This window comes from Dasypus novemcinctus, chromosome 3 (genome assembly GCF_030445035.2).
Source record: "Dasypus novemcinctus isolate mDasNov1 chromosome 3, mDasNov1.1.hap2, whole genome shotgun sequence".
Lineage (NCBI taxonomy): Eukaryota > Metazoa > Chordata > Mammalia > Cingulata > Dasypodidae > Dasypus > Dasypus novemcinctus.
The window spans coordinates 26,285,252-26,357,340 of record NC_080675.1 but is presented as its reverse complement, the minus strand read 5'-3'; the positions used below and the strand labels follow the sequence as shown (position 1 = coordinate 26,357,340).

General features: G+C 39.7%; 1 protein-coding gene across 1 annotated transcript; it reads right to left on the bottom strand.

The window, feature by feature from the left end:
- Positions 1-18,672: 18,672 nt before the first annotated feature.
- Positions 18,673-53,478, bottom strand: LOC111764914 (uncharacterized). The gene is made up of 3 exons (XM_071211975.1): positions 53,394-53,478; positions 46,955-47,755; positions 18,673-18,997 (listed from the first exon to the last, which is right to left on the bottom strand). The coding sequence occupies exons 2-3, from the start codon at positions 47,743-47,745 to the stop codon at positions 18,673-18,675; spliced, it is 1,116 nt and encodes a 371-aa protein (XP_071068076.1). The 5' UTR covers positions 47,746-47,755; positions 53,394-53,478.
- Between the last annotated feature and the right edge of the window lie 18,611 nt (positions 53,479-72,089).

The window sequence follows — 72,089 nt, the reverse complement described above, 5'->3', positions numbered from 1 at the left end:
GTTTGAACTGTGGCCCTCCCATTTGGTAGACGGACACCCTAACCACTGGGCCAAGTCCACTTCCCTAGGATTCATATTTAATTTCTCCCTTTCTCTTAAATCCACATCCAATTAATCTTCAAATTTTGTTGACTTTACAAATTTAATGTCTCTAAATACATTTTTCTGTGTATGTTCTTTGTCCCTCTACTCCAATCTAGACTACCATCATCTCTTTCTGGTTTTACTGCCATCATCTCTAGCTCCCTTTCAATTAGTCTTGCTCCCCTGCCAGTCTAGTGTAGTTCAAGTCTTCTTTTTAAACTGCAAATCTGATAATATTGCTCCCTTAATCAAATGTCATCAATGGTATTCCTCTGGCTGGAGGAATAAAGTCTAAACTGCTTCAGGTAGTCTGTAAGGAAATCCATGGTGTGACATCTGTGTACCTTTCCAGCCTCCGCTTGTTCACTCTCTTTTTCCCTCATCCTACTCTCCAGTCTCTCTTGACTTCTTTCAGTTCCTTAAAATCACCATTCCCTCCCTAACCCCAACATCCTCACAACTAGATCCCTCTCCCTGCAATATTCTCTCTGCAGCCATCTCTCTCCCCCCATGCCTTACCAATTCTCACATATCCTTTACATCTTCCTCGGCTCCCTACGCTAGGTTCAGGATCTCTGCTTTGTGCTGCCACAGCTACCTGGATTTCCCCGTCATAACCCACAGCACACTTTACAGTTACTATTTGTCCAATACCTCAGCTTCAGTAGGTCTGGGATGATGTTCCAACACATGGCACAATGCCTGTCACATAGAAACATTTTTCACATAAATAGTTTGGCAACTCTTTGGTACTTTCAAATACTTGTGAAACACTATCTAGCTTTGGATCTTGTTGCAGGGGCCTTTAAATGCAGGTTCCAATTAGGGGGAAACTATTGCAGTTATTAAAAGATTGTACATCACAGAAACTTCCTTTAACCTCCTCTGTGTAAGAATCACTTTGGATAATAGTTTTGTGATAATCTTTTATTGATAAGCTTTATCCTCTGGCAACTTAATGAAAACACCATTCCATACTTTAGACTTTGTTCAGCTCTCTTTGATTTATTAAAGCAAAGTTACTTTATGAATTAATTTTATAGTACTTATTACAATGATAATTCATCTATTAATTTCTATTTATTAAAATTATTATTAATTTGTAGGAACCTCAGGGTTTCAAACACCAAATCTAAAATGAGTGTTTTGTGCATGCTCCTTAAATTTACCAGTTGTTTTGATGAACTGGACTAAGTATTAGGAATTAGGATTTCTAATTCCCATAATATATATTCTATGTCAACTCTACTTTCAATTATTCACATTAAAAAAGTAAGGCTTGGTTATCCCTCAAATGGCAGCAAATACAAAAATATTTCATATTGTTCTTAGAACTTGTTTCTGTGTTTATGGGTAAATATGAGTATGTCTGTTTTGGCAATTCAAAAAATAGATATGATGGACTAATTTAGCGTTAATGTCTCATTCTCTGAACTTACGTGCCCTTTTATACCTTTCTGGTTCTTGGGAGAAATATATTTTAATGTTTTTATTTTTAATCTTTTCCTACTGTACTGCAGTTTGGGTGAAGAATGAATAGGAAGGGCGAAGAATTAAAGGGAAGTAAGAAATGAAAACTAGTTTGAGAAAATCTCTTTATCAAGTTTTCTGTTTAATTAATTTAAGAATGACATGAATACCAACTTTTTAATATATTTGTACATATAGTAATAAAACAGATGCTCTTTAGTGGCATAATTTGTCATAAGAAATTGATAAATACAGAAATCTCACTGTTGTGCCCTTAGCACTTATCACTTATCTTTGCACTTATTGCAAATTTTACAATCCATTTTTTATATCTGCTCACTCCTCCCACCCTCATCCCTAAAACACACCCACACTTAATTAGAAATATGAGCGCTGGAACTCATCTATAAGAAATATGAGTTTCCCACTATTTACCCAGATGGGTATTCAGTAGGTTAGTGAAGAAACATTTTCAATGACTACAGTAGCATGGGCCATACACTCTTTTTATTTGTTTGTTTATTTATTTATTTATTTGGGTTCTTATGACAACATGTCTTCAAGTTCTGTTTATTTTACCTATTATTAGTGTGCTCATTTGTAAGTTACTGAACTACTTTGTACCTTGATTTCCTTATCTATAAAATCAGCATGATTATCTTCTTTTGTTGGTTGGTGGTGAGGGTTAAATGAAGTAATATATGCAAAGCCCTAAGATGAATGTCTCATATAGAGAAAGTGCTCTATGAATGTTTGCTATATACTTAGTTGACTATGTTCAAAGGTCGTGTAACTCTGTAATGGATAGCTATAAATTTAAGTTAATCCTCCCAGGAGGCAACTCTTAGGCACCCTGTAATACTAGGCTAAGTTTCAATTTCAAGAGTATAGGTTCATATGCACAGTTATTAATATCAAGGGCTTGTCAATGGACCATCCTTCACTAGTCATTGCCCCTGTACTCAGGGGATTCTTGCTGATCCATAAGAGAATGTGGTTGTGTGAATCTCCACCCACCATGATGATGTCCATGAATATCTGAACACATTTATGTGCTTTATATGTATGCCCAGGTAAGCGTCCTCCCATGTATTCCCCATCACTGACACAATGCACCAGTGATCCTTCCCTACCACCATTGTACCCATTCTGTGATCCAAAACTTCAAAAGTGAAGTCAATAAAATAGTCAAATACAATAATAAAAAAAATGAAATAATGATTATTTTAAAAATAGGAAATAAAATACAAAAAAATGAAAATAAATAAATTAAAAATTGGGGATGATAAAAAATAATGAAAGAATATTTTAAAAAATTTTGGACATTTAGCCTTTCATCACTGTAAGATCTTGTCCTGTATGTGCAGTGACACTTCCTTCTGTTTATTGCCCCAGTGTCTTATTACAGGGTGTCTAAGAGTTGCTTCCTGGGAGCCTCCTTGTTGCTTAAATGGGGCCTTTCTCTAAGCCAAACTCAGCATATAAATACATTACCTTCTTCCCTGCTTGGAACATGACTCCGGCGGATGAGACTTACGGCACCAAGGGATTACTACCAAGCACCAACTAGCAATCTAACTGGGAAAAGACCTTGACCAAAAGGGGGAAAAGATAAAGGCAAATAAGTTTATATGGCTAAGAGACTTCAAAGTGAGTCCAGAGCTCATTCCAGAGGTTATGCTTGTGCATATCTTAGCAGGATCTCTTTGATTGCCAAATTAGCTACTACCCCAAATAGCAGGGCTCCTGAGGGCTCTGGAGATATCTAGATATTATAGTCAGGGCAGAAAGCTCAGGAGTTTGGTGCCTTGCCAGTGGACTCTATTTTGGAATTTATGCTCCCCAATGTGACAGAGTTGGACTAAGTTGTGGTTTCCTTACCCATGGCTCTTCTGTCCTTCTATTTGAACCTATAATTTGTACTAGAGTTGGTATGAGTACATCCAAGAGCTTAAATCTTTGGACTGTCCATGTGCCAGCTGGGCCCTGAGTCTCAATGCAGTTTCAACACCTACTCTCCAGTTCATTGGTCTTACCCAAGACAACTAACAAGGTGGTGATGGTGAACAACTACCATACCAAGGAACTGAGAGAGTCTACAAGTGCAAGCAAGAGAGTCCCATTCATTGGCCACAGGGGATCACTGTCCCCTCTCAATTAAAGGTGGAGTGGACATCACCATCCGAGAATCCTCAGGATTAGGGAATGAATTATGGACTAAAGTAGACATACTGGCATTCTATTATAGACTTATTTTGATTCTATCAATGGAAGAAATTATATCATTGATGTGGAGGTAGTGGCTGCAAGTTCTGAGGGCGGAGAAAGGGAAAAACAGGTGTAATATGGGGACATTTTTGGGACTTGGGAAATGTCCTAAATGACATTGCAATGACAAATGAAGGCCATTATATAGTTTGTCATAACCTACAGAATTGAGTGGGAGAGAGTGTAAACTACAATGTAAACTTTAATCCACGCTTAGTGGCAAAGCGCCAAAATATGTTCATCAATTGCAGTGAGTGTACATCATTAATGAAGGATGTTGTTAATGTGGGAAAATGTGGTAGGTGTGGGGAGCCAGGCATATGGGAATTCCCTATATTTTTAGATGACATTTTTTTGTAATCTAAGTATCTTTAAAATTTTTTTGAAAGAATTAAAAAAAAAAAGTTAATGCAGTTTTTTTTTCAAAGACAGCCCTATATTATGTGCCCCATTAGATCTTCTTGACCTTGTCCTATCTTATTCTAGCTGCTGTTGAGGCAACAACATCTTTGTGGGATTTCACAGACCATGTGCATATCCAAACTGACAGTGCTTCATCTGATGCTCTACACTTCACCTTTCATCTCCCTGTGCTGGGGTTTTCCTGTTGATGCAGATTGGACACAATGTATATGTAAATATAGTATTAGGTGCCCAGGCATGATCAATCTGGAAATATGGGGGAGATTAATGTCCCAAAGGAGAGTGACCAATGGATACTTTTCCCCTATTTCTCACTTTTGGATGGATGATATTGAGACATGATTTATGCCCTTTCTCAGAAGACAATCATCTGAATTTGGGCAATTATTTGTACATAGCAGACTTCTGCTTGATAGTATATTTTTGCATTGGGTCTTCCTTCTTCCCTTTCTTAATCCCTTTGTCAATCACTTTTATTTTGGGTACTGTATTCCTTGATAAAGCAGTGGCACATAGATCTTTACTTCAGACTCTGCTTTCTGGGCTAAGAGAGATGGTATTAGAGTGGTACTAAGAAGATTTCAGAGCAGATCTTGTAGCTGGACTACTTATTAGTATAATGGCGATAAGGACCCTATTGCTCTTAGCAAATATGGAAATGGAAATCCTTGGCATGAAATGGCATCATGATTATTAATGCTTTTATCTCTAGTTAAATTGGGTATATGGAAGAATGTGAGATTTGGAAAATATGTCAGCTATCACTCATGAACTATATGGGGGCAATGAGAAGTATGATGTTTGTGGAGTGGTCTGGGCTCTGATAACTAGTTTTCAAGTCTTGAGATAGAAAATAAAACACCCAAGACAGTCAACTATAATTCAAGTCATGCTGCAAACTCCTGCAGCAACAAAGTTGACTGTGCTGAAAACTAGGCTTGGCATTTAATTTTAAGAATTGCAGAGTGGCAATAGAGGTTGTGTGATAGTTAGACTAATGTGTCAACTCAGCTAGGTAATTGTGCCTAGCTGTTTGGTCAAGCAAGCACTAGGCAAATAGTAATAGAATGACATTTATGGGCTTTAGTCATCAGTGGGTTTATTGCATAGATGGCTGATTACATCTATGCTCAACCAGGGAATTTGCCGTCAGCAATGAGTGATGTTTTATCCAATCAGTTGAATGCCTTAAAATGGGAAGTGAGTTCAGGATTCAGAGAGAATTTCCCAGCTCGTCTCTGGACAGCCAACATCTCCCAGGAACTCATCAAGGACCTTCATTGGACTTTCATCAGAACCCCTTGTTCGCAACCTGCCTACAGAGTCTGGACTTGTGCATCCCCATGGTCACATGAGAGAATTCTATAAAATCTCATGCTATTTACATATGTCTCCTGTTGATTCTGTTTCCTTAGAGAACCCTTACTAATGCAGATTGATTTAATAGTCTTGAGATATGGTCCTATGTTAAAGTCTGGCCCACAATAAAAAACATAGCAAGACTCTGTATTCTGGGATGGGAACTTTGGGAAAATGAGATGAGAATCTTGAACCCTGAGTTTACTTGCACACTGAAAGCTTGCAGAAGCAGATTCCTCCTCATTGAGAAGCCGCCCCTTAACTAGAGATCGACATTATCTTACCTGATGCATATCCTCCTCAAGATTTTCTCTCTGCTCCCCTGTTATATCTAGGCTCATAACCATGGCCAGACCTCAGCACAGGCTGAGAGGGATATACAACATCTAGGAAAATAGACTTTCAGGTAACAGAATTGCAGGATATGACTAATATATACCAACAAGTGTCAGGAGAACATACGTGGTAAAATGTTTGAAAGGTTTTGGACCACGTGAATGGAGGTCAAACTATAAAACCAGATAGGGGATAATTTTTTGACCTGCAGGGATTTGCCTATGACTTGAGATTCAATTTTCTAGCAAGAACTGGCTGGAGCCAGTCATATTAGTCTGGTTCTTGGTTCCTTAAATTTGGAAGGAAATATAGTCTTCAATAAGGGTTAGCTTTTCCTGCAAATAACCCAAGAGTAAATATTTTAGGCTTTGCAGGAGACATATAGTCTCTGTCACATACTCTTCTCATTTTATTCTTCCAACCATTTAAAAATGTAAAACTATGCTTAGCTTGCAGTCCATGGGCTTGCTAACTCTTGGCTCACAATGAGGTAAATGAAGTATAGATGCTGGAACTGCTTGGCATTTTATTGACAAGGGCTCAGAAAGCTCAGAAAGATGGAAATATTAACTTGGATTTACCAGTTAGATGCTGAGAATGCATACCCTGCCTATGTTCCCTGGAAAGGCACAGAGTACAATCCCCTCACAAGGTCTGTAAGGAATATTCCACTAAGGAGGATATTGGGATCTTTGGGAAATAGTGGTTGTCCTCTACTGATGAGCATGAGAGCAGATGTTGTCATGGAACTATGCTCTCTTGTATCCAGTGGAGAACACTGGCTTCTGGAATGACAGAGGCCAGGAGATAACACTTAAATATAGCACAGTGACTATAAAGTGGAAAACAAACAAAAACCAAAACAGTGGCAATTAACATGTACTGACCCATAGGCATTAGTGGTGATGGCTAATAGATCATGATGGTTCTTAGGTTGAACTATGGATAGAAGACTAGAGGGTTGTGGAATTTGTATAATAAAAAGAAAAGCCATTGAAAAGATGGCATATAGGGCATTGCCATCAGCTGCCAAAATGGAAAATTGCTGTCACTTGGTTTTCAGACATAAGTCAACTCATATACTCAGAGGCCATCGATCAGAGAAGACCCCAGGTTCCCTTTGGGGAAAGATTCTTATGGTACATATTCTTCTGAACCTTTCCCAAAGTACTTCTTGCAAAGTACTCTGTACAGAAAGAATAAAAATAATCAGGCTTTTAAAGTACTATTTGATACCAAGTGTTCTGGATTGAATTGTGTCCCTGTTTCAGTTTGCTAAAAGCTGCTGGGAGCAATATGCCAGAAATGTGTTGGCCCTTATAATGTAGATTTATTAAGCTTAAAGTTTTAGGTCTGAGGCTGTGAAAGTGTCCAAAACAAGGCATCATCAGAAATGTTGTCTCTCCAAACTGTAGGTTTGGGTGATCAGGCATATGGCTCGTCTTTCCCTTCTCCTCTGGGCTTCATCTCTTTCAATTTTGGGTTAAATTGGCCTCTTCTCAGCCTCTGTGTTCCATTGATTTCAGCTTCTGAGGTCTTTTCTGTCTCTGCAGCTTTGTTCTGTGCTAAGGCTGGTATTCCTCCCTTTATAAAGGGCTCCAGTAGAGGATTAAGATCCACCCTAGGTCCCACAATCTAATCAAAGACCCTTAACTGAAGTGATCTAATCAAAAGGTCCCATCTACAATGGGTTCAGGTATAGGAATGGGTTTGTCTTAAGAATTTCTTTTTTCTGGGGTTCACAAAATACTCAAACCAGCACAGTCTCCCCAAAAATATGTTCGGTTCCTAACCTCTGGTACATGTGACCATGATCTTATTTGTAAATAGTTTCATTGTAGATGGAATTAGTTAGGATTAGAGTGGATCCCTAGTCCAATATGTCTTGTGTCCCTATAAGAAGGGGAGAAGAAACACAGGTAAACTCATGGGGAGGACTGTTTGATGAAAAAGGCAGAGATTAAATTCTGCAGTGGCCAGTAAAGGATCCCTAAGGATTACAGGCAAATATCAGAAGCCAGAAGAGACAAGGAAGAATTCTCTCCTACAGATTTCAGAGGGAGCATGCCCCTGCTGACATCGTGATTTCAGACGTCTAATCTTGAGAACTGTGAGATAATGAATTTCTATTTTTTTAAGCCAACTTGTTCATGGTACCTCGTTATAGCAGCCCTAGGAAACTAAGACATGGGCTCTGAGTCAGCACTATACAAGGGAATCCAAAATGCCATTATAACATTAGAAGTGGGGTTATGGAGACCAGGTAATAGAGTATTGGCCTGAATACATCTCACAGAAGGACCAATAATATATCAGCAGAACTACACTATTGTTATTCAAGTGCTTCCCAGTGTATAATTCAAATAAGTATTCTTAGACTGTCATAACACTTTGATTGGTCTCCTGACTGTAAATTAAGAGACATTATGGTAGGAAGGGTGAAGTGATTGACTCTGAAATATCACCCATCTCACTGACCAACAGTAAATTAGAAGAAATACTGTATTATAGGAGGAATTATAGGGATTAGTACTACAAAGACTTAAATGTGTGGAGTTACAGATGTGGTGGGGTCTATTTACCATGCCCATGCAAAACTTAATAGGCTACCCAACCAGATGTTAGCCCCAATTTCAGTTGCCATGCTGGAGACAATAGCTGCTCTAGAGCAGATCAATTTAGTATGTGGCTATTTATCTGGCAAAAACATTTTTTAAAAACTCCCTTTCTATAGGAACTAGAAAAAACTCTTTCCTTTCACTTGACTTATATAGCAGTAACATTTATTGTTAATTCACTGATAGCTCTCCTGCTCTTTTCTATAATAAGGTTGGTAGGGATCTCAATCATCTTGATATTCAACAGAACATTGGATTAGTCCACTATATTAATGACATTATTCTAATTAGATGTAGGAAACAGAAAATGGCAGTTATTTTATATAACATAATAAAACACAGTCATACCAGAAGGTAGAAGATAATCCTCACAACAATTTTGGGATCTGACATCAATGGAATTTTTAGGGTCAAATGGTATGGGACATGACACACATCTCCTTTCAGGTAAAGGATAGATATTACACCTTATATGTCTTAGCTAAGAAAGAGGACCACTCTTGGTGAGCTTCCTCTTTGGACTTTGGAGACAGCAGATATTATTCTAGACCATAATGCTCTGACTCATTTACTGGAAAGCTATCAGTTTTGAGAGAGGCACAGGGTTAGAAAGGCCTTTCAGTAGATATAAATGCAGTGCAAGTTACTACTCAGGCAATGTGATCCAGCATTTTCAAGGATAAGAGAGGTATATCTTGTGATTAAGGATGCTGGGTAGAGTGCCTAGAAAGGCCCAATGGGAGAGTTGCAGCACTGAATTCTAGGGTTTTGTAGCCAGCCTGTATTTACTGAGAGAGATAACTAATCTCAGTTTGAAAAAGAGTTTCTGGTGGGCTATTTATTGGTCTATAGTAGAGGCTGAGTGCCTAAAGATGGGGCAAGTGATTGTGTCACCAAGGCTTCACATCACTAGCTGGGTATTACCCCATCCAATAACTTTTAAGTTCAGGCAGGCACAGCAGTCATCCGTAATATGTGGGTATATTCAGGATGAAGCCCTAAACTGGTTGAGAAGGCATGAATACATTATATGTACTTACAGCTCAGACTCCAATGTCACATAGCCTCACATCCCTTCTTCCCTCAGCTCACATGTATGGTTCACAGAGCATTCTGTACAACAAAATGACAAAAGAGAAAAGAACATGGGCATGGTTCAAGAAAGAGTGGTGTAATATGTTGGTGTAAGCTAAAAATGAATGAATGCCTTATTCAAGATCCTCTCAAATGTATTCATCTAAGGGAAACACTCTCAGGGGGCATATTTGTGAACAGCATTCTCAGTTGTCCATTTTGTCCCATACTTTTTGTGAGGAGAAAATGGCTTAAATTAAGGGTTACATGGATTTCTGGTTAGTAAATAGCTTGATTTGTTGGGCAGGGAATGGAAAGAATACTATTGGAAGACCAGGGCTAGCAGATTTGGGAAATGGTACATTGATGGCTCCATAGGAATGTTTAAAAAACTTGTGAAATTTTGTTTCTCGCATTTATGTCCATCAGAAAGTATCTAATGCAGATAAAGCTTTAAATAACAAGCCTCTCTCCTTGGCTACCCAAGGATTGGAGCAATGGGCTCATGAAAAGAGTGGTTATGATAACTGATACCAAGGTCTCAATACTAAGGACTATCCCTCTCAATAGAGCTGACCTAGTTACTACAATTGGTATAATGCATCCTACTTGCAGCAGAAACTGATGTTGAGTCCTCAATTTAGTACCACACTCCAAGAAAATCAGTCAGCCACTTAGAGATGGCAGAAGTTCTTCCATCCCAGAGTTGTGCCTCTTCTGGATTTGTATTTACTTTAACTACTAGCAGTACCTTTGCAAGTGCCATCATCAGAAGGCAAACATAATGTCCAATATAATTATGTCATTGCCTTAGAATAAAGAGACTATTTTTATGGCAAAGAAGGATACAATAGATATAATATATCTCATCATCCAGAATTGGACTAATAATATGATGCAATTATCTGTTAAATGCTTGGGCTTGGCACTAGGTTAAGGATAACAGCTTGAGGTTTTTGGGTACCCTCCAAAGTGTAGTACTTGAGCTGAACCAATAATCAATAGATAATGCTGTCTCCCCAGTAGATAGAATATATGGATCCAGGAACTAAGAGATGGAAGTAGTTTTAGTCCTTTTTATCTTCCTTCCTAGGGACTCATTTCACAGGTGAAATTTGTGCTTTCCACCCTCACAACTCAAGGCTCTGATTCAATAGAGGTTTTTGGTTCTAGAAAGAAATATTTCCACTAGGACACATAGTAAGAACTTATCCATTGAATTCAAGCTTTGATTAATACCTGGCACTTTTAATTTCCTCATTGCAAATGGCCCATCAAGCAAAGAAAGGAGCTACTGAACAAATGGGGTAATCAACCTTTATTATAATGAAAAGCGAGGGTTACTGCTATACAATGAGGGTGGAAGAGAAGTATGCCTGGAACCAAGGTATTCTTCTGGGCATCTCTTGGTTCTTCTGGGCCCAATGGTAATGACAAATGGGCATTCACAACAGTCATGACCTGACAGGGGCAAAGCAACTAAAGAATCAAACTAAGGAATTTCTGTGTGAACTCTTATTTTAGAAAACTCCAGCTCATAAATAATTTTAAACATTGAGCAAAGAGTAGGAGACAAGTAAAGGCAAAAACAAAAAAAGAAACTCTGGGAATCTCCATTGCCACACTATTTAGTAATACATGGTCAGACCATATTTGAGAATGAATTTCATGGCAGCAGTGGGGTGGTAGTTGATCAGTGTTGGTGTTTTTGTTCCTTTTGCATTTCTGCACTTGTCTGCTGCTATGAGGTATGTTTGTGTGTGGGTCGAAGGAGGGGCCTAGAGCAATTGTTTCATTGATGTCTGCTCTTTCCTGGCCATTTTACTGCCATCCATTCTAGCAAGGTGGGGAAGCTGAGAGAGAAAAAATGTTGACAGTTGCCCATAACATAAATTCATATTAAGAACCACTGATAAACAACTAAATTGCTTAGTTACTCCACAGAGCCTGAATTCAAATGGCTTCTTTGGTGTTATATTGAAAGGTAATATATTAGTCAGCTTGTTTTCTAATAGTCATATTTTGAAAGGCTTTAATTTTATTTAAAAATCTATTTTATACATCATTTATATTAACATTTCAATAAATGGAAGTGAAAAATACAGATTTTCTTATCCTCTATAACATTAAATATTCACATGATTCTTTTGTGTTTCATTACATGACTAGGGTAAAGAAGATGGATATTTAAGTTTTAGCTCTACTGTTTTCTAATGAAATAATGTGGGCCAGTTACTTTTATAATACTTGGTTTCTTTATCTGCAAACAAGGGAATGATGATAATGAGAAGAAAAAGAATAAAAGATCTAATACTATGAGAGAATGTATGCCCTTAGGCAAGTTATGCTTTGGTTTTCTGATCTGAGAAATAGGAATAATAGCATCTGCTTCAAAAGGGTTGTTGTGAGGACTTACGATAAATGCATCAGAAGGATTTAGAGCTGTGCCTGGCATGGATTAAGGTGTTAACTATGTGCCGGGCACTGTGCCAAATACTTCTTATATATTATCTCATCTCTTTGTACCCCAAACACTAGACGTAGCTACTGTTATTGTCACTCAATTTTATAGGTGAAAAAGTTGAGTCCCAAGGAGAATAAATACCTTGCTCAAGGTTGTACAGACAGTAAGTGGTAAAACGAGGTTTTCATCTTAGACATTCTGGCTCCATTCCATTATATTGTCTCTTATACAAGGAGTTTCATTATCTACTACATATACTCTAAAAGTCATATGAGATAATTGATACAAAATTATCTTTGCATATTGCAAACTACTGCACAAATGTTAAGATATTAAAAAACATACATAAATCTGATAGTAAGTGTAGTTATTTTATAATTACTGCTTACAGATTCTCCGGTTGACATTTTTAGTGGCCATTCAACGTTTCAGGAAACTGACATAGTATTTTCTTGTGCTTTTTAAGGAAACATATGTTTCCTTACTATTGAGCATTTGGATTATTTTCATTATTTGTATAATTTTATTCTTTTTATAAATTTAGGAGCAGGTTCAGATCCCACCAAACAGAGTGATATATTGAGTAAAATTTTAGCACCAATGAGGAAGTAGAGTGACTAGCAGGGAAACTGAGGCAGAAGTTCAGTATTATGGAGTGAGCAATAGTCAGGAGGTAGAAGAAACCTATGAAGGTGTTTAGAGCTCTTCCCAAACATGAAGAATGCTAAGGCCACAGAAATAAGAAATTTTCCCAACTCCAGTGGTGGGCAGTTGAGTTTATTTATCAACTTTCTACATGGATTGGTAGTCAGGAAATATGAAGAGGGTTATGAAATAGACCTCCTTTTACCAGTGTGTTGAAGAGACAGTCTCCCTAATTTTTGTTGATTAGAAGTTTAGTTAATTTGTGTTTCCATAGGCTATAAAAGCTGGAAATGATGTTACAGCTACTGAGTCTAAGTGTTTTTACATATGGCATGGTGGTACTCATAGTACTTACCTTATAGGATTGCTGTGCCAATTGATTGACTACAATAAAAGCAATTAGCACAGTAACTGAGACATATCATTGCTCCATAAATATTAGTTATCCTCAGCATCTGTTTCAGTGAGACTTCGACTCCCTGGGAAATCTCCCTGTTATTTCTGGAAGTCACCAGGGCATTTCTCATGTATGCTCATAAAAAACATTTCTCAGCAATGACAAACCCAGTCTTCAGCTTCTCCCAGCCTAGAAACTGCTGCCAGAGCCTTCAATGCCTGCTCAGCTGTGGGAGCCACCCCAGCTGGTGGCTCCTGGTGCTGGTTCTCAAGTGCCCCTTGATTCCACAGCAGCTTGGCAGAGTATCTGGTATATGGATGTGATGGCTTTGCCCTTCTCCAGGGTTGCACTCAGTTTTTCTGTAATCGCAGTTCTCTGAAGCCATGTGTGCTTGCTGCCCCATCTCCAGCATTCAATAAGTTTTTATTAAGCATAAAAAGTTATATTTTTCACAGTCTTCTCTTTAGGGCTAGAATAATAAGTCCATGGAGGCTGCTTCATAAGATAAATTTGGGTAAAGACTAATGTTCTAAACTAAATTTTGTACCTTTTCTTGCCTACTGGACTTGGTCTTTTCTTAAGATGAGTGCTTTCCTGGAAAGCCTGTCCATTCATCCTGCAAACACTTATATCCCTTGTGTATCCCTCTCACATGACCTCTGACTGCTTCTTAATGTCACTGGTAATCAGTGCTTAGTATCAAGCCAGACCCATGGCCCAAACACACATTATACATTTATACTAGCAAAGAGAGAAAGAGTATTAAGCATGCCAAAAGGTCTTGACATTTTCTATGGTTTGAGTCTTTGTAAACACTTTATTCCTTTTCAATTCTGGTGGATATTGGATTCTACGTCAAAGGATGACAATGTTCATTATCATTTTTTTCAGTAGTAGAAAGCTATGTTGTTAAAAGTTAGTCTTTCTGTAGGTTTACTGCTAAGCAATACAATAATAGATCATGCTACACTCTCTTTTGAGTCATAATCAAGGTTCCTATTTTCTTTTGAGGGTTCAAATAGTTGATGGCCATTATGATTGCCTAGAAGATAGTAAATATTTGGCATCTATTGTAAAAATGGTTTCAACTGATGAGCTTCTTGAACTCTCCACATTTGAAGGAGAAAGAGAAGAGTATTGATATATCCAGTTCTTTGTCAAAGTTGGTGCAGCTAGAATCAGACTCCTTATGTAAAGAATTTTTTATTAATTAGATACGCACAGCAAAGAAATCTCAAAAGCACCCAGGAACCCATGAATCAGTAGATAATACATATTCCCTTATGATTGACTTTGTATCACTGTTGTTCATATGACAACATGGCTGAGGCACTTTCATTCCTAGATGCCTGGCCAGAAAATGGAATATCTGTTTTCTTGCCTTAACTGTAATAATTTATATCTTATCAATAGCTTTGGTAATATTAACTTCAATGTCTGTATCTACATTAATTGTTTATAAAATACAAATAAATTTATGGTAGGACCTTGAATTTTTATGATTTTTTCCTAAAGTTTTATGTAACATGATAAAAAGAAATATCTGTTTTTAATAACCCACAAAAAAATCAGCCTAGTTTGCTTATTAAACTTTGTATTATCATTACAGTTTCTCTAAGAAGCAGCTATTTATAAAGCTACATTAGCATTGTAATTTCTCCTAGATAAGGAGAGATTTAAAAACTTTATAGATATGTCTCTTAAATCCAAGATAGCTGACTTTATACTCAAATTTTATATCCCAGTAAGTGATGGATCATCTCTTAGAAAGATTTAGTGCTTTCTTCCACACCAAGAAGAGGCTTTTTATTATTGCTACTTTTGTTATTTTTTAGATCTAAAATATTGCTTCTAACTCCAGGCCTTCCTTGTCTTAACTAAGGACTATGTATCTTTCTAATTCCAGCTTAAATAATGCTTCATACAGAAGCCCCTTTCCGACTCACTACTTTATGTTAGGTTTATTAACCTTTTATGAATTCCTATAGCCTTGTTTGCTTCTTATACTTTCCCTTCTTATAACATAACATGTATCGACTGTATATGTAAATTTCATATTTACATTTTATTTTTTGGATTCTCCTGCCCTGTACCCTTCAACAAGTAACAACTTAAACTCCAGTCAAGATATGAGAAAACAACAAACTAACGGCATTGGAAAGTGAAAAAAAATAAAAACAGGCATATTCTGGAAGAGTTGAATCTTGTAGGAAGGGATCAGAGCAAGTTGTTTCCTGTTTTTATGGCTTTTAATCTGAGGGCAGGCCAAAGTCAGCACTGTACATGGTGCCCAAAATTCAGAAAATCTGAAATCTTCATGGCCTGAAGAACAACGGATAGCTTTAGTGAAGCTATAGTCATGAAAAAGAAAGGAAGACAGCTGAAACAGAAAAAGCCAGAGATGGGAAGCTCCATATTCTTTATAAAAATGCTATCTAAGTCTCTGACTGAATCCTGATCCATGCAAATGCAGGGATACTTAGAGCTTCACAGCTTATGATAAAAGAGTTAACTGAAATAGAGCTGCTACTCAAGAGACAGAGTTTGCATACTGGCTGTAACCAAGTTAATTGCCTACTTATAAATAACATATCCTATTCTGTGAAGTAGTGTAATGTGATTCAGAGCCTCTACAACATGATACTTTCAATGTCTGAGACACAATACAAAATAATTAAATATATGGATAACAGTTTTAAGAAAATTATACTCAATGAAGTCAAGAAAAATAAGCTAAAAATAAATGGAAACACAGGAAATCTCAGTAAATAAACAGAAATGATGAAAAAAATTGAATGGAAATTCTAGAACTGAAAAATAAAATAACCAAAATAAAAAGTTCCTTGCATAGGCTTTAAAGCAGAATGGAGATGATAGGGTAAGTTATTAGTAAACTTAAAGATAGAACATTAGAAATGAATAATTTGAACACAAAGAGAAAAAAGGTTTGACAAAAATCAAGAGTTCAACCTGTGAGACAATAACAAAAGGCTCAATAAATGTGATTAGAGTACTAGAAGAAGAGGTGAGAGATAATGATGCAGAAAAATATATTTTATTTTACAGCGACTGTATCTTCCAGGACCATGTTCTTTCTTATACATCACACTGCCTCTCATTTAAGTCACAGGAAGTTTAGCAGCAGCCATGAGTTTTATTATGGTTAGGCACTCTCAGTTTCTTTTCTAGCAGCCAGAAGGACATCAAATAGCTTGATGGGGGTATAGTAGGTGTAAATGAACCAGTATCACTTAGGCTAGTTCTTAGATAATTAGCTCAGTCATACCCAACCATTTTGCAAATTTGAAATATACTTGTCCCCAGGTTAGTGGACTCTTACAGGACTTTCATATGAATGAATCTGAGTTACTAATTAAATGCCATAAGGCTAACTGGCAGAGGTTACTCTTTAATGTGACATTTGAGAGCACAGAAAAAGTCAGGGTCTAAGATAATTATTCTCCAACTAGATAAATGTAATGCTGATAAATAAAAGGACTAGGGAGCAGGGTATGGTTTCAATTATTTCCAGCACAACAGGCCTTTTAGAAATGTCTTTTATTACTGCCAGCTCTAGCCCATTGTCTTTGGAGCATTAGACACAGACTTCTTCCCATGAAATATGATTGAAAATACAGATCCAAACCAAATACTCCTTTCTAAGTGTTAATTAAATAAATTAACTTATCTCACTGATCTTCATATTCTTGTATACAAAATTAGGTAATTTTAACATGTACCTCATATGATGGTTGTAAGCATTAACAATCATAAAGTACTTATAATGGTGCATGTCAAATCATAAGCATCCAATAAATGTTAGCCATCATCATCATTTTTATTCTGAGCTGACTAATGAGTTTTGCTCTCTCTTTGCCTCATTTTCTTTACTAAGTTGTTTAAGACCCTTTCAGACATTTTTCCTAATGATTTTCTCATTTACTCTTAAATTTCAAGTTTGTTAACTTGTCAGAAGCGCTTGTGATGTGGGTATTTCCAACTTTGATGAATTATAGCATGTCGAATATGAGTCTCTGAATAGCACTTTCTGGAGAATAAGAAATATACTCATGGATTCTTTTTGGTAAAAAACTGTATATAAAGTTCCCTCTGCTTTGACTTATCTTCCATTTATATGTGCTGAATAGGAGGTAGATCTGGGCTTGATATCAAGTCCAACTTTTAAATTTCCCTGAGGGACGAAACGGGGTCCCTGTTAAGGGACGAGCGGGGTCCCTGTTAAGGGACGAGTGGGGTCCCGTTGTGGGACGAGAGGGGTCCCTGGCATGGGGAAGAAAGCCTCATATAGCCGCTGAGGCTTCCCTCGGGGGCTCTGAAGGCGTGGAGGGCGCATGACCCAGGAAGAAGTCGCGGAGACAGGCTGATGGCACAAGTCTGGTCTATTGAGGAGGGGGATGCAGATTTATAGGATTGGGGAGTGGTGTGGCGGGTTCTGATTGGCTAGGGCAAATGCTGTTTCCATATAAGGCAATGTTCTGGCATTGGGCTAGTGATTGGCCAGTAGAGTATGTGCTAACTCTTGATAGGCTGAAGCTGTTGCTGGGCAAACAGCGTACTAAGAGATTAGGTTTAAGGGAGGGGGGAGGGGAAGTGAGAGCTGGGCTAGGTGGGAGATAGGAAGGGGGAGGGCGGCGCCGGCTAGCCGTTAGCAGCAAAGGCCTAGTCAGGCGTGGTCACCTTGTCTAGGCCCAGTGGGCAGAGGCGGTGTCACCTCTTGCCGCACTGTTTGCCACTGAGGCAAGCCGGGTGCCCCTCCTCCCACATCTCCCCCTTTGTTTTTAATATGCCGGGGCTCTCGACGTTGGGAGGGGACGGAACCAGGTGGAGCGGAGCCATAGAGGCTACAGGAAAGGGAGGACCCCATGCCGGGAGCGGAGATAGGTAAGGACTAGGGGAAGGGGGAAGACATGCCGTAGTCCAGCCCAGAGGGCAGACGCGAAGAGTCCAGTTCCTAGAATCGGACGGCGAGAGTCCGCACCTCAGCGAAGGGGGACGCGAGTCCGGCCTGAAAGGGTCGGATGGCAAGAGTCCTGCCCCGGGCGATTAGAGGTCCCAGGGATGGACGAGAGTCCAGTGGACGAGAGTCCTTACCTACCAGAGGAGGGAAGCGAGGAGAAGGGCGCAAAGGGGCGAAAGGAGGAGGCAAGGGAAAAGGTTGCTGGGGCTCATGAGCGTCCCGCGGCAGAGCAGTAGCGGCAAGGCAAAAGGCAGAGAGTAGGACTACGAACACAAAGGTGACGAGAACAGGGGAGGAGGCAGAGGTGAAGGCAGGGATGGAGGTGCTCAGGCACGCGCTCCTGAGAGTTTTATTGGTGCCTCTTGATCATAGCGGGTCAGTATAAGCCCCCGACATGGAAGGAGAAAGCCATCCAGCGATTCTCCCAGACCACCGTGGATCGTATGAGGTCGCCAAGGTTCAGGAGCAGCAATGCAGAGCGAAAAGATAGGGGTGAGAAGAGAGGAGGGGGGTGCCGCCAGGTTATGGAGTGAGGCGGCGGAGGTTCTCGGGGCCCTTACCCTCGGAGCGGTGCAGTGGTGGGGTTGCTTTGGCCCCACGTTGGGCGCCAGCTGCTGCGGCTTGCTCGGTCGGTGGCGGTGGGGTCTGGCTGCGGACGAGGGGTCAGTCCAGCTTTGGACGAGGGGGCGGTCAGGCTTGGGACGAGGGGTCGGTCCGGCAGCAGATGAGGGGTCGGTCTCACAGGGGTTGCGCGGTTCGGCTGACGGGGTCGCCCGGCGAGGAAGGGGTCGCTCGGAGAAGCAGGTGACGAACTGGGGACAAGGGAGGCCAGGCCCTTGTCGGGGGCTCTCAGGACTGGAGGGCGCACGGCAGAAGAACTACTGCGGAGACGAGGTAAACATGCAGGTCTAATTTTATTGAGGAAGTGGCTACACTTTTATAGGGGCTGGGGAAGGCTGATTGGTCGAAGCTTATGCCATGTTCTGATTGGTTGCCGCAAGCAGTTACTGGGGAGAAAGGTCGGTGGGAGGTACTGGAAGGGGGAGGGGTGATGGTTAGGTATTGGCTGTTGCTGTTGCTGGGGGAAGTGGCAGGGTTTAGGGATTGGTGGCTGCTGTTGCTGGGGTAGAGGGCAGACTTGAGTTTCCTGCCTTGCGCCTGGCTGTTGCTGCTGTCGGGGGGAGGGGAAAAGGCAGACTGGAATCTTCCACCCTGCGCCTGTGCAGGGAGAAAGAAGAAGAAGGGTGTTGCCTCATAAGGCATCGTGTGGCGCTATCCGGGAGGAGGGGCGGCCGCGGAAGCATGGCTGCCAAGAAGGGGAGACCCGAGCGCACTCTGCGCCCATGCTGAGCTCCCTTCAGGGGTGGTGGTGAGTTCGACCAGCCACCCTATTATGGGGGCAGCGGCTTGGAATTAGGCCTACTGCGGCTGCTCCCCCGCCAGGCCAGCAAACTACACTTCAGCCCGAGGGGTGACCGCATTTCCCCATCATCTTCTTCCAGTTGACCCATGGATTTTAATGTAGCCATCTTTTCTGTTCTTACAATGGGAGAATTTGAGTTCAAATTCTGATTCTGCTATTTACCAATAACAACCTTAGATAAATCACATGTTTTTTCTAAGTCTTAGAATCCATGTGTGCAAAAAAAAGATGGTGATGTCTACCCCATAGATGTATTTGTTAGCAGAGTATAGTGCCTAACACATAAATAGGGACTCAGTTAAAGTTAATTAAATCTTGAAAATCTATCTTTTTTAAGTCTTGGGATGGGGTGTGAAAGAGAAATTCCCCTACTGCTATACTACTCTTCTATAGAAGCAGTAAAACATGGCAGAAGGTGCACTGGACTCAAAGCTCAAAGACCTAGGTTCTAGACTTTTGACGATTCAGTGTTACCTTGTGTCTTAATTTGCAAAATTCTTCCAATGCAAAAATACCAGAAATAGGTTGACTTTTATAATGGGAATTTATTAGGCTGAAAGCTTACAGTACCAAGGCTATGTAAATGCCCAAACCAAGGGATCATCAGAGATGCTATCTCACCAAACGTTGGCTGCTAGACATCCTGGACGCCTGCCACGTGGGAAGAAGAAATGGTGGCCATTTCTGCCGAGGTCTCTGCTTTCCCTCAACTCAGCTGTGGGCGATCAGGCACATGGCAGTGTATAATGGTGGCTCAGCAGTTCTCTGGGGCCCAGCTTTTGGTGATCAGGCATATGGCTTGTCTCTTCCCTCTTCTCTGGGCCCTTGTCTCTTTAGCTTATAGCTGCTCTGTGGCCCCAGCCTCTGCTAGGTCTCTTTTCATGCTTCTGTGCCTGGAAGCATGGAATCAGCTTCTTGCCTCCTAGACCTCTCTTTCTATCTATGAGGTTTTTTTTCTGTGTGTTTCTGCTTTCAGTCCTCCATTTATAAAGGACTCCAGTAAGAGGATTAAGACCCACCGTGGGTCCCCACAATCTAATCAAAGTCTCTTAACTGAAGTGATCTAATCAAAGGATCAATTTAAAAACATGGTTTTCTAGGGTCCATATAAAAGACTCAAACCAGCACACCTTGGTCAACTCACTTAACCACTACGAGTTTTAATTTTTCTCAACTGTATAACAAGGGGATGGCCAATAACTGCGCTTTACTGGAGACAAATTTGGGAATGCCTGCATACTTTAACTCTCACATGGAAATCACAGTGTGTATTGTCAAATAAAAGGTTTGGAAATTACTTTATTTCACTTTATTTATTAAATTATCTTTTTTAAAAGTTAATAGATCACACAAAAAGTTACATTAAAAAACATGAGGCTCCCATATACCCCACTCTCCACTCCCCACCCCATCATTTTTTTAGTTGTATTTTTTTGAAGATATGTAGATCACAAAAAATGTTACATTAAAAAATATAAGGTTCCCACACACACCAACCCCATCCCATATCAACAATCTCCTCCCATATCAACAATCTCTTTCATCATTGTGGCACATTCATTGCATTTGTTGAATACATTTTGGAGCACTGCTGTACCACATGTATAATAGTTTACATTGTAGTTTATGCTCTCCCCCAGTCCATTTAGTGGGTTATGGTAGGACATATAACGTCTAGCATCTGTCCCTACAATATCATTTAGGACAACTCCAAGTCCTGAAAATGCCCCCACATCAAATCTCTTCTTCACTCTCCCTACCCTTAGCAACTAATTTATTTTCTCTGTTTAATTTAGAGTTTCCCTAACAAGTTTGACATTGCAATGCTTTCCTGAAAATAATGAATTGACATCTTGCCATACAATGATGTTCTGCACAAAATGGGGGATTCTGGAGTAGATGATATCCAATTACCTCTTTCTTATTCTAGCATTCAAAGTGTTCATGACTACTTCTTTTTTTTTTTTTAAAGATTTATTTTTATTTATTTAATTCCCCTCCCCTCCCCCGGTTGTCTGTTTTCTGTGTCTTTTTGCCGCGTCTTGTTTCTTTGTCCGCTTCTGTTGTCGTCAGCGGCACGGGAAGTGTGGGTGGCGCCATTCCTCAGCAGGCTGCACTTTCTTTTGCTGGGCGGCTCTCCTTACGGGGTGCACTCCTTGCGCGTGGGGCTCCCCTTCATGGGGGACACCCCTGTGTGGCACAGCACTCCTTGCGCGCATCAGCACTGCGCATGGGCCAGCTCCACACGGGTCAAGGAGGCCAGGGGTTTGAACCACGGGCCTCCCATGTGGTAGACGGACGCCCTAACCACTGGGCCAAAGTCCGTTTCCCATGACTACTTCTTAATATGATGTATTGGTTTCCCTGCCATGCTATTATTCTGTACACTAATATAGGAGCTATATGAGCTCTTTTCTCCTTTCTGTCAAGGTGAAAGGGAGTTAATAGGATTGACCATAGCACAACACAAGGTTATGCAGTTTATTAATGGGAAGTATTACATACCATACAGACATAAGCCTATGTTTCTTTGCCCTTTGGGATTATTTTTTCCTATTCATTCAAAATTTATAATAAGAAATAGAGAACTTCAATTTAGCCTTTTATCAGTAAGTCCTACCTTTGGAATACACACTGATTTCACAGATATAAATAATGTCATAGTTGACTTTTTCTTCTATTATTGTTTATCACGTATTAGTTACCCTTTAAAACTGAGCAGGATAAAGTAAAGCATGATGGGCAAACATAGTTTCAGGAATTCTGAGAATCCAGTCCATAATATAAAAACCATAGACATCCCATCTCAATTATGCAAAGGAGAACAATCTCTTCACTGACTATTTCTTTTCTAAAGGATGAAGCTAAGAAACTCACCTTGATTTTGGGGTTGTGTCTTTTGATCCTGTGGACTTGGAATTTAAATAACCTTATTATGGGAGATATTTGCCATTGTAGGACAGGTACTGTTCTAAGTACTTAAAAAGTGTTAACTTTTTAATTCTCATAATAGCTTTTTGACTGTTGCTTTTATTCCCCCCCTTCTTATAAAGGGGGTAACTGAGGCAAAGGAGGTTAGATAACTTGCCAAGTATCACACAGCTAATAAGAAGTGGAATCAGCACCTGGACTCAGGCAGTCTGAATCCTTGTCCTTACTTCAAATCATTACACTAAGCTGCTTCCTGTATACTACACTGATTTCCTAGGTAATTAGTTAATACATCCTGAGAATTAAAGTTGTTTCCCTTCCCTTTCCCTTCATACATGATGGCATGGTGTAAAAAGAGTGTTTTAGAATCCCGGGCTGTTCCTAAAGAGTATGGAGCCCAAGGCAGCTTATCCAATACCTGATCAAGATGGTAGAATTTGTGGTAGTTTGAGTCTTTCGTGAACCCCAGAAAATTATGTTCTTATATTGGTCCATTTCTGTGGGTGTGAACCTCTTGTGAACCTTTGATTAGATTAAATTTAATTAAGACCCATTTGATTAGATTACTCTAGCAGTGGGTAGACCAGTGTAGGTCTTAACCCTCTTACTGGAGTCCTTTATCAACCAATGAATATGCAGAAAAAAAGGCTGCAGACACAGAGAAAAACTCCTAGAAGTTGTTTCATAAATAGAGCAGCCCAAAACTGAAAACAATGGAGTCTGGAGGAGATGGCAGAGACTGGCAGACACCACCATTGTGCCCTGCCATGTGCCTGATCACCCACAGCTACAGCTCTGGGAGAAAGCATTTCCTGATGAAGCCTTGATTTGGGCATTTTTCTTGACCTCGAAACTGTAAACTTTTAAACTAATAAATCCCCATTGCAAAAGTCAACCCACTTCTAGTATCTTGCCTTGGCAACCTTTAGCAAACTAAAATAAATTGAAAGGAGTATGAGCTCATAGCATCTTTCATGGGCATCTTAGGGTATCACTAAAGAGAGATATTGCTAAATTTAATTTTATCCTGAATGCTGCTCCCTTCTAAGCATGGGAGTCCAGTGGAGACACCTGATTGTCCTAATCAAAGATCAAACATGTTAGAGTCAGGTACACTTGGGTCAAATCCTAGAAATGCTTTTTCAATGTTTAACTAAATTGAGAGTTGGAAGGCATAAGATATTTAGTATAGTTATTAAAAATATGGGTTTTAAAATCAGAAAAAAATTAAGTTCCAGTTTTAATTACATCTTTAATGCAAAATTTATCAAGTTATTTAATCACTGATTCTTTGTTTACTCATTTATAAAATGGGGCTGAAGATACCTACTTCTAATGTTGTTTTATAAATCAAATGCAGTAATGCATATACTTTTATCAGAGTGTTTGGAATATAGTAAGTTTTCACTAGGTCAGTGTTAGTTTCACCATTACTCTCATCATCATAATCATCATCCTCATCCTCAGTCTCTTTGGGAAAATGTCCCATACCATTCTACAAGTTTCAGATGAGAATGTCAGTAAAAGTTTCTTCTATACCTTTTGCTTGAAAGGTTGGGCAAGTGACTTGGATCTAGCTGACAAATGTTCAGAAATTGGTCCAAAGGAGGAGGTATTAGATTCCTAGGACTGCCATAACAAATTACTGAAAATGAGGTGACTTGAAACAACAGAAACTTATTATCTCATAGTTGTAGAGGCCAGCAATCTAAAATCAAGGTATTAGCAGTGTTCGTTCCTTCTGAAGGCCCTGAGGGAGAATCCATACCATGCCTCTCTCTAAGATTCTGGTGGTTTCTGGCAATCCTTGGGATATGTTGGCTTGTAGGTGCATCACTCAAATCTCTGCCTTCATCTTCATATAAACTTTTCTGTGTCTTCTCCCTTTGTTTGTTTTTTTTTGCTTTCTTTTTTTTAAATTTAATTTAATTTAATTTTGTCCGTATTCATTTTTTAATATTACATTTAAAAAATATGAGGTCCCCATATACCCCCTCCTCCCTCACCCCACTACTCCCCCCATAGCAACATTCTCCTCCATCATCATGAGACATTCATTGCATCTGGTGAATACATCTCTGAGCATCGCTGCACCTCATGGTCAATGGTCCAGATCATAGCCCACACTCTCCCACGTTCCATCCAGTGGGCCATGGGAGGACCTACAATGTCCAGTAATTGTCCCTGCAGCACCACCCAGGACAACTCCAAGTCCCAAACATGCCTCCACATCTCATCTCTTCCTCCCATTCCCCACACCCAGCAGCCACCATGGCCACTTTCTCCACACCAATGCCACATTTTGATTACTAATCACAATAGTTCATGAATAGAATATCTGTAAGTCCACTCTAATCCATATTCTATTCCTCCATCCTGTGGACCTTGGAATGGTTGTGTCCATTCCACAATTATGTCAAGAGGGGGCTTAGATTCCACATGGATGCTGGATGCAATCCTCCTGCTTTCAGTTTTAGGCACTCTTGGCTCCATGGTGTGGTGGTTGACATTCTTCAACTCCATGTTAGCTGACTGGGGTAAGTCCAATAAACCAGAGTGTAGGATCTGAAGTCTGTTGAAGCTCAGGGCCTGGCTATCATATGGTCAGTTCAGAGATTCAGATCCCCTGGGTATATCTTAAACCCCAGCACCAACTACAATTCTAGTAAAGTAACAGGAAAGGCTTGTGAAAAGAGATCATATCTGAGTCCCACTCCATCACACGGAAACACCAACTCCAAAGAAGGGCCAACTGACATGGCACTGAACTCCATCTGCCGTGACCATAAAACCTGTGGGTCTCTGTAGCCCTCAGAAGAACCAATACCTGGGGTTGTATCTACTTTGTCTGTCTCTGGGACTCTGCTCAGGTGTGCATAAGGGCAACCCCTCCGATAACCTCCCGGCTCTTTTTTAGAGACTCATAGCCATATAAACTCATTTGTCCTTCTTCTCCCTTTCTGTCTCTTATAAGGACCCACCCAGTTAATCCAAGAAGATCTCATATAGTTATCCTTAACTTAATTATATTTGTAGAGACCATTTTTCCAAATAAGGTCATATCCACAGGTTCAAAATGGACATATTTTTTGGGAAGCCACTATTCAACCCACTACAGATGGGCATCTAATTCAAGCAGAGCTTATAGGTGGCAATCAAGCTCATCTTATAGAGATTGTCTGTGTAAAACTAAAGACAACACAGAGGAGAGCAGAGCCAAGTGATGGCATGATTGAGAGAGAGAGGATGAGAAAAAGAAAAAGAAAGAATGAGAATGACTTACAGTATTAAGAGGACACCTGGATCCAGTTGAGCCCTAAGTCATTTTTTCCCCTGAACATCTCCATTTCTTGAGTTAATTAAACTATTTTTTTTAATTAAGTTTAAGTTGGGTTGTTGTCATTCGTACACGAATGAATCCTGAATAAAATAACTAGTAATAATAACCAACTTAGTTCCTTTCCTTTATCTGCCTTTGGTTGGAAGAGAATGGGAACAGGGTGTCAGACAGGGCTTCCTGGTGAGTAGTTACTTCAGTTAAAAGCTGAAGAAGGAGTAGACACTAGCTCTGTTCCTGCTATGTTGTAGTTGCATGTTTACCTGTCTGTCTTCCTTCTAGGATGCTAAAATCCTTGTGAACTATCCATATATTGAGGGTTTTCTCTAATTTAAGTACTGGGCAAAATTTTTTGCATGAGTTATACTTTATCTAACCTTGTAGTAAATCTATGGGATAGATAGTATTATCCTCATTTACGCATAAGGAAATCAAATCTCAAAATTTTATGTCTTGTCAAATTTCTTACATTAGCAAGTAGTTATGTTAGGCATAACTGTTGTATCTCAAAAATTTAGCTTAGGGCTTGACACATAGTAAATCACTGATAATAGATCAATGGTTCTCAAAGTTTGGTCTGAATAAACAGCATCCATATTATGTGTGGCATCTTATCAATGTAAACAAATGAAAAAGATCTGCCTCAAAACTACTGAATCAGGAACACTGGGGGTAGGGGCCAGTCTGCCAGGTGATTCTTGTGTTCTGAAAAGTGAGAACCACTGAGTGCATATTCATTAAGAATAAAAAAGCCAGGGGAAAAATTGGGCTGAAAGATGAAGAACTTAGATGAGGGGAGGGCCTTATCCTAGGATCTATGGTTTCCGAAGAAATGATCTGAATTCCAATCCTAAAATCATAGAATGTCTGCTGGTACCCTAAAATTACTCCTCTCCTTTATGTTATCTCAGCTGACTTCTGGGTCATGTTTTCTTTGTTGTTGGGGCATATAGTTTAGAACCAACTGCAGTACATTTGACACAACCACAGACACAAAGAAAGCAAGGCTTTCTTGCCTTCCGGAGAATGGAGAGTTTCTCTCTCTCTTCACCCATGGTCCTGAGCACTGCTCCTAATATCTCTCAGCCTTTCCTTAAAGCACGAACTTGCAGGAAAATAAAAGTCATCTTTTCGCATCATTTAGGCCATTGCTTACTTAATGGGACATATAATGTGATGAAATTGCCACCTGGTGGCTGAGCTATAGGACAGTTCCCAAAGGTATACTTGCATAGGCTGTTATTTAATATTTTAACTGTACCTACTCCAAAGGCATGCCTCTGGAGTTAGTTAATGTTATGACAGGCTATAGATTTGAACTGAGATTTTTGACACTTTTAAAATGGCAGAACAACAAATGAGTAGACTTGAGGAAAAAGCCACTTGATTTTAATGAATACTTAATCATAGATATAGGCATTCCACATAGAAATAAAATATGACTGAGGGACTAAAAGTAAAAGGTAGTAAAACAAAGCCAGAGTTTAAGAATTTGTTACATACATTCATTTTGAAAACAATGTTTCATTATGAAAATAATATCATATTTTATGAGTTAATATGGATAAAAATTTAAATATCTCCTCACAACAAAATTTAAAAATCTGTATTTGCACAAAAATTCCAGAGTAGTTCTGGAGTTTTAAAAGCAGGCCCTCCCCACCTAACAATGAAATGTTGCAGTAGTTAGGATAAGATAGGTTTTGCTGCAAACATAAACTAACATTGAAATATCAATGACCTCACAACAATGATGGCAACAATAACGATAATTTCTTTCTTATTCTACATATCCAACGCAGATTTGGGGGGAGCTGTACATCACATAGTTGCTCAAAGACCCAGGCTGATGAGAACCTCTGGAAACCTGTAGTTTTATCATCTGCACATGAGCCTTTTGTGTTGCCAGAGCTAAGGAAGAGAACACACACACTGATACTTTGATGCTCTGGCCTGGAAGTGATACACATCACATCAACTCATGTCCTATTGCCCAGAACTCATCACAAGTCCCTGTGTAACTGTGAGGACCTTAGAATGTCCTGGTAGCACATGAATTTTTGATGTGTTGCAAATATCTTTGCCCAAAACTAAATATATTTAGAGAATGGGGCTATAAGAAAGATTTCAATGGGAACACATGTCATCTATGATAATCCTGATGTCCTTGTAGGCCATCCTACAGCCAAGTATACATTCTGATAGTTTATTGTGACTTCAGGTCAAAAATCTGAACTCTCATGGTTTGAATGTGAACATTTTCACTGTGTCTTCTGAAAGCCAGAGCATATCAATCTTTTTTCCACAGCTGATATCCAGCTTTTACCAAAACTGTAAGGGTTAAAAATGATGCTCAAATGGCTTTAAGGGATTATCTTTCAAATTACTTCTCCAGACAATGCTTAGAATCAAATTAGATCACCAGAAAGTTCTATTTCTAAGTTTCCTTTACTTTGCCATCTATAGAAATACTGACAGGTAGTTTAGTTTTAATGTAACATTCTCAGCATTTATTGAGTCAAATTCAAGAACACCTGCATAGCATGTGTGCTAAATTCTTAAATGCCCTTTGCATAAAGACCCATGAGATACCATCTTTTAAGGACCTCAGTGGAATGCAATGGAGTCAATTTAGGATTTGAAGCTCTTTAGATCTAGAGTTGAACCCTAAGTCTGGCAATTCTTGTCCTGGTTCAATCACTTCATCCCTTTCCTCATAGGACTCCCACTGTAAAAGTTTGAATTGAGGTCTAGCGTAGCCTAGTGGTTAAGAGTTTGAACCCTAGAACCCTGCTTAGATTTGAGCAGCAGTTTCACCACTTAGTAGTGCATTTGCACAAATGCACTATATGGTTTTGGGCAAGTTACTTAACTCTTCTGTGCTTCAATTTACTAACCTGTAAAATGAGGATACTATACCTATATCCAAAGTTTTTAACATTAAATTGGTTACTATGTAGCAAAACCCTTAAAATAGGTTCTGATACAGAATCATTACCATGCTAGTGCTGGCTATTATTATGATTAAATTAGATAACGTTTGTAAAGAACCTTCTACATAGTAAGTACCTTATAATCTAGAGACAGGAAAAACTTATTTATAAAGATACCTGCTTCTTTATTATCAAATAATGATAATGCAAACCTTTGTACTTAATTTTTTAAATCCCTCCCCCTTGTACCTTTTTGTGTGCTGTCTGCTCTCTGTGTCCATTTGCTGTATGTTCTTCTGTGTCTGTATTTATTTATTTAATTTCTCCTCCCCCCTTGCGGCTTGCTTGCTGTCCGCTCTCCATGTCCATTTGCTGTGGGCTCTTCTGTGTTCTTGCTTGTCTCCCATCTGTTTGTTGCATCACCTTGCTGAGTCGGCTCTCCATGGTGTCTGCGGGCTGGGCAGCCCTCTGCAGTGTGCGGGCGAGCAAGTGTGCCATCACAAGGAGGCCCCGGATGCGAACAGAGGGCCTCCCATATGCTACACGGGAGTTCATCTGATTGAGCCATAGATGCTTCCCTGTACTTAATTTTTAAATTTTGTTTTTGCTCTGACTGCTAGGAAACTCAGAGGTAGACTTAGTGCTTGGTCATAATATGTGCACATCTTTACATTATTGGGTTTACATATGCATAATATAAAATGTTGCAGTCCTCTTTTGAGAGCAGGCAGTCTATAAATACTTTTAAAATAGAAATGTACAAAGACCAAAGTACTTTTTTTTTTTAATTTTAGGAGGATTTTTTTCTTTTCTTGGGAGGTCAGTAGGGCTGGAGAGATATCTATTTTACTCTTTTGCCCATGTGGGGCTTATACCTTCTTCTGGAAGGAAGCAGGTAACTGAAATGATACTTAAAAATATTATGGATTTAAATAACCAAAGATCTTCCTGAAGTCCGTATAGACTAGTGTCAAATTTCAGTGACTCTAGTGTCCTCTTACTACAGCTATTTCCCTCCTACCACGTTCACTGTCAGTCAGTTGTTGGCAAGTAACTCGTGCTCTCTTTCAGAGAAGTACTTGTGAATAAACAGCTAATCCATGATGTGCAGAAGGAGTAGAACTTGGGAGTTTTCTTTAGACCACTCCTAGTTTCACTTTAGGCTGGCTTGCTTCTTTTGCTTGGTGAGGTGGCACGGTTCCAGACAGATATGACTGTGGGAAAGAGTTCAGTGAAATGCAAGAAAATATGATCTGTGGCAGGTTGGAGGTATTGAGTTCTTAGGAATTGTCAGAGGCCAAGTATGTAATAAACTTGAGTAAATGGCAGGATGCTGGGGAAGAATAATTGCCCAGAGGTTTGCAGTGGGTGTAAATACCTGGGAAGGAGAGGAAAAGGAGAAGAGCATGACTGAGAATTGAGAGAAAGAAAGCCCCTCTCTCTGCCAAACTCCAAGCACTTATTGTTTATTCCATTCTTTTAGGAATTAGTCATTTTTATTATCCAGGATATTTCCTATATGATTTTATGTTATCACCCAACCTTTCACCTGGACATGTCTTATCTCTGCATATAACTGTAAGTTACTAATGGCAGAGACCACAGCTATCCATCTTTATCTCTCTGTCAATGAACAAATCATATAGTTCTAATCCTAGCTGTGCTATTCACTAGAGACATGTACTAGGATAAATTTCTTGATTTCTCTAAGTCTTATTTTTTTAATACAAAACGGTGCTAATGATAGCCACACTGTAGTGGTTTGGGTAAGTTTAATGGTATAGAAAGTCCTTGGACATACTAATCAAGACAAATGCCTGTTATTGTTATCTCTCCCCCTCACAGTGGCTCACCCAGTGCCTGGTATATAGTTAAGTATATTATCGCGCTGTTATAGTACAGATATGTGTGCTATAAAATATTTAAATATTAAATATTACTCTACATATATAGATGTACTATAAATAGTTTAAGTAAAATAAAAATATATCGCCTACTCACATATCATAAGCTTTTTTTCACCTTGTCACAACTTTTGAAACCTTGTTTTAGTATGTATATGTATTTATTATGTATGTAGATTTATGCAACTGTGTATATATTTAATATACAATTAAAGCCTCAAAAAAATTAACCAGAATGTTTCCCACTTTGGAGAGGTCCTGAGTAAATTCACCAGACCTATGCTGCCACTTTTCGTTCCAGGATTTTGCTGTATGTGACATGCAATGAAGCTTGTTTGATCTATAGGTCCTCAGTATCAGGAAAACATGGTCACTTGAATTGTCTGAAGCTGCACTAGGTCAAGTTGAACCAACAGACCATTGGGACCTAGCTCTTTGCAATGGGGAAGGGTGCAAGGAACTTGGATTTTGCAACCTAATGTGGACTTTCATTTCCAATTGCTGTTTATATAAAACCTCTCCTAATTGATTGCAGAATCTGAATTCAGAGAGAACAATCAGCTGTCAGTAATTCCTTTCAAACTCTCTATAGACCTGAACACCATTTTTCACTTTAAGTGCTCTCTGTTCTGTGAGGGAAATGAAGCAGCTAAGAAACGGAGGGTGGACACCTCGTTAGTATGCAGAGCAGAGAGGCAGATCAAGCAGGCTGGCAGGGGTGTCTTAATCAGAGGTTCACGGTTCACTGCAGTGGTTGAGTGCTACCTCTTTGCCAATGGAATCTTCTGTTTAGAGACACTATTGATTGCTCCTCTCTCCTTCTGTTCTGGGAGAGTTTCTGCCTGCAAGGGGATGTCAGAAGAAGGGCAAGGGGAAAGGTGTTTTGTTAACAGTGTGTGGGATTTGGAGCAAGACTTTAATTTCCCAGGCAGCTTATACAGTGCCACTCAATGCACTCAATGCACTTAAAATGGTGACAAGTGGGAATATGCAAGGCAGATGAGCCAGTGTTGCTGGTAGAAGGGTAGGGGAGAGTGAGTAAGTAGGTTCAATTTAAACAAGAAGACGGCAGTGTTCTGAAGAAGGTCATACAGAGTACCTTAACTCTGCTCAGAAGAAATGGGAGAGAATTGCTGGTTAAAATTATTTTTCTAGAGAAATGAAAAATCTTGAAATCAGACAGGGACAAGAGTATAATGGATCTAGTTCTGGATTTGGCATATAAATCAATATTTCTATGAGGGCATTAGTGAGCAAGTAAAGACATCTTAGGGATCGCAGAAGAAACAAAACTATTTTGCACAAAAAACTGGGAGTAGAAAATATTAGAATTTAATTATTCTTGATTCTGAGTTTGCAACAAGGATGGATAATTGAACACAATCAAGGGCATTTTTTCTTCAAGCTAGAGAGGTAATGTTGGGGAAGAGACAATTTTAGATTATAAATGAGAAGATGACATAATTTTGTATATTGAACAGTCATGAAAATCAGGAATAATTGTTTACTGCTTGCCCATTTAAGCAATTCAGAGGTCAATATATACAAAGAGACAAACTTAAACTTGAATGCCATGAAGTAGCAAGATAGAATTAAAAAGGATTTTCAAGTCTCAGATCTGGGTTCAAATTTTAGTTCAGCAACCTATTAACTATGCTATTTGGGTTGAATTCCTTATTTTGCTGAAACTCATTTTTTTCCAGCTAATATTAGGACAATGTGTGTGCTAGCTCTTCTCCTTCCCTTTCTCTCAAATCCACATTCATTTTCCTCCTTTCTCAGTCCTGGTCCTGCTCTGTCCTGGAGAAACAAACCCCTGTGATTGCTTCCCTCTGGGTCCTCCTACTGGCTGACTTCAGGTTGGGATTGGCCAATGGGGAGTACCAGTGTGGGGAGAGAGAATTCTAGATATTTCTTCCTCACTCCTTCCCTGTTTGGGGCCAGCATCTTTGGCAGGAGCTTTTGTCTTGTCAAATAAGGTGCTCCTGCTGGGTAAACCCTTCTCCATGGCTCCTCTTGTCACTGATCTCCTGTAACACTATTTTCTCTCCTTGCCCATCAGCCCTGGGGAAGGGCGATAAAGGCTTCCCACTGCTGCTAATCTCTGAATAACTTACATCCAACTTATTCTTAACCCTTTCTACCACACCTTTATTTGAACCATCAGGAGTGAATCTTATTTCTGATGGAACTCTGACTGAGTTCTGACTGCTTGTCAAATTTCAAAGAAAGTGTCAAAGGATCTACACAGCTAATACAAAAAGGTATATGAACTCTCTCCTGGAAAACTCCAGCAGGTTTTATTCTGAAAGGCTTCAAAATACAGCATTCATTATCTCTGTGAATATACCAAGGTTCAGGGCTTATCTTGCAGGTTGCAGACTCAGAAAGCAGCTCTCAGTTACCACACTGGAAATGAATACCCTTAGGGGTATGCTCATACTAACCAAGACATGAGATTGATGCAGAACATCTCAATGATGATTAATCAATTTACCATGAGAAATACAACTCTCTTCTTGAATGGAAGAAGACAAGTCAAACTGACTATCCATTTTCTCCCTATAGGCAGATGAGCTTGGGAAACAAATCTGTAATCAGGATGCCAGTATATTGATTTATAATTAAAAGGTAAAATTCAGTCACATAGGTGGGAATCTTTACCATTTCTGTGAGTAGACTGTTTTCCAATTCTCAGCAGGCAAACCTGGAAAGACAAATCATAATTGAAGGTTATTTGTGGAGAATTAACTGAACATGAGCAGTTAGATTAATTACTTGCTGAATGCCAACAGAATAAGACATACTGAGCCATGCCTTGAACCAGAGCCCTTGATTTCCTTTGGCCTGAATCTCATAATCTATCTTCCCTTGAGGGAAGATTTTGTCTATTGGATCAAGGTAACTGGACTTGTTTTTAGAAGGATCTTTCTTTCCTAGGCCATATCTGGATGGTTATTGGCAAATATCCCTCTGTGATTCTTCTTTCTCACATGGGTGATAAACCCTCTTCTTTTTTTTTTTTTTGTGATATGCAGAGACTTTCATTCTAAGTAGAATGCAGTCTTACTGGTCTAGGGTCTATTAAGTTTCTTTAAAGTAGCATTGCCTATCTTATCATGTGTTGATACAATAATAAATGGCCAATCTTATTTTTCTCCTTTTCAAGTTTAATGGAGAGGGATGTGCTTCAATGAGTTTCCATAAACTCTTAAATCTTGAGAGGATCTTAGGAAATAATATATATAAAGGACTTATCTCTGTTCCATGTCAATAAATGTCATTTCTTCTGCCCATATTCACTGAATGTAAGGACATGTCAGAAAGTTAAGATTTAGAATGAGAATGTCAGAACCTGTCATCTTCTGACAGTTTGAAACATCTAGGGAAGCAGAAAATCCAACTTTTAGAGCTCTGTTTCTTTATTCTTTTGATGAAACATATATTGCTCATGAAAGAAATCTACTTTTTTTCTATTTCATTCTGATATAGTTACAGAGACACTTTCATGCAAGGGCAAGATTTCATTATTCCAGAGACTTATGAAATTCTTAGTAGGAAAACACATCTTTAAAAGAAAAGGCATTGTCTCCATTTTACAAGTTGATGTATTGTAGAAAAATAAAACTCAATGATAAATGTATTTCACTTAAAGTTTTGTAAATCAAAATTTTTACATAATGAAATTCATCCTTTTATGTTATAATTTCTGAAATATACTCTTACCAAAATTAATCCCCAAAAGAACAAAAATATTCTCTCTGAAGAATGTAGCAAACTTTAAAATTATGTAATTAACCAATCCTAATAATTTCATAGTAAAATATTCTCATAAACTGTGTATAGTACTGTTCTTAAGACACAGTGTAACAGAAAACATAAGCTCAAATTTCAGAGTAAAGGAGATCAGGCTTTGAATGCTGATTCAGCATAAAATCGTCATCTTTTAAATGGGGTTGATAAATAAAATCATGTAGGTGAATAACCTGATTGCTAATTTGGTTTTTGTTACCAGTAGCTAGATCAGTGACTACCTTCTGTTGATGATAATGATACTGATAAACTCAGCAATGTTAGGACCAGAAACTTGAGAATGATATATGGAAAGAGAGAAAAACCTTTTAATGGAAAAACACATGGCTTTTTTTCCATTAAAAAAAAATTCCAGCTTTTCCCTTGTGCTTTCCTTATTCTTATTTTCTTACTTGGTCTTCCCAGACATCTTTAGTAGAGGAGGTGAATTCAGCTGTAATAAAAATACAGTGTTGTGCATTGGTACTTACACTAAAGAAGCAGTTTTAAAAGGAAATTCAGAGTCAGACAGAAAAGAATATATACTTTAGCATCATGGTGAACTGCAGGTTTCATTCCAAGTGCTTACATCAACCTACCTGGTAGTGTGAGCTATGGCACTGTTTGATGTTGCTTGGCTGTAGGAAATGGAGAACCATGATTCTGGGAAAGGCAAGAATGTTTGTCACCCAATCTCCCAGGATTTTTGGAAAATAGTTAATTAATAGAAACTTTCTTTCACCTGAGTATCTATATGCCATTCAACAAAATAACACTTTTTATGTTGTTTTTCTATCATATTTGATGTAATCCCCTCAAAACTGAGTAACTCCAATAGATGTATATTATTATACACGTCTGTTTTGTTATATTTTGTTTTGTTTAACAGCTAAGGAAACAGAGGTTCTTGTTGGTTAGAAAATATTCCAAATTAATTTAGTTGAATTCTGCATGATTGTTTCCTTTCATTAGAAAAGTCCTGGTCCAGTTATTTGTCATGGTTAAAGTGGGTAGGTCAAGGAAGCAGGCAGTGGATGAAAATATTAGACAAGCTTTAGGAGCATAGAACCATAGACCAGCACCAAGATATATGGCTAAATTGAAGTTCCTTTATTGCCTATAAATAGTTTTTTATGTCACAATATATGTCACCAGCTGTACATAAAGTAGGTTTAGCTCATGCCTGGCTACCAAGTGATACCACCATGTGATCCTGGGGATGGCAAGATCATGAACTGCAGATACTTTTCTTGCTCACTTATGAATGGTAAAGTGTAGATACCCTGAGGTGACTGTGATTTTATTAAGAAGTGTGGCTATATTATTAGTAATAATCAACTATAACTCAGGAGACCTGGAATATATAAATTCAAAATTGAATTGAAACTAACAGGGTAACATTTTGCATAGCAAATGTGAATAAAAATGATAGTTCACTTCCCATTCCATATATGATTACCTTATACATTTACCTACGTTTATAATTCAAATAACTAGCAAAGTTTTAAAATAATCTCCACCGCACTCCCAGACATTCTCCTCCTTTTTTTCTCCATCTCCAGAAATCCTCTAGCTGCGAAAGCTGAAGGGGTAATAGAGATAGCTTAAATTCTACCTCCTTTATGAACTTTCTCAAATCACTACAGCACAATGATCATATTTTTACTTCTATTGTTCATTTGACTCAATTAGAATTTATTATTCCACTCTAATCCTTGGTAAATTATTTTTTTAGATTGACACCTTAGATCTCTGAGGTCAGGGACGTGACTTATTTTTCATAGTGTTCTCATGGACATGAGCCCTATTCTCTTTGCCAAGAGTAAATTTTAATAGTGATCATATTGATGATATCAATGAAATTTTCTATTTGTATCATTTGCAGGATTTTACAAAAAGTTTCTCCATGTACTTTATATCTTTAGATTCTCCCAACTTTTCGAGTGTGATGGGTTTTCACTCTTATTCTGCAGATGAGAAAATATAGTAAAATGAAGATTTAAGTGACTTCTCAGAAGTCAAACTGCTAAAAGTTACCAGGACTAACATTTTCCCCACGTCTCATTGAAAATATAATGTTCTTTCAGCATACCATAGCATTTCTTGATAATTAAGTAGGGATATTTCACTGTTGTTATGGGCTCAACTCTGCCTTGCCTTTATTGTAGTTAATGCATGGAGATAGAAATAAACTTACAACTATTCTATTCTTTGGATAAACCTGAGAAAATTAAAGGGATGGGGTGAAAAGGAGCAGATTATATTGGTTTCTTATCTGTGGATCTACATTTGCTTATTCCTCCTGGTAGAAAGAAAAAAAAGTTTAAGGGCAGGCCATTGCTAGCACATATATAACTTTTATATGAATTAGAAAAAGTACCTCATCTTGGTAAATGCAGCCCTGGGTTGGTGGTGTTTGGAGGCATAGCTGAATTTCAGCCCTCCTTACCCAGGTGCCCTTGAACAGAACATAACCTGAACAAGTATATACAATAGTCCAGAGTAGAATCCAGGAGAGAGGTAGAAGAGATTGTATGGTCCAAAGCAGGCATACAGAAGGGATAAATGATAACTGGAGAAGTTTGCTGTAACGTGCAATAAAAGAAAACACTTAAGAATATAGGTAAATTTAGAAGTACTTTTTTGGCATTGAATAGGGACCATTCTGTTGTGGCTCTTTAGACCCAAGTATTCTGGAAATATAATTCTAGTTAAGCAAATAGGGAATAGAATTTAGGAAAGTTGATTCTATGTTGGTCTCAATTCAAAGAACTTGAGTTCCTCATATATATTTCCACTCATGTGACCATCCCATCCTTGAAGAAGCCATTAAGAAAAAAATAAAAAAAGGCCTCTTCTTCCCAGAACAAAAATATAGATCGAAACATTCACATAAAGTATTTCATGATTAGTTTTAGTGGGTATGTGACTTAGTTGAGGGTTTGCAAACCCGGCTAATCGTCAGTTATCAGAAGTCCTATAAAACATGTAGATTATCTGCCCCCACTCTAGAAGATTCTGATTTGTTGCTTTGGCAACGAGCCTAGTATAGTTGAAACTTTAGCTTATATGTGACAAAACGAAGGAAAAAGCCAACGGTTGTGCCAAGAGAAGTTGTTTAAGTCTGTTTATACAGTGTCAAACATAAACCAGTGGAGAACTTGTAAATGTAACCTTGCAAATAAGTCAGTTAGTTATTGGAAAAAATACATTTCTGGAATTGTTTTCTCATAAAAATATTCTTCTCATTTTGCCATAAGATTCATGAGGAATTTGGTAGTTAATGGAAAGCTTTGGGCAGAGAAAGAGTTTGCAGTCTACATAATGGAAAGGAAAGATTTGCAAGCTGTAGCACTAAGGAGATTTAATGATAGCACCTAGGGAGCATGTCAGAATACAACCTGGAAGCATGGAGAAATGCAGAAAATGATACTATGTTTTACTTTGTCAGATTTTTGACTGTGTGAATAGTTGAGTAGAAATATACAGCTTTGTGGTATGTTGAATTACGTACCCCCCTCCCCCCCCCCCGCCCTGCAAAATGCATGTTCTTGGTCTTAGTCTGTTCCTGTGAGTGTGCGCCCATTATAAATGGGATCTCTTGAAGAAGTTGTTTTAGTTAGGGTATGGCTCAATCGAAGGTGAGTGGACCTTAATCTGATTACTGGAGTCCTTTTAAGCAGAAGAAATCCAGACATAATAAGAGAAACCATGAGAAGGGGCAGAAGCTGGAAATCATTAGCAACCTGGAAGAGAAAAGGAGAGAATATTCTTATGTGATGGGAAACCTAAGGAGCCCCAAGAATTGCTGGCTAGCCAGACCCTGCCAATCCAGAGTGGAGCCAGTCTTCTACCCAAATGGCTTGACTTGAACTTCTGACCTCTGAATCCAAGAGCCAAAAGATTCCCATTGGTTAAGCCAACCATGGTGTAATATTTGTCATAGCATCCTGGGAACTAATACAAACTCCTTTTGAATACAAAAGTAATTGTTGAGTCAGGGAAGGATGATCAGTAATAATGAAATCTTAAACAGCATTTTCTGATGGAACAACAACAACAAAAACCTCTTAATTTAAAGAGAAGTCAACAGATTTGCAATAGATGTTTTGAAACATTTAAAAAATTTTATTCACTGACAAAACAAAATATACTATTTCCAAGAACTGTTTCTTTATTCCCTTACACAGAGCAAAGCACTAGAGTACAGAGAATTGATTTGGCTTAGCATTAAGACATAAAAGGGTCTTTTGAGGCCCTTCATCATCAAGTTTAACTTCTTTCCTGTCTTTGTTTAGTACCAGTTCCAAAGATTGACTTTACTTGTAGTTTCCAAAATTTATTAATATTGTAGGTGTTATGAATTTACATATTGACTGAAAGGACACACAGGAAATTTTTTCATCAGCAAAATATTCCTTCCTGTAACTGGTTCTATTTAAATATAATTAATTGCAAATAATTGTAGGGATTTCTTATAGCACAGCTAGAATAAGAAAATTCATTTAAGCATTTGTGTGTGAATAGCTGATGCAACAGAGTATTGTGGAAAACCCTAATCTGAAGATGTAGGATACCTGGATTTTTGTTCTCTGGACCTTGGGCAGGCTACTTTTTTTCTCAAAGCCTCAGTTTTAATATATGTACAAGAGGGAAGGTTTATGTGCATGCGTGTGGTGGGGGCAAGGAAGGGAAGTTGTCAGATCCTGGAAGATCACAGCTAATTTAATATTCAGGCGTTAATTGAGTCCCTTCTATATTGAGATATGATAGTAGACCCTAAAAATCCAGATGTGATTAAGACTCAGTTCTCAAAAAGTGTCTGAAGCCTTATGTGACAGAGAGTTTTAAATACAGGACAGTGTGGATAAAGAAAAGGAAACAGATACAAGTGAGAAGTATATTGTTTTGTGAGGAGGAGGGCTTAGATTGATTTGCAGATACGTGATTTCTGAAATTTCTTCAAGTATTTTTTCAAATGGATTTTTGCTTAAGATTTGATGATGGGTAAAGAAAGGATCCAGAAACATGGCAGGAAACCCCACTGGGATGGAGCCCAATTTAGAGGAAATGCCTGGGAGTCTTTGGAGACTATGAAGATACAATATTTGTTACATTGTCAGTCTAAATCCTTCCAGCTCTCCAACCATTTAATAAAGTGTGTTCTGCACACACCAGCCTTATACAATTGGTTGTTTGTAGAAATCACAGACAAGGGGCTGAGTAACAAGTCTGGGGTGTAATGAAATGTAGATAAAACAATTTCATAAGACACAAAATGAACATCAGAATTGAACAGAAACAGGATACTGAATGGAGGTAACAAGGAGAATTGGTAACTAGTACAAATTTGTTGAAACCTCATGTTGGAGTTGCCACTGATTTCTTTTTTTTTAAAGGGGAATTCTTTTTCTTTTGTAAAAATTTATTTTTTATTTATTTCTCTCCTCTTACCCCCATTGTCTGCTCTATGTGTCTATTCACTGTGTGTTCTTCTGTGTCCGCTTGCATTATCTGGCGGCACTGGGAAACTGCATCTCTTTTTTGTTGCATCATCTTGCATCAGCTCTCTGTGTGTGCAGTGCCACTGATGGGCGGGCTGTGCTTTTTACACTCAGGGCAGCTCTCCTTGTGGGGCACACTCCTTGTGCGTGGGGCACTCCTACGTGGGGATGCCCCTGCGTGGCACGGCACTCCTTGTGCTTGGGCCAGCTTACCACATGGCTCAGGAAACCCTGGGCTTCAAACCCTGGACCCTCCATATGGTAGACAGATGCTCTATCAGTTGAGCCATATCTGCTTCCCACCATTGATTTCTATAGAAGATTTGGTGGGAATTGTGGTGTCTTTATGTTTCTTCACTATGCTCTGTGCCCCAGGAGGCTGATTTTATGGATTTTATAATCCTTTTGCCCTCTGGTTTATTTGGTTTGGCCAATGGGGAGCATTAGCAGGCAACTGGGAAGAGGGAGGAAACCAAGGCAGGGAATATAGTCCCCTGACTTCCTTTCTGTAGAGTTGCCAGGGGCTCATTGCACTCCTCTACCAGAAGCCACAGCTCCTTGTAGTAGGCCTGGGTTTGCTAAAGTTACTTGCCTCAGAATACTGCACTGGTCCTTGCGATTTCCTTAAACATCCTCTCAATTTTAAAATAGTTATTTTTTTAAACTCCTCAAATGACCTGATTCTGAGTGTATCAATTATTTCCTTTTTGAAGCAAGTCCTCTCTAAATACTGATGAACAGATTGGGACAACAACAACAACAACAACAACAAAAAGAAGGGATAAGAAATAAGCAATAGTTTGTGCTTCAGCTTTAAGTTAAAATTAACAATTCTATCATAGGCTCTGCAATGAGTTCTGTGAAGTTTTTGGAAATAAAATCATAGAATTGTTGTGCCATAGGGAATTTAGTCTAATATCCTTATTTTGTAGATAAGAAACTTATACTTCACAAGAGGTTATATGACTTGATCAATATTATGATGTTTTTAACAGGAGATTGTGAATGTGTGTGTTTGTGTGCAGATTTCCTTATGCTCATCCTATAAAAGCAGGTCTTTGAATTCACCTAAATTGTTCTTCCACCAAGTTATTCATTTCCAACCTTTCAACTTCCCCTAACATTTTCTCTTTCATTGAATGACTACTTGCCCTAAAGATAATTTTCTTTTGTGTGTGTGTGTGTGTGTTTGGTAAACCATTTCTGAGAAGCATTGCAAAAAATATGATCAGACAAATAAGAAGCTAACATCTTTTTGCCTTAAGATGTACAGCCATACTAGTTTATTGGCATGCCCCTGCAAGCCAGTTTTATTTATACTGTGTATGGATTCAATTTGTTGCCTCAGATATATTGTATATGGCATTCATAATTTAGATTTGATGAAAAAGAGTAAATGTGTAAATGCCAGTGGCGTGGTCCTCAGTGTTTCTCAAAACCTAGTTCAGGAACTTCCTGCATGACGATCAGTTCAGAACTTTTTTAGTAAAATATAGATTTTTCAGCCCCATATAAGTCCTGCTTAATCAAAACTTATAGAGGTGGTGTTCAGGGTTAAATTTCTGGAAACAATTTCTATGTACATCTAAGCTTGAAATTGTTGTACTGGGTTTGGTAGGAGAACATTGACAATATATGAAAATTATATGTCTGTTGAGGCTTGGGGCCTGGCTATCATGTGGTCAGTCCAGACAGACTTGCAACACCTACACTCTGGTTTATTGGATTTACCCCACTAGCTAACATGGAGGTAAAGAAGGTCAACCACCACACCAGGGAGCCAAGAGTGCCTACAACAGAAAGCAGGAGAATTGCATCCAGCATCCATGTGGAATCTAAGCCCCCTCTTGACATAGATGTGGAGTGGACAAAACCATTCTAAGGTCCACAGGATGGAGGAATAGAGTATGGATTACAGTGGTCTTGCTGATATTCTATTCATGAACTATTGTGATTAGTAATCAAAGAAAATGTGGCATTGGTGTGAAGAAAGTGGCCATGGTGGCTATGGGGGGTAGGGAGTGGGAGGAAGAGAAGTGATGTGGGGGCATTTTCAGGGGTTGAAGTTGTCCTGGGTGGTGCTGCAGGGACAGTTACCAGACATTGTATGTCCTACCATGGCCCACTGGGTGGACTGTGGGAGAATATGGGCTATGATGTGGACCATTGACCATGAGGTGCAGCGGTGCTCAGAGATATATTCACCACATGCAATGAATGTGTCATGATGATGGAGGAGGTTGTTGTTATGGGGGGAGGAGTGGGGTGAGGGGGGTGGGGGATATATGGGGACCTCATATTTTTTTAATGTAACATTGAAAAAAAATAAAGAAAAAAAAAAGAAAAGAAAATATTTGAAAATTGAGTGCACTCAGCCTGCTATTCACCTGTCTATTAGGGAAGAACGCTGGCTTTTAAATGTTTCTCTCTGAAGGACAATGGTTGTCTGGTGTGTATTTAGGTGAACAGGTAAATTAGGTCCCTGTGTATATTGAGCTCTGTGCTGTAAGTAGCAGACTTGGTTCTCTAGCAAACAACTTACTGATTGATGGATGAACCCCTATGGTGTTTTGAATCATCAAAGAAGCAAAGAAGGTGGCTGATTTGTGGTTGAAAGGGGCTAAATGTTCTCTCCTGGAGTTCAGGGAACCAGCTGCTTCCTGAGCTGGCAAAGGAGAGAAAACCTTGAGGCAGAGGAGCTTCAATTTGCATGAGATGTTCTAAGCAATCCTCCCATTAGCTGGCTGATGCCTTTCTTGATGACTACCTTGGGGAGGAGATGGAGGTTGTGAACTTTGAAGTGGATTATTAATTATTCATGCCTCTTTCCCCTGGATGGAGGTAGCCTGCATCTCAGGAGCCAGGCCCAGAATTCATTATCTTCCAGCCCATGTTTACAATAAAAATAACACTGAATATTAATCCTTTCACCTTCATTCTCAACTCCCTCTCCCTCCTCCTCCATTCTCTAGATAGGTTATTCAAAATCATGCCTCTCCCTTAATTCTCCCCATCCCTAGTACTCCTGAGTCATTCATTTACAATTTAATTATTTGGAGGTACATTAAACTGAGAATTAAGTTCAAGGGCTCGCTTGACTTGAAAGCTCCCCAGGATGCACCATTTCCCTATTCAGATTTTCGATTTATTTTGCAGCATGTTTGTTATCATCATGTCATGATTAGTGACTTGCTACTTGTCCTTTTTTATTTCTAACTTCTGAAATTTTAGGAGTTTCATACTTTTCCCTTTTTTTTAGGTAGAGTTATCTAGAGACTTTGCTTTCAGGTTTAATCAGGGTTTTATAGTAAATACCAGAAGAGTTTTCCCCTGACTAATGTGTGTGTGTGTGTGTGTGTACATCTGTGTGTGTGTGTATAAGCCTGGGAGTGTCTGTGTTGCTTTTTATAAGGGAGCCAATAAATAAATCATCCTTTTAAAATATATATGTTAATTAAGTGGAAGATCATTAGGTCCTTTTAACAAAAAAATCTGCCACATCATCTGATATATTGGGAAAGGATTGATTAGATGTAGATTAAAACTATTTTGCAGAAGACTTGGTTTGAAGGTATATAACCAGGAAAGGGGGAAAAAATTATTGCTTTGACATGGTCGCAGTTAATTTAACAAATATAATGAGTCACTGAGTTAATACCAATAAATTTTTCACTGCTTCTAAGCATTATTTTCTTTGCTTCATTCCAACTTTCTTTTTTTCCATAATTCCCCTTCTTATTCTTTCTCCATTTTTCTTTTTCCTTCTTTCTGCATTTTCTTTTCTCAGTTTTCTCTCTTTTTCTTGTAAAACAAAGTTCTACTCCAAGTGAACCATGGCTTTGTTCCTTTCTATGTTATCTTGAATAAATTTATTTTCCTTCCTAAACTTTAGTTTATGGGTTTCTTGTCTATAAAATGGAAATAATAATAATAATGCCACTTATTTCTTGGGTATACCAGAAAGATTAGGTAATGTTATAAGTTGAAAAATCACTGTTTAAACTACAAGCTTCTATAAAATGTTATTTTCCTTTATTTTCCCTCATCTTTTTCATTTGTCTTCTTTACCACCATCTTTTACCTAATCTTGGATGTAGGAGGTATATTTGTTAATCAGTTATCTTGTGAATGAATAAATAAATCTGTTGTGGAACTATAAATAGATTATCGGATGCTGTGTGTATATGACTACAAACCAAATGTAGGTTTAACAATGACTTAAACTTTTTGCACCCAAGCCCATAGAAGTGGAAAGGTGATTAATTTTTTTCATCTTGCTTCTGGTCTTCTGGTGCATTAGTCCAGTGAATTCAGAAGGCTAGTCTTATAAAATGAAGCCAGTGTCACATTTTGACTTTCAAATTGATTACATGGAATGAAAAATTCCTTAGAACTTCATTTTCAATTCTGTCACAAATATTGTTTCAACAACCAGTTGGTTAAGTCCACTGAGGCAGTAGTTTTCAAACTGTGTTCTGTGGTGTGTTAAGGGTTCTAGTAATATGCCTATATTGAAGCTGGGAGCTTGGGAGTGGCACTGCCCATGCTTTGAGACCATCCCCCTTATTTCTCCAGAACAGCTTTGTTTATCTTAATTAAGCTTTCACGTGAAATTGTGCTTGAAGAAATGGCTTCGCTGTTAATAAAATGTTTGTATTTTATCAAAATTATAAACCAGGGTTGAAGATTCTAAATGAGCTCACTGGTATTCTAAATTACAAACTGGCTCATATATTTCAAGCCCATATATGGGAAGAATTATTTAAATGCATTAGTTGTTTGATATGTTTAGAAGGCCATTGGGTCTGGAGTCTCAGATATGGTGGTTGAACAGTGAAGTATTCTACCCTTAAAGCTTTCTGTTTTTATAACTGCTTATGACAGAGTCACTATATCTTGTCACTGATTCAACGCAAATTGAAAAACACTTAAGCCTGTGTGGGCTCGCTGGCAGTGATTAGCGGCCCACGAGGTCCGGGCAGCCTTCCACGGCTCGGCGGGAAGCCCCTAGGCCAGCGCATAGGCCTAGGTTCTCCAGGCGTGGGGGACGCGCGGTAAAAACCACGGAGACAGCCTGAGCGCAGGAACAAGTCTGCTTTATTGCGGAAATACACTTGGTTATATAGGGTTGGGTAGAGGGAGGGGCAGGAGCTGGGGCGGGTTAACTACGGGGCGGTAGTGGATAGGCGGAGTTGTGCAGGCGGCTATGAGGTAGGCAGTAGCCAGGGAAGAAGGCAGATTATATATTGGCAACGTGGGCGGGACTGGCGGGAAGGACAGCAACGGCTGGAGGAAGGAGATAACAAAGGCTGGGGGAAGGGATGCAGCAACAATTGCTCCTTCTGTTTTTTAAGGGAGAGTAGATGAAAACAGAGTATCTCTGGGGGGACGAGGGGTGAGGGGGCAGAATTGACTGGCTAAGGGCAAATGACATAGCATTTGATCAGGATGCATGTATAGCCCTTAGAGTCGGTACGTGCTAGTGCTAAATGAAATATCTAACCTGATGTTGCTTTTTTGGGGTGGATAGCACTGTGGCTAACTTAACTGCAAAATTTCTCTGACGTATAGCAATAAAGGGGGGTGGGGGGTGCACCCAAGCCCTTTACGCCGAGGGAAACAAACCCGTGCCGGCGGCTACGGTCAGGGAGTTCTACAGTAAGCAGCTTACAGGCAGGAAGTACGGTGGGAAGGGGGGCGAGGACATGGTCGAGATTGAGGAATGGAATCAGAAGCAACGAGACGTTGGTAATGAATTTGGACAAATCCTCATACACTGTCAGCATGATCTTTGGCAAGGCGGATGATTCGTCGAATGGCCCAGGGACCGACGGTGAGGCCCAGGACAATGAGCAGAACTGGGGTTAGTAACGGGAGGAGATAGGGGAGGAGGGGCTGCAGGAAGCCCCAGGAACCAGCAGTTTGGGCTCGTTCAAGTCGGCGTTGGTTGAGACCTTTTTCAAGTTCTTTTAAGCTAGAGTCTACTAAGCCGGTATAGTTAGCATAAACGCAGCATTCTTCTCCTAGAGCAGCACATAGGCCACCTTCTTTAAGGAGGAGGAGGTCAAGGCCTCGGCGGTTTTGCAGGACAACTTCAGAGAGAGAATTAAGAGAGTCTTTAAGGTATTTGACTGCATCACGGAGGTAGATGATATCAGAGTCTACTGCTTGTCTGAGGTTTTGGAGGGCAGATGCTTGTGTGGCTAGAGCTGCAACACCAGTGGCAGCTCCAGCTGCAGCTAGGAGGGAAGTGACAGTGAGTACAGCAGTAATAGGTTCGCGTTTGTGGAGGTAAATAGCTTCTTGCGTGTGATCAAAGGCTTCAAAGAAATGTAGAGGAGTGTGATAAATGACTCGAGGTGTGAGGAGGATAAGAGCACATGTTTTTTGGTCTTGTTAAGTGTAGCAACAGATAAGCATGGAGTAAGTCCGGTGGAAGAGCAAAGCCATAGGGTAGTGTTTAGAGGAATTAAGTATTTGGTAGAGATATTTGGGGAGGTATAGTTGGCACAGGCTGTAAGGCTGGGAGTGCGAGAAGAACGGGGGTGAATGCATAAACCTTTGGAAGAGATGTGCGTAAAAGTGAGTGGGACATGAGTAGATTGATTCCAATTGCAGGAAGAGGGGGAATCGTCGGTGGAGGAAGTAAAGAGTGGTGAAGGAATAGCAAGTGGATCATAGAGGGGGAGGCTGGGGGAAAGACACAACCAGCAAGAGCGAGTGAGGTTGGGGTGGGAGGCGTTGAGAGAGAAATAGGAGGCGTTTAGGAGTCTGAAGTAGGGACTAGAGGAGATGAGAGGATGTGGTTGTAAATCTGAAGCAGGGGGGGAAGTGGGCCTAGTAGAAGGAACGAAGGCGGTCGAGGTGGAAGAGATTTTGAGGGGAGTAGATGAGGACGGAAGAAGGTGAACAGTGGGTGGGGGAGGAGGGTTAAGGATGTGGTTGGGACCAATAGCAGAGAGTGGGGCGGAGACAGGTCTTTTCATTATAATAAAAAAGGCACCAGGGTCATACTCGGTCATATACAGACGGATCCCCCAAGTGCGGCCTGTGAACCACTGATCTGAATTAGGGTCTTTGACAGAAAGTGTGACGCGGTCCCATCGATTTCCATACTTGAGAGTGAGATATGGGTCTTTGTCTTTTGGGGTTGTAGACAGGCCATAGGCTATGGTTTCACAACCCCAGGATGGGCAGTAGTAATGTGTCGGATCATGACAGCCTCTCACTGAAGGGGGGCATATATAGTAACCGGAAAGAGTTTTCCCGTAGGGGCCAGTAAGGCCACTGCTAGGGGTGCCTGAGCACTTGGGTCGGGGTGGCAACTTATTACTGATGTATCCCATGTTAAATGTATTTATAACAGAGCTTGAGATTTTAGTATCTGTGTGATCGTATCCAGCTAGCCGGCAAACGTGCAGCGTGAAGGAGGGGGCTCCAGCAGTCACGTTGAAGGCGAGAAGTTTTTCAAACTGCCAGAGGCTGAGGGTCCAATTGAAGGGCTGGTGATTCAGGTTGGCGGTAGCAGAGGAGGCTAGAGACAGCATGAGGATAAGGAGATGAATGAGACGGGGGAGGGTGGAGGAGCAGGAGGCGGGGGTCTGGATAGAGCGGGCTTGTCTGAGGAGTTGAAGAATTTGGCGTTCGATGGGGTCATCATCTTCAAGAGAAAGTCGGCTTAGGCGGCGGGCAAAGAAGCGTTGTCCACGTCGTTCGCGGCGAGAGAGAGCTGGTGTGGTCCCCATGGGCGACGGTGTTGGGGTAGTAGGCTCAGATGAATGTACTTGGGGGCGCATAGTGGTCATGGGAGAAGGACTACAAGAGAGATGAGGATAGCAATTAGAAGCAACCAGGCAATAGCGAGGAGAAGACGTTGACGAAGGTTCCAGTCTGTTGGGGCTGTGGCTGCGAGACAGACAGCTGAAAAGATTGTTAGAAAAATGAAAATTGCAAGAAAAAAGCAAAGTAAGAGTGGGTGGGAGGGGAGCTTGAGGAGCATTTGCACGGTGAGTTCCCTTTATTGATAGGTTATAAGGCACGTTTTGGTGAAGGTCAGGCACTTGTCAACGGCGGGTTGCGGAGGTAGCAGAGGCTTCTCTTGTGCAGAGTTGGGTCTTTGGAAAGATCTGGAATGACAAAAAGGAAAAAAGAGCCCCCATAGAGGAGGGGCAATCAGCAGAAAGAAACTTAGAGAGAGCACTTATTGGAATAGAAACATTTTTAGGAGGGGGCTTGGCCGATGTCTCAATCATTGCCATTAGCATTGTGTTCTGGTATCAAAGGACGTGGGATGTCTTCGGGGTCTGGCGCTAGTGGGCGCGGGATATCATCTAGGTCAAGCTGCTGTGTTGCAGGCCGGATGTACCTTCCTGGGACCCAAAGAGGCTGTCGTTCTGTTTCTGGGAAAATACAGGCGAACCCTCTTCCTTGTGCTAGCAGAGGGGCAGGTTCTTCTTGCCAGCAATTGGAAGCTGGGTCTTTCCAGTAGACCACAGGAGTTTGGGAAGGCGGCCACATAGGTCCCCAATGCTTATGCGTGGGAGAGAGTCCTTGACTATCAAAAGTTAGGAGATTGTGATGGATGAGACAAGCTGTTACAACATCTGCTGGAGCTTTGTGGGGGGAAGAGGCTTTCTCTTTTTGAATGAGTAGGTTGAGCTGTTGATGAGTGCGTTCGACAATTCCTTGTCCTTGTGGGTTATACGGAATGCCGAAGTGATGTGTGATGTGATACATTTGCACAAAGTTGGCAAAGGAAGCACTGCGGTATGCTGGCCCGTTATCTGTTTTGAGGTCCCACGGGACTCCCATGAACAGAATGGCTTGGCGAAGAGCCTTGATGCAATGTTTGGCACTCTCCCCTGCGAGGGGCACCGCGTAGCACAGATGGGAAAAGGTGTCAATGGCTACGTGAAGATACTTGAAGCGGCCGAAGGCGCTGACATGAGTGACATCTAGTTGCCACCGCGAGTTAGGTCGGAGGCCGCGAGGGTTGACACCTCGGGGTTGCAGGGGCCCCAGAGGGAGGAGAGGGGCGCACACGCGGCACGAGCGCACTAGGTGCTTGCAGGTTTCAGCGGGTAATTCTGGATAGAGCTTGCGAATTGTCCGCGCTGAGTAATGAAACCGCGAGTGCAGCAACTTAGCGTGGTTGATGGGGTCTCCAAGCAGATTTTCATCCACAACATAATCTTTGCAGGCTAAAGGAAATACTCTAAAGCTTGACACCGCCGCATCGGCAAGGTTGTTGCCGTGGGCAAGGGGCCCCGGAAGGTTGGAATGACTTCGCAAATGTGTGATGAACCAGGGCTGCTGTCTCGTTTCAAGTAAGCGCTGCATGAAGGCAAGCGCTCGGTCAATGTTTGAATCGCCTGGCAAAAAGGTGGCAAGTGGCAGGCTGCGACAAACTTGTAGTGTGTATAGGCTGTCTGTAAAGATATTGAGAGGCTGGCTTGGGTGGAGATTGAGGACCGCTGCGACCGCTAGGAGCTCGCCTACTTGAACAGAAAAGTCATTGGCGAATACTAAGTGCTGGGGCTCAGGTTTTCCAGGAGTGTAGATAACGGCTGCAAACGCTGTTTTTGAGGCATCTGTGAAGGCAGTGATGGCTGATGGAATGGGGTTCCGCGCAGGCAACGGGCGGAACGGGTTAGAGAATGCTAACTGAGACACCCCTTGCAGCAAACGGTGATGAGGGTAGTGATTATCAAAGGAGCCGCGAAAGAGCTCTACTAAGCTCTGCATCTGGGTATTGTTCATAATAAGGGAAGAAACTTCTTTGGCATCAAGAGGCCAAATAATAGTGTGCGGTGGGATACCATACGTTTGTATGGAAAGGAAGACTAAGTCAGTGGCCAACGCAATCCAGGCCCTTAGGAAAGGGCAGATTTTTGGGAGTTTGCTCTTTGACGTGTGCAGAAAAAGAAGAGGACCATCTTGCCACAGGAGACCTGTCGGGGTGACCGGCGTCGGTAGAACCAGGGCAAAGATTGGAAGATCTGGAGAGAATCGCTCGAGGCGGCATTGCTGAAGCGCATCACTGACTTGTTGGACGGCTTCTTGCGCAGCGCGGGTGATGGTGATCTTTTGCCGGACTGCAGCAGGTGGGCTATCTTTGGTTTGCAGAAGCTCGAAGAGAGGCTGCATTTGTGCTGTCGTGATGGGAAGAGCTGATCGAAGCCAATTGATTTGCCCACAAAGTTGCTGAAGTTCAGTCAGTGTCATAGTGGGAGAGATGTGCAGCTGAGGGCTTGACGGTTGTATGAAGTGATGGAAATGAAAGCCCAAGAATTGAAAAGGAGGTTTGAGGTTTATTTTGTCTGACTGTACGGTAAGCCCGAGACTCGAGAGGTTGGTCATCACTGCAGAAAGCAGGTCATTGAGAAGGGTGCTAGAACTCGCTGCTAAGAGAAGATCGTCCATATAATGGATGATGTATGTTTCTTCAGGCTGGAAATGAGAGCGCAGCGGCTCGAGGGCACAGTTGACATAAAGCTGGCACATGGTGGGGCTATTCCGCATACCTTGTGGTTGCACCCTCCACTGGAATCGGCGTGCTGCGCCCTGGTTGTTAGTGCGTGGGACTGTAAATGCAAATCGTGGGCAGTCCCGCGGGTGAAGAGGAATGGAGAAAAAACAGTCCTTGATGTCGATGGTCGCCGCATGAAAATGCTGGGGGACTGCAGTAGGATGGGGGCAGCCTGGCTGGGGTGACCCCATCGGCTTGATGTGCTTGTTGATTTCTCGAAGGTCGTGGAGAAGGCGGAACTTGCTAGTGTTTTTTTTGTTAATGACAAAGATTGGTGAGTTGTAGGGACTGGTGGACGGCTCAATGTGCCCCGCTTGTAGTTGTTCCTCGACGAGGGCAGAGAGAGCCTGTAACTTGTGCACGGGCAAGGGCCACTGCTCGACCCAGATGGGCTCCTCTGTGTCCCATTCCAGAGGGATAGGGTCAGGTCTTGAGACAGGAGCAGTGGCCCCTAGAAGGGGGGGGGGCAGCGCGGCTGAGAAGGCTTCTGTGGTGATTCGAGCTTTTAGCTGGCTGAGGACATCTCGTCCCCACAGGATGGTTTGAACTGAAGAAAGGACGAGTGGACGAATTTGGCCTTCGTGACCTTCTCGATCGTTCCAATGCAAAGGCTGTGATGTCTTCCAGGAGGTAGCAGCTCCCGTGGCGCCAATGACTTGAGGGCCGGTTTCGAGGGGCCAGTGGTTGAAGGCAGCGATTTCAAAGGGAATACAAGAGATTTCAGCACCAGAGTCTAAGAGCCCTTCAAGCCACTGCCCGTTGATTTTGAGCTCGAGGGAAGGTTTCTGGTGATGTGTGATAGGCATTGTCCACATTAGGGCTTTGGAGCTCTCTTGAAGGCCTCTTGGGAGAGGGGCTGAGGCCTGCCCCGTTGGAAGTTTAAAGGCTGTTGCGAGGAACGGCAATCGCGAGCCCAATGGTACCCTTTTCCACAGCGCGGGCATGGTGTGGGGGGGCCTCTCGGTCGGCGCAGTGCCTCGGCAGGGCGGGGAGCCGCTTGTTGAGGGCACTCGCGGATGAAATGACCAGGTTGACCGCATCGAAAGCAGGCAGAAGCAGAGGCAGAGGACACAGCCATGGCGGAGGCGAAGGCAGTAGTAAGCGCTTTAGTTTGAGGGTCAATATCTTGGCAGGCTAAGACCCACTCGTGTATCTGCTTGTCGCGAAGAGGGAGGATGACAGTCCAGAAGGGTGTGAGGCATCCGTCGAGAATAAGCTCTTTTGCTAACATAAATTGGGCGTCTTCATTGGTGATTTTCCACTGACAGGCTTCTAGAACGCGTGCGACAAACGCAGGAAAGGTCTCTTGTGGGTCTTGAAGCATTTGCGCAAATTTGGTAGATTGCTTGGAGGAGACTAGCGAAAATGACCGCTGGACAAGGTTCTTTGCTCGTTGCCAAAACCCTGGATCTATATTGACATAAGACTGAGGATTAGCAAAGCCGTTGATTCCGGTGTAGGCGTCCGGTGGATCTCTGACACCGATGTGGACGTTCTCTGCTACTTGCTGCTCAACAGCATGCTGATAATAGGCACGCCATTCAAGAAACTGACCGGGCTGAAGGATGGCGCGGGCTAAGGAAATCCAGTCATAGGGGAGCGCAAGTTGAACTCCCAGTTCTTCTAACAATTGTTGGACATATGGGCTACCTATACCATCTTCCTTCACGGCCTTTCGCAGTGTCTTGATCTCTTCGGCCGTAAAGGGAAGCCAGGTCTGAGGGCGCTGTGGCGTAGGCAGCGGGTTGAGCGGGTAAAGCTGAGGGGCGGAAGGGTGCGCTCTTCCGGAGTCGCCGTTATATGGTGGTGGCGAGGGATGAGCGGTAGCGGGAAACAAGTGAGGGAGTGGCAGCTTAGCAGCGTCAAGGCGGCAACAAGCTGGTGGCGGGACCCTTTTGAGCGTCGGACAAGATGGCGGTGAAGCCACGTCATTTCCGGGAGCCGGCCAAGATGGCGGCGAAGTTACGTCACTTCTGGGGGCCGGCCAAGATGGCGGCGGAGTTACATCATTTCTGGGGGCTGGCCAAGATGGCGACGAAGCTACATCATTTCCAGGGGCCAGCCAAGATGGCGGCGAAGCTACATCATTTCCGGGGGCCGGCCAAGATGGCGGCGAAGCTACATCATTTCCGGGGGCCGGCCAAGATGGCGGCGAAGCTACATCATTTCCGGGGGCCGGCCAAGATGGCGGCGAAGCTACATCATTTCCGGGGGCCGGCCAAGATGGCGGTGAAGCTACATCATTTCCGGGGGCTGGCCAAGATGGCGGCGAAGCTACATCATTTCCGGGGGCCGGCCCGGGGGATGACGAGACAGGAAGGGGCGGGTAAAGGCGAGAGGAAGCGCCTTTGTTCCCACCAGCGGGCTCTAATCCGGGTGAAGAAGAAGCAGGAAGCACGCCATCTTGGGCAGGGGTGGAGGAAGGAGGAGGAGGTCCGCTATTCTGAGGAGCCACAGAAACGGTTTCTGTAGGCGGCGGGGAGCGCGAGCGGGGAGGCTCGCGCTCGAGAGCTGCGGCGAGCTGGTCAGACAGAGAATTCGTGTCTCTAAGATCATCGGGCTCATAATCATTGGGTTGTTTGATCGATTTGTCCCGGATGACTTCGGATGGTGCACCAAGGAGGCAGGCACGAACGGCCACAAGAGTAGGCAGCAGGCCGGGCGGAAAAGACCGCCTTTCATGCTCTATGGCAGAGGTAACTCGATCTATTAGCCGTGAGTACGTGTCCGGGCTCCAGAGCTGGCAGGTGGCGAGCCACGGATTGAAGGGGAGTAGTAAGTCCCAATATTTTTGGAGCTGTTTCAGGGAAACGCGAACCCCATTGGTATCAAGCAGGGCGGCTAAAAGCCGAACCTGAGGGGTATGGTGTGAAGAGAGGGAGGTGCCCATAGTGGGAGAAGAAAAGACGGCGACGGGGTCCCTACCTGGAGAGCTGAAATGGTCGCCAGTAGACAACAGCAACAGCAGACAACAGGGGCCGTAAGGCGGTGGAAGGAAAGGATCCCGGACGAGCCCCCAGGTGTGGGCTCGCTGGCAGTGATTAGCAGCCCACGAGGTCCGGGCAGCCTTCCACGGCTTGGCGGGAAGCCCCTAGGCCAGCGCGTAGGCCTAGGTTCTCCAGGCGTGGGGGACGCGCGGTAAAAACCACAGAGACAGCCTGAGCGCAGGAACAAGTCTGCTTTATTGCGGAAATACACTTGGTTATATAGGGTTGGGTAGAGGGAGGGGCAGGAGCTGGGGCGGGTTAACTACGGGCAGTAGTGGATAGGCGGAGTTGTGCAGGCGGCTATGAGGTAGGCAGTAGCCAGGGAAGAAGGCAGATTATATATTGGCAACGTGGGCGGGACTGGCGGGAAGGACAGCAACGGCTGGAGGAAGGAGATAACAAAGGCTGGGGGAAGGGATGCAGCAACAAGCCTGCACTCTAATATGCTTTCTCTCTCACTTGATATATAAACCTGGCCTTTATATTTTGGGAGCCAAGGATGCGGATATAGACTTGAGTCATAAATGATGAGGTTGTTTATTATTCTCTTTCTTTTCTATAAAGGGACAGATAAAAAGCAAGGGTGAGAAGCAAAAGTTGTATGAATGGAAATATTAAAGAAGAAACCTCAATGGAAATGTGTGCCAGCCCTCAGATATTCAATCTACTTATTTCTACTGATTCATCCCTTGAAATGTCTTGTTCATCTGATCTTTCCTCTCTATTCCCATAGCGCACATCTTCTTCCAAGTGTTCCTCAACTTGTCCCATTCTTCCTGTCTCCATTGCCACTCGCTTTTAATCTATTATAAACATGGTCTCAGAATTGACTTTATAAAAATATTTTTTCTCCCATGGTAAAAAAAAAAACCTCATGTGACTACCCATTATATCAAGATCAAGTCCTCCCTCAATAATAAAATATTCAAGTCGTCCAGAATTTCTTCATCTTTAAAAGGAGTCGAATTCTACCTTTCAGTGTATCTAAATCTTATTTTTTTATTCCATCCAGACTATTTGCTTCTCTCCTTTCCAGTTGTGTCACAGGCTTCAAGACTTTTCATTGCTTTGTTTCCTACTATCCCATATGCTTGTCCAAATAACTGGACCATTTTTTCCCTCAAGTTTTAGTTCTGGCCCTATACTCTTTTATGGTCACTTTTGATTCACTATATTCTTCTACATATATTTTGCTAAATATAATATGAGACATTTATTTTGATAAAATTAATGCTACTTATCTTTTTACTGCTTATATGTATTTCTAGTAGAGTGTTATCTCTTGAAAAACAAGAACCAGTTCTTAACCATGCACCAACCAACTCCACTGATAACAATAATAATTACAATTTATTTTGTTGGATTTTTTGGCGTGTGTGTGTGTGCACTTATTAAGATTCAAGAAATGTGATAATCATTTTGTTTCTATGATCTCATTTAATCCTCAAAATCATTGCAAGCTAGTTTCAGCACATGAGAAAATCAAGGTGCCTAGGTGTTAAATGGTTTCTCTGAGGTGTCACAGATAATATTTAGCAGAGCCATGGATTAAAATCTAGTTCTGTCTGATCAGAAAAAAATGAAAACATGATCAACATGGCAACATGGCATCCCTTGAAAAAAACTCCCCCGAGATTCAATGAATAAAAGGATGAATCCCAGTTGCTTAGAATGTTGGAGGATGGTAGAGAGTGTAAAAGGATTCCACAAAAGCTGAGTCAAAGAAATAGAAAAATACTAGTTAGGACACTTTTGTCATGGACCTGCCCATTCATTTCCTTCTCCCTCACTTGGTCCCGTGTACTTTATCAAAGGCAGTAACTGGATCCCTCCCACCTCCCACAAGGGACACAAATTATAGAGGCACCCATAGCAGTGATAGAACCACTTGCATATTCTGGCACAGGAACCCAAGTCCACAGAGACTCTGAAAGGAACACAAGCTGCTGAGGACTGCTACAAACAAAATGGCCCATGGGTAGGGGATAAGAAAGAAACCACAGTAGAACTGTGGCTGGCAAGTGGTGTGCTCACTCAATTGAGTTTCTTTTCACTGGACCATGTAACTGCAAAGCAGACATTTCTGGTGTGACCAACCTTTCTGGATTGATCCCATCTGTCTCCCTAGGGCAGGATACCTTAACAGGGAAGAAATTGGAAGCATAAAAGCCTCACAGAGAAATAAAAGGGGGTGTGTGTTAAGTGTTAAACTAAATGGGCCTAAGACAGAAGGGTCCCAGAATTGAAAAGAGTAAGAAAAACGGGGCACTGAGTGAGGGAGAGAATTTAAACAAATCATTGGAGCAGAGGAAAAATGAATGCACAAAACAAAGAGAACAGATAAAGATTCCCAAAGAAGAAACAGAGGAAAGGAAGTTTTCTCCTGGAGGTAAAACAATTATACCAAGCATGCAATCTTAAAAATTGCATTGCATATCCAGGACAAGAATCAAATGAAGAACAGCTAAGAAAATCTATCAGCTAAAGTTGGGCTTTCCAAAGTTCTATAATAAGTTGGACCAAGCATCAAAGAAGAGCCTTAACACAAAGCCAACAATAAAGCCCTAGACAAAGGGAGGAAGTGACCTTCACAGTTAACGTATCAAGATAATCAGAAACCTGGACATCAGCAAAAATTACAAGCCATACTAAGAAACTGGAAGATATGGCTCAGTCAAGGGAACAAATTAAAACTTCAGAAGAGACACAGAATTTGGAACAACTAATCAAAGAAGTTCAAACAGATTACCTAAATCAATTCAAGGAGGTGAAGGAAAATATGCACAAGGAGGTAAAGGATATTTATTTAGCTTGCAAGAGACGGCCAAGGCAATATATTAGAAATGGATTGGCTTTGCAATGATGATTTATTAGGTTAAAAGCTTAACAGTTCTGAGTCCATGAAAAGTGTCCAAATCAAGGCATCTTCATGAGATGCTTTCTCCCTAAGCTGCAGCTGTGGACGATCAGGCATATAACAGCTTCTGGTTTCAGTGGCCTCCTCTCAGCTTCTATGTTCCCTTGATTTCAGCTTCTGACTCTGGGGTGCCTTCTTTCTCGGTTTCTGGGGGCTTCTCTGTGTCTCTGCATGTTTCTCTTATTTATAAAGGACTCCAGTAAGAGGATTAATATCCACCCTGAGATCCCACAATCTAATCAAAGGCCCACAACTGAAGTGATTTAATCAAAAGGTCGCACCTACAATAATTTACAAGCACAGGAATGGATTAGTTTAAGAACATAATTTTCTGGGCTCCACAGAAGACTCAAAATAAAATTTTACCCAAAATCACAATGACAGTCTTCAACAAACATCCTCAAACAAAGCAAAGCTGAACAAAACAAAACAAACAACCCCTTTTCAATTGATACATAGTATAATATATTGTGATTCTTCGGTGCACCCTTCAGCGTCTATAACAGCTCTACCAAAAGTGAAAACCTGGATCTGAGAAGTTTTGAAATCACATTTGAAAGAGAAATATGAGTCACAACAAAGCAATGGAATAAAACAAACAAACATACAAAACTCTAGGACCACTTTTAAACTAAATTCCTGCTAGTTTGGCAAGAAAGTTACTGGAGTCAAGTGAGAGAACTTTGCTAATTTTTGTGATGCTCTGACCTAGTGTTATCCTGGATCTAGCAAATGCTCTAAAGCCTGGTAATGAGGGTGGGTAAGAATGCAGCAGTACTTGGAGAAATTCCTGTAGAGTACAAGGTTTAGATTTTTCCATCCTGAAACCACAATAACACTAAATATTATTGCTTCTCCTAGCTAAGTGCTAGGAATGACAAAGCAACATTATTTCTGTGGAATGAATAACAGAACTGTTCTGGGATCTTTTAGGGAATGAAGAGCTGAGACCACTAACTCATCTTTGGTCAACTTCTCTAAGGGAAGAGTGAGCCCTTTAGAAACTCCTTGGTCTGCAAAGATTTTTTTTTCCTTGTTTTTATAGCATTAAAAAAAGGCTTCTTTGATACTAATTTCTTTGTTGATTTTGTATATTGATTTTTTTTTCTGACCATCCTTTTTCTTGACCACCATAAGCCTCTTTTGATTTATCTGTAAAGACTTTGGTCATTATGAATACATATCACAGAAATCATGCAAGAATTTTGGCAAAAGGACAAGGGTTCCATTTGTAATCACAGAGATGTGAAAAAGATGTTATTGCAAGCTCCAAGTTTGTCTTCCCACATACAACTTCTTTACTCTTTTCTAAGACCTTAGCTTAAACCAATGAAGACAACAGCTGCATTTGGAACTGGGATTCATTAATATTCTGCTAGGCAGTTTTGCTATCTCTCTGGGACAGATATTTTCTGGTGTTTATCTATTTATTGTATCAGTTTGTTGGCTGAGAAAAGAAGAGCTTAGAGAGATATTGAATAAAATTCAAAACAAATATGCTCAGGGAAATATTAGTAGACTCTTTTAAGAAAAAATAAAAGAAAAAGAATAAATGTACAAGGATTTTTCCCTCAAGAATGTTCTTCATTTAATATTTGGGCCAGATTATTAATTGGGAGGTTTAATATCCATCTAATATTTTTAACCAAAATTCCAAAGTAATTTGGTTACCTATTTTTAATTTGTTGTGATTTAAAATCTGCTGTGAGCTATAGCTTCTATATCTTTCCTCTTACAGAGGGCAAACAATTTAGTAGTTCAGACTTCCTGAGAAGGACTAGAAGTTGTTATGAAAACTTAAGGAGAGGGACAAAGTGCCTGAATAGTTTTAGGAAACAAATTTGAAACACTTAGAGAATTTCATGGGGATTAAAATTATTTGATGTTATGCTAGTTAAAATTTTATATGGTTTAAATAATTGCTGCAAAAGGCTTATAGAGAAGAAACTGATACATTTTGGAATTAATCAGGCTCTAAATCATAGAAATGCCATTTGAGAGCCTTGAAGGACACAGAAGGATTTGTCTATGCTTATTAATTAGATAATGTTTTTAAAGTACTCTAAAGATGAAAAATATTATTTAAACACTATACTATACTAACTTGGGACATTAAGCATGAGTTCATGTATACTTACAGAGCTGATAAATCTTTCTTAATCTTAATGGGCTGAATTTTCCCATTTTAAATCCCCCTGTGTTTTAGAAATTCCTATTGGCTTTTGAACTGATTTTTTTTTAAAGGATTACACTAATATGGGTACATTTTAGCTCTACAATTAGATCATGATTTTACTCCAGTCTTGGAGATATACATGCATTCTTTTAAATAAAATATAGCATTGCATTTTAATAATTTATATTTGATCTGTTAAAATTATCTTGAATAGCATTATCTTATTACATAAAAAAGTTATCTTTCCTACTTTTAGTCTATACATTTCCCTAATTTTGAAAAGAAAATATTGCAAGGAAAGTAACAACAACTTGATTATCCAATCCACGGATACCTAATAGTGATGAGAATTTCATATTGCTCTGAATAAAATTATAACCCTTTATTTGGTGTGAACAACAAACAAAATGGAAAATGTATTTGTTATGTAAATACATAGCTAAAAGCTTGGAGGTATTTACATTTTAGGAGTATGGACTCCTTTCCTCATCCATTCTAAAATTTTTTCTTTAAAATTATTCATTTCAATCCTTGGGGAAATTTTTTGATGTTTAAAAAACATTCAAATTGATGAGTTTTATTTCCCATAAGTTATTACCCAATACATTATTCAGGTTTATTTGTTTTATGATGCATTTACCAGGATACTGAGGGATACTTGTGTTAACAAATTTAACTCTAATAGCACATTCCTCTTTATTTACCAAAATGATTTACTTTATTTAAATTAAAATGCATAAACTTAGATGCTTGAAAAGAGAAGTATCCAATAAAGTTTTCATAGTCTATCTTTATACTTTTTCTTTTATTCATTCAAAATTTATTGATTTCCTACTTGTTATTAATTTGGTAAGTGGTGTCATATTATAAAAGTTCATAAATTTGTGACCTTTCCTTTTGTAGAAAAGGTTTACCTAAATTCAGCTTAGTAATTCAGGAAGATAATATCTTTATTCAATTTACTATCATCTCTCTTTTCAATTTATTCTCATCTCTTCCCCTACCATTTACTTTTCTGTGTGTAATCATGCATAAAAAAATGAAGGCCACCCCCAAAAAATTCCAGATGATGAGACCTCTGGTGGTCAGTATTATGTGTCAACTTGGCTAGGGTTTAGTACCTAGTTTATTCAATCAACACTAATCTAGGTGTTTCTGTGAGGTATTTTGTAAATGTGATTAACATCGGCAATCAGTTGACTTTATATAAAGGAGATTATATTGGATAATCAGGGTGGACCTGATCTAATCAGTTGAAAGACTATAAAGAAAAGAACTGATGGGACATGACTCCCGGGGATGTGCCTCCCTGGCACTGAGGGATCAATACCAAGTACCAGCTGATGATGTAACTAGAAAATGACCTTGAATAAAAGGTTCAACTCAGACCAGCAGAATATCTCTGTCTACATATAACAGCAGTTAAAAATGCTTTTTGACCTAAATCAAAGTTTATATGAGTTTATATGGTTATGAGTCTCTGAAAAAGAGCTGGGAGGTTATCAGAGGGGTTGCCCTTATGCACACCCAAGCACAGTCCCAGAGACAGATAAAGTAGATACAACCCCAGGTATTGGTCCTTTTGAGGGCTACAGAGACCCACAGGTTCTATGGTCATGGCAGATGGAGTTCAGTGCCATGTCAGTTGGCCCTTCTTTGGAGTTGGTGTTTCTGTGTGATGGAGAGGGACTCAGATGTGATCTCTTTTCACAAGCCTTTCCTGTTACTTTACTAGAATTGTAGTTGGTACTGGGGTTTAAGATATACCCAGGGGATCTGAGTCTCTGGACTGACCATATGATAGCCAGGCCCTGAGCCTCAACAGACTTCAGTTCCTACACTTTGGTTTATTGGACTTACCCCAGTCAGCTAACATGGAGTTGAAGAATGTCAACCACCACACCATGGAGCCAAGAGTGCCTAAAACTGAAAGCAGGAGGATTGCATCCAGCATCCATGTGGAATCTAAGCCCCCTCTTGACATAGATATGGAGTGGACACAACCAATCCAAGGTCCACAGGATGGAGGAATAGAATATGGATTAGAGTGGACTTACTGATATTCTATTCATGAACTATTGTGATTAGTAATCAAAGAAAATGTGGCATTGATGTGGAAAAAGTGGCCATGGTGGCTGCTGGGTGTGGGGAATGGGAGGAAGAGAAGAGATGTGGAGGTGTTTTTGGGACTTGGAGTTGTCCTGTGGTGCTGCAGGGACAATTACCGGACATTGTAGGTCCTCGCATGACCCGCTGGATGGAACGTGGGAGAGTGTGGGCTATGATGTGGACCATTGACCATAAGGTCCAGCGATGCTCAGAGATGTATTCACCAAATGCAATGAATGTGTCATGATGATGGAGGAAAATGTTGCTATGGGGGGAGTAGTGGGGTGAGGAGGGTGGGGGGTACACGGGACCTCATTTTTTTTAATGTAATATTAAAAAAATGAATTAAAAAATTTTAAAAAAAGAGAAGATAAAGAATAAAGATATATGTATATATTTAAAAAAAGGAAAGAACTGAGATTTCTCTGAGGAGGAAGAAATTCTGCCTGTGAACTGCAGTGACACCTCCTGCTTGAAAGTCTCTATATTTGACTGGTTCTATTTTTCTGGTAGAACCTTAACAGGTACAAAGCCATTATTTTATTAATTATCATCTGAATGTTGATAGATACTTCATAAACAATGAATCATAAAGCCTAATAATTTTCTTTTGAGATATGGAAACATTCTAATGATTTTAAAGATACTCTACAACAGTGTTTTATAATATTTCAGTGATTTAGATTAATAATTGTGCTATTAAGAATGTTTCAATGGTTTTTCATACATGTATATACCCAGTTTTATTGTTCTTTCAGTTTTAAATGTATTGTATGCTCTTCCAATTATTTTTTAAACTTCCCTTTTTTAACTTTACACTAATAAAGAAGTCTTTTTTGGAATTTATTTTCTTGCTTCTTAATACTACCTGACTTTATATTTGAGATCCACTTTTTGATTGCCAAATAACATAATAGGTGAAAAATTCTCTAGATTTATATTATTTTTTGTTACTATGTGTGTGTGGACAATCTTAATTTTAAGAAAATGTTCTCATTTTCACAAATAAACCTAATTGCACACATGCATTTCCCTCAAATACATACTAATGTACATTGAACATAACCTTATCCCTGGTTGATATCATACTAAAATTGAAATGTCTTTTTCTCATCTGGTAATCATTTATATATAGACTAAACTGAAGGCTTTATCTGTATACTACCAAACAAAACAGCTGGAGGTTGAGACCATTAATACATCTTTATTTTTAGCATTATTTGTTCATGTGTTTGTTTTTATACAGTAATGCTAGTTTGACTGGCTTTTTTGGGTTTGCTTCTACATAGACATAGCTCTAGAAATACTTATAAAATGACAGACCCAGATTCTTATCTGTATAAAAAGTGGGTAGATGAATGGAATTTTGGTTTTCGTTCATTTATGTCTACAGGTGGTAGTTGGCTTTAATATAATCAACTTTAACACTATACACTATTCATTGCCACCCTTCAACTGCTCTTCTCATATCAAATCTGTTTCCATACATCGGTTGACAAATATTCTCAACTATCTCATGCTTGAGATGTCTGCCAATATTTTATTTTGGCAATATTAACCTCTTTTTATACCACTGTTTTTAATTGTTTGACTATGAAATGTCATAATGCTCTTGTCTTTTGAAATGACAAAATTGAAAGTGAGAAAAAGATGGCAATATTAAGCATAGTAAAAGTGAAACTTTTGATCTATTTTAATGTTCACTAAATTTAATTCAATTATCAAAGAAAATAAAAAACTAGACTGTACTAAATCCTGGAAAACTGTAATTTAATACAGTTTCTTAAAGTTTAGGCTTAGTGATAGATGAAAGTGATATATTTATAAAACTGTGGTTTGAATAATAGCTACAACCTTTTATGCTTTTTGCCTATGCATTGAGTAGTTACACAAGTATTGTATAATTCAATCTCCACAGCAACCATATGAACATATGTCAAGAACTATGAAGAATCTGAGATTTTAAAACTACTTGCAAGCTAATGAGTTAGCATGATGCAGATTCACGGATGCAAGCAGAAGTCATAAGACCCCCTGTGTCAGACAAAGAACTTTTTATTACAACAATAGCAGAACCCAGCATATCAGCATTTGCACCAGTCCCCGAGGTCCAAATTCTTACAGGGAAATGTAATGAGGGCCAGGTGGTACCTGCATTCCATTTGAGGAGAGGAAGTATAAGGTGAGGAAACTTTAGTATTTTAAAGGAGGTATAAACAAACCTGCTGAACTTTTACCATGCAGGAAGATATTATTGTTATTACTGTGGGCAGCAAAAGATAGTACCTCTCTGCCTTGGCCTGTCTCTGTCTTCAAAGGCTGTGTACTATATAAACATTCTTGAAAAGAAAAGTCTACAACAAAAGGTCTTGATACCAAATATATGAGACAGGCAGAAATACAAAAGACCCATGGAAAATCATCATTCAATAGTATATGTTTCATTTTTTCTAATATTATGTTGAGGAAACGGAGGTTTAGAGAGGGACAATTTGACCAAGGTCACAGATTTGCATCAGAACCTCATTCTAGTGATCTAAATGCAATGAGAAATTCATAGTTTTAAATACGCATTGATAAGATTAGAGCTCACCAAAGAACCCTTTGTGTAGAGAAGATAGTTATTCAAATCCCTGTGATAACTTTTGTCACTGAAGTCTGTGGGCAGTACAAAAAAAAAAAAATCAACCTCAAAATTCCAGACTCAATCCATGCTCAATTTCTTGCAGATTTTTCAATCACAATGTCTTCTTCCCCAGCGTTAGAACCAATTTCTTCTTTACAGTCAATGTCACCTCAGGTAAGCTAAAACAATTTTTCTAATCTGCTTAAAATAAATTTTTATGGCCTGAAGCAAAGGGGAATCCTTGTTGTTAACATTTAAAATAATTATTTATCTAAAAGCTTAAAGCAAAATAATCAATATCAATAAACCTTTATACTTTCAGTAAGGAATTTGTTTAAAAAATTAGTTTTCTGAAAATGAAAATTTTGCTTATAATATTGAAGGTTATTGTTTTTATTTTTATATATTCAATTCTCAAGCACTATTTTAGGAATGAACTCTATATTAATATATAGGACTTTCTCCATGTAGGCATTATTGTTGGAACTATTCAAGAAGATAAATTCCACATCTCACTTTCCATTACTTGGTAAAGTGACAGGGTAATGATGACTATGTACAGGACTTCTGATATTAGGAGAGAAAAAGTAACCAGTAGGACTGTATGGCAGAGTCCACAGGTCTTAAATGGGACTCTTGGAGTGAGTGGGAGTGAGAGGATTTTTATAGACATAACCTTGTAGATATTGTGGATTTGTTTCCAGAATACTGCAATAAAGTGAATATTGCAATAAAGTGAGTCACATGAAGTTTTGGTTCCCCAGTGAATATATATTTACACTATACTACAGTTTATTAAGTGTGCAATAGCATTATCTCTAAAAAACAATGTAAATGCCTTAATTAAAATAATATTTTGGTGCTAAAAAATGCTAACCATCATTTGAGCCTTCAGTGAGTCTTAATCGTTTTGCTGGTGGGGGCCCTTGCCTTAGCGTTGATGGCTGCTGACTGATCAGTGTGGTAGTTACCTAAGCTTGGGGTGGCTGTGAAAATTGCTTAAAATGAGACTACAATGAAGTTTGCCACATTTATTAACTCTTCCTTTCACAAAAGGTTTCTATGTAGTATGCAGAGGTATTTGATAGCATTTTACCTACAGTAGAATTTATTTCAAAATTGGAGTCAATCTTCTTAAACCCCACTACTGCTTTATCAACTAAGTTCATGTAATATTCTCTATCCTTTGTTGTCATTTCAAGAGTGTTCACAGCATCTTCATCAGGAGTAGTTTCCATCTAAAGAAACACTTTCTTTTCTCATCCATAAGAAGCAACTCTTCATCTGTTAAAGTTTTATCACGAGATTGCAACATTTCAGTCACATCTTCAGGCTACATTTCTCATTCTCCTTCTCTTGCCGTTTCTACCACGTTACAGTTACTTCCTCCAGTAATGTCTTGAACTCCTCAAAGGCATCCATGAGGGTTAGAATCAACTTCTTCAAACCTTCTGTTAATGTTGACATTTTGACCTCCTTCCATAAATCATGTTTTTAATGGAATCTGGAATGGCAAATCCTTTCCAGAAGATTTTCAATTGACTTTGCCCAGAACCATCAGAGAAATTACTATCTATGGCAGCTATTGTCTTATGAAGTGTATTTCTTACATAAAAAGACTTGAAAGTCAAAATGACTCCTTGATCCATGGGCCGCAGAGTGGATACTATGTTAGCAGGAATGAAAACAACATTCATTTCATTGAACATCTCCATCAGAGCTCTTAGGTGACCAGGTGCATTGCCAATGAGCAGTCATATTTTAAAAGGAATCTCTTTTTATCTGAGCTGATCTCAATAGTGAGCTTAAAATATTCAATAAATAATGTTCTAAAGAGATGTGTTTTTATGCAGGCTTTGTTGTTCCATTTATTGAGCACAGACAGAAGACATTTTAGCGTAATTCTTAAGGGTCCTGGGATTTTGGAATGATAAATGAGCATGGACTTAAAGTCACCAACTGCATTAGCTCCTAACAGAAGCCTCAGCCTGTCATTGGAGGCTTTGAAGCCAAAGGCATGTGTGTTAGTCAGCCAAAGGGATGCCGATGCAAAGTACCAGAACTCTGTTGGCTTTTATAAAGGGTGTTTATTTGGGGTAGAAGCTTACAGTCACAAGGCCTTAAAAAGTCCAATTCAAGGTATCATAACAGGCACTTTCTCACCCAAAGTCATTGGCCATGTGTTAGAGCAAGATATTAGTAGCTGCCAGTCTCTGTGAATGTACAGCCTTCCTCCCCCTCCTAAGACTCTGTGGTCCAATCTGCTTCTGATCTCAGCTGTAGGTTGGAGGGCTTGTCTCTTTCCCCAGAGCTTGTTTTTTCCCAGGCTCAGCTGCAGCTCTGGGCTATCAAGCTCATCTCTCTTCCCAGGGCCTCTGCAGTCTATATAGCTGTCTTTCTTCCTATGTGTTCTTCTCTGTGTTCTCCTTCTCCATACACTTTTTTCCATGTGAGCATCTGTTTTATCCTCAATGAAAGGATTATTTCACCAAAGGAACTGACCAGTTTTCAAACAGAATCTACATTTCTTTTTGGAGTTCATAAATAATATCAAACTGCTATACGAGGCATTAACTTCTCTTTAGCTGCGAAAAGTCCTAGATGGCATCTTCTTTCAATAGAAGGCTGTTTCATCTACATTGAAAATCTGTTGTTTATTGTAACCATCTTCATCAATGATCTCAGCTAGATATTTTGGATAACTTCCTGCAGATTCTACAACAGCACTTTTTGCTTCATGTTGCATTTTTATGTTATAGAGATGGCTTCTTTCCTTAAACCTTATGAACCAACATCTGCTAGCTTACAGCCCTTCTTCTGCAGCTTCCTCACCTCTCTTACCTTCATAGAATTGAAGAGAGTAAGGGCTTTGCTCTGGAGGAGGCTTTGGCTTAAAGGAACGTGTGGCTGGCTTGGTCTTCTATCCATACCACTAAAACTTTCTCTGTATCAAAATTAAGTCTGTTTTACTTTCTTATCATTTGTATGTTCACTAGAGTAGCACTTTTAATTTCCTTCAATAACTTTTCCTTTGTGCTCACAACTTGGATTACTGTTTGGCCCAAAAGGCCTAGCTTTTGCCATGCCTTCTTCATGAAGTTAATCAATTCTAGTTTTTTATTTAAATGAGAGACATGGAATTCTTTCTCTCACTTGAACACTTAGAGACCATTGTAGGGTTATTAATTGGCATAAATGCAAAATTGTTGAGTCTCAGGGAATGGGAAAGCCTGAGAAGAGGGAAAGAAATGGGGGAACTGCTGGTCATTGAAGCAATCGGAGCACAAATAATATTTATCCATTAAGTTCATTGCCTCTTATGGATATGATCTGTAGTGCCCCCAAACAACTACAATAGTAACATCAAAGATCACAGACCACACATCACCATCACAGATAAAATAGGAAAGAAAAAGTTTAAAATATTGCAGAATTACCAAAATCTGACACAGAGACACAAAATGAGCACATGCTGTTGGAAAATGACACCGACAGACTTGCTTGGCACAGAGTTGCCTCAGACCTTCAATTTGTAAAAAATGTAGTATCTGAGAAGCACAATAAAGCAAAGCCAAATAAAAGAGGTATTCCTGTAGAGGAAAGGAAGGAAGCTTGCTTTCTACTCTTTATCTGTGTTGGTTATGTAAGCTGTCCTTGGGATTTAATTTTTGTTCTAAACTAATTCTAAACCATACTTACTGTGATGTGTTAACAATACTACAGAAGCTGAGCCTATTCAGAGAAAGCATAACGGGTGATTCATTTTAGATATTTCTTAGAATAATCCCAAAGTGAATTCATGGAATTGTATACTGTGTATGTAGAACTGATTTCTTCAATGAGTAGTACCTTTAAACTGGCATGTTTTATTGGTTTCCAGGTATTATCTTCATTCATGGTACAGTAAGTTATGCAACATAATCTTGTGAATCATACCAGATGTAGAATAAATTCTATGGTGTACATGTGACCTTGGGCAAATTTTGCACCTATACTGATGTACAAATATATACTTATATGAAGAGGAAATATCTTATCATTTTCACTCAAACACCCACAGAACCATCTACCAACCTGAATTCTCTATTGATTTCCCTTGAACCTGATTGCTGTCTTCTCTGTTCTTTATAGAGTACATACACATTTCCCATAGTCTTTGAGCAATTTTTTGAATACTTAACCAGTAGTGTCCCTTCGACTGTACATTACATTTCTAAGGTATGGTTTAAAATATCAGAAGACAACTCAGTCATCTTATCAGCTGCATATAATTGTGAAAGCTCTAGCAAACTAGTCATTTCTGACCTGTCTAACAAGCCTGAATGAAATTTCCTTCAATTTTTATAATGTAGTTCAGAGCAGTGTTTTCCAAATTGCAGGAAACATGCAATACAACTGATCTACAGTGTACTGCCTCAATTGTAAATTCATTATAAAATAGAGGAAGATACAGTAGATAAATCCCAACTAATAAATCTATAACCACATTAATCACATACAATTTTGAATATTTCTGGTAGGTATATGAGGTAATACTTTGAGACCCAGACTTTTTACTTCTTAAAGAAAAAAAAGAAAGACTTACAAGGCACTTAAAAGAGAGAAGACATAAAATGTTTCGAGATTTCATCCTGAGAATCAGTGATTATTGCTATTCTTTTTCTATTTCCAAGGGTGAAGGACATTATCTTAAGTGCATTAGCAGATTTCAGCTGTGAAGAAATAGCCACCTGGGGCCTGGAAAGGATGTCAAGGAAGCTTTAAAACCAAAATCATGTTGGAGATGTTGAGGTAAAGAATCAGGATAAAGAAAATCAGATAATTAGAGTTGGTGAATGAAGTTAAGAGGGAACCCGACATGGGTACATAAACTGTAATGAGAAAATGCTAGTCTTTAAAATCATCAAAATAGATGGGAATGCTGACTCCAACACACGGCAGGACAAGGCTAAGAAAACCTTGGCACTCTCTCTGAAAAATGCATATGCATATGTTAAATGATAATGGAAGGACCCCCCTCTGTAACTTACCCCAGCTGCAGTGGTTTGTCGTTTTCAATAAAAACTTAATGCTTTTCCCTGAGAATGAATGCGTGCCTGGTTTATAAAGGGATAATGCACTGGCCTTATTTCCAGTGTCTGACAGATCAGCAAATACACGTAGGCACAACTGCCTATTTGCTATTTACTACTACGGTAAATGGCAAGCCATAAAATGCGATCTGTTTAAATTGCATTTTGCAAACAATCCTTACTTCTTGCCATACTCTCTGTGAAACATTATTATTATTATTTATGAGTCACAGTTAAGGGTGCCTGGTGCTGGAAGAACAGCAGATTTCTTTTACATTTAATTTTGTGGAAGGAAAGGACCCAGAGATTATCCCGTGGGGAGATTTCACTTCATTTCATGAGAAACCAGGATGTTGTAATAACTTGACCATTATCATACAGATAATTAGAAATGGAGACCAACTACGAATATAAGTTCCTAGTATCTTTTTATTTTTAAGTTGTATCAAAATAACCATTTTACTATATTTCAAATGATTGTTGGTGAGAGAAAATGAAATTCCCAGTAGGAAGCACCATTATTATGAATAAGCATTTTGAATATGCCTTTCAGACAAGGAAGCTTGCATATACATGTCTCTCTCTCTTTCACTGATTGCCACTGTTTAGGTATTTCACCTTGGAGAACCTTATCAGTCAAGAATGGATTTCCAAGGTTCATCATGTAGAATGATTGTGGGTATTTAAGGGAAGAGGAGATAGAGTCCCATGTTTCTGTTAGGGGTCTAAAATGAAGTGATTCCCAAGACCATGAGTGTAAGTAAGATATGACTGTTTTCTGGAGTTTAAGGATTAAAATATAATGGATCAGAGAAGAGATATGTCAATTCTTTCAGAAGAGAGAAAATATTTCCTAGGCCTATAAAGCCACACTATAGTCTTATTTCTGAGTATTTCCCACCAACTGGTTGCTTGACATCTTCATTTGGATCTTGTAGTGGGTTGAATTGTATTTCCAAAAATGATAGGTTCAAGTCCTAGACCTGAGTACCTGAGTATCTGCAAATGTGACCTTATTTGGAAATAGCATCTTTGTGGATATAATGAAATTTCCTCCATTTCTGCTACTATCACCCTGGTTCAAGTCACTACTTCCTTACTTCTACCAGAATCCTTGCGTAATCCATCTTCTACATAACAGCAAAAGTTATTCTAAAAAAGTAAATATCCCATTACTCCCAAATAGTATATGTCTTCTCATCACATTTAGTACAAAGCAAACACATGAATTTCTTTCCCTGGTTTTATAAAACCCTACGTGACCTGGCTACCACCTAGTTTTTTTTCTCATTTAATACCAATTTTCCCTCACCCTTTAAGCTCCCATTCTATGGTGCTTCTTATGTCAAGCCCATTGCTACCATAGAGCTTTATACTAGCTCTTTCCACTGCCTGGAATAGGCTTTCCCTATCTCTGCATAACTGGCTTCTAACTGTCATTTAGTCTAAATGTCACTCCCTGGCCAGGCCTTCCCTAACCACACAAACTAAAATAGTCATTCAACCCTCTTACCTGTTTTTTTTTTTTTTTCCCTTTTCTCAGGGATTTTCTAGAACCCGTCAACTTTCTGTCCTCCTTTCTTTCTTCTCCCCTCAGCAGAGGAGTAAACAAGAAAAAATCAGTTAATGAAAAATGTTAGGTGAAAAATAAAACACGGGGAATAAGACATGATCGAATAATCACATGAACAAACCCAAGGCAAATATGCAATTACAAATGGCAATAAGTATTATAATCCAAAAGTGCTATGTGCTGGCTTTCTCTACAATGGTACTACTTTGTGACCAATGGGATTGCACACATCTTTGAAGTACTATTGACCCACCTGGACTAGAGGGCTGCGAGAGGTCAGTAACAGTTTATAAGCAGTTTTTCCACAGATTTATAAGCCATATTTGCATTTTTATTAGTCTCCCACTTTGAGCTAGCCAGTGTGAAGTACCTTACAAGGAGGCCTAGACAGCTGAGATTTACAGATTGGATATCATTAGCACACAAATGTGCCAGATTGTGCCAATATCCAGACTTGAGACTATTCCCTGATTTTGTTATTTTTAAATTTTTTAAATAATTATTTTAGGAAACTTTAGTAAGTCTTTTATTTTGGATCTTTTGAGAAGTAGTATGTTTCATGGAAAGATCATTAGTTGGGTATCAGAAAGAGAGCAAGAAAAGCCAAGGCTGACATGGCTCATATACCCACAATGTGCTAGTTTGTTGGTACTTTCACTTGTACTTCACTGTGCTCCCAAACTACACTGTATATTCCCTCTTATACTCACTGCAGTTTGTAATTATATACTGAATTTATTTAGGTAGTGTTTTTTCAATGTCTGATTTGCCAAGTAGATAATTTATAAAATGAAAGCAGAGATTTTTCGTTTTTCTTTAACTCACTACCTGGCACTATGTTAGATGCATAAAATGTTTGAATGAAGGAAATGAATATATGGTATTTCATCTAGTCATCTCAAAAACCCCACCAAGAAGTACTATTTCACAGATAATACTACCATCAGAGAAAAAAAGTTAATATTTTGCTGCATAGCATTTATTAAAGTCTATGGACAAGTAAAACTATTTCTGTGGAAATCTTTTTGATAATTAATATACAAGTCCTTTATATAATTTGAAGCAGTCTCATCATCTTTTATAAAACTTTCCTGATTCCTAATTTGTGTGTGTGTGTGTCTGTGCTTTCTCCCTTTTTTCTTGATTAGGCCTGATTACGGTTTGTCTGTTTGTATTTTGTTTTTTTTCCCCCAAGGAAACAACTTTTTGATAAATGTATCAGTTATATTGTTTTTAGTTTCCTATCATTCATTTTTATGGCTATATTTTATAAATTCCTTCTTTCTCTTTTAGCTGGATTCTTTTTGGTTTGGCATTCTTTTTGAGACCTCTTACAGTAGGTACTTAGTCTATTCTTTAGAAAATAAACTCATTACACTATGAATTTACCTCATTTTAATTTTTTCACTTAAATTTTTCATTTTAATGAATTTTTAAATTGAAATATAACATACTTGCAGAAATATGCACAAATTATGACCACACAGGCTAGATGAATTTTCCCAACATGAACACAGCCAATGTACACAAATGTTTTCCCAAAATTTTATTTCATAGTTTTCTCACTTTCAGTTTCATATTTTCTATTTAGAAGAGAAGAAAACATATAATTTCATTTCAAGAACAAAAGAGAAAATATTAGTTAAGCATGCCCTGGTAATTCTACAGAAACTCGCCAATCAAATACATCACTCCACTTTTCCTGAATGGAGTGGCAGGGTAGAAAAGGACAAGAAGGGCTATGCTAGTGGAGTGCTAACCATGTGGTAGGAAACATCAGGAATGGGAAAATGCTGCCACAACAGTCATTTTTGTTTATTTTTCTTCATCTCTTCATCTTTAAGTTAGGATTTAATAACTAAATCATTTAATTTTACATTACTACTTAATTTATTTGGCAGAAACAAGAGAACCTGGGCCATATGTTATCTCAGTAAGTTCATTTCATCTCTGTAGTTTATTACCTGTGTTTGGGGGAAGCCACTGACTCATGGTCTGCTTTCTCTGTTCTACTGATCCTCTGCTCCAGATAATTGGCATAGCTATGTCTTGGTTCTTTCTTGTGTAATCCTTTACCAATCTCGGGAAGACTTTGACACATCTGGAAGGTCTTATCACATGTTGATTCCACTGCTATAATGCCTGGCCAAAAGAGCTCAAA

What these genes read in the sequence shown, in the direction of transcription:
- LOC111764914 (XM_071211975.1), bottom strand. Translation starts at nt 47,745, where the DNA reads ATGACCACTATGCGCCCCCAAGTACATTCATCTGAGCCTACTACCCCA. An exon ending in ATCCGTCTGTATATGACCGA is followed by an intron (nt 18,998 to 46,954) that starts GTATGACCCTGG and finishes TCGTCTCCGCAG; the next exon opens with TAGTTCTTCTGCCGTGCGCC.